Raw genomic sequence first — 72089 nt, 5'->3', positions numbered from 1 at the left:
GGAAAAAAAGAGAAGAAAGAATTCGAAATGCCCTATGGTGGTGCACACAATCTTGTATTAAGATATAACTTTTATTGAATTATATGTTAAAACCAGCTAATATTAAAAGGAAAGTAGAATCGTGTAAATAGAAAAGAAATAGTGTTTAAAATAAAAGTGCTGCGCACTAGATGTCACCGGATTCGCTCATGTATTGCTAGCAAAATCTATAGATGGTCACGAGTGTGTCAAAAATATTCCATGTCTATGTGTGTTATATTACACTTTTTAGATAGCTGAGAAAGCTGCAAGAATAAATGTCCCACAAATTAATTGTATTCCTTCCCAGGATTCCAGATGTGGGATCGTTGAAACCAAATTCCAGATATCACCTTGTGTGGTGCTAATGATTTACTATATATTTTGCTGAATTGTCTCTCAATAAACTGATCAGAATGCTAAATGTGTACTGTGTCTCTCTGTATCTCAGAGTTAATATACAAGCTCAGTCATAAGGTCTCAGTAATGTCTGTGTGTTCTAGCTCCATGAGCAGTGTTGTATCCACTGAGAAAGGAGCATATGAAACATTCAGATACAAATGTATCCACTAAAGGGAAACAGTTATTAAGCTCTGACAGTATCCAATCTTTTACTTGTCACAAGATTTTATCATAGCTTCGCTATGGCTTATAGAGAGCTGTGACAATTAATGATAATAAATGATCAGAAATCTTTTTAACCAGATATTGTTGTACATCATATTTGTTCCCTTGGGATCCTTATATTCAAATAGATGTTTAGTGATCTAATTCGGATCATAAGAGTGGTTTATTCCTCTGTGTTATAATAGGGATGTTAGGGGCTCAACACACTCTTATTTGGATGTAGGCTCAAAGTATCAATATAAACATGGTTCGTTAATGTATCATGTTAAGCCTTCAAGGTGTGTATATGATAGTGAGTCTTACACCAGGTGCCTAAGTATATTAGGCGCCCTCTGCTGCCCTTTTATTTGGGAGGCTTATATATACAGTGAGTATATAGCACTTGCTGTGAATGGGTCTGCGATCACTACAGAGTTAATGTGAGTGTAAAATGTGTCATTTATATCCTGACAGACATCCAGCTTTTTATTAAATAATTTTTGATGTGGATGTTATATACACATTAAACATCTTTTGGTGTGCGTATCAGGGCTTTATTATTCAGCCTTGTGAACACCATTTAATACTATTCATAATACACAGTGTTATTTCAGCATGGTGAATTATTATCATCAGCATCTAGTTGTGCAATTTCCTCCCTGTAACTCCCACACTTTGCCTGAACTGAAACACTTGCAAAATCAATGATTTCTGATATAGACACATATGCACATTAAATGTCTATTGACCATATGGATTAGAACCTTAGTGTACTGCCATAGTATAGGGTTCAGTATGGTTCATTACACATGGTAATTACTTGCACAGCATCATCTAGTTGTGCAATTTCCTCCCTGTTGATTTTGCAAGTGTTTCAGTTCAGGCAAAGTGTGGGAGTTACAGGGAGGAAATTGCACAACTAGATGCTGCTGTGCAAGTAATTACCATGTGTAATGAACCATACTCAGGATATTAATGACACATTTTACACTCACATTAACTCTATAGTGATCGCAGACCCATTCACAGCAAGTGCTATATACTCACTGTATATATAATCCTCCCAAATAAAAGGGCAGCAGAGGGCGCCTAATATACTTAGGCACCTGGTGTAAGACTCACTATCATATACACACCTTGAAGGCTTAACATGATACATTAACGAACCATGTTTATATTGATACTTTGAGCCTACATCCAAATAAGAGTGTGTTGAGCCCTTAACATCCCTATTATAACACAGAGGAATAAACCACTCTTATGATCCGAATTAGATCACTAAACATCTATTTGAATATAAGGATCCCAAGGGAACAAATATGATGTACAACAATATCTGGTTAAAAAGATTTTTGATCATTTATTATCATTAATTGTCACAGCTCTCTATGAGCCATAGCAAAGCTATGATAAAATCTTGTGACAAGTAAAAGATTGGATACTGTCAGAGCTTAATAACTGTTTCCCTTTAGTGGATACATTTGTATCTGAATGTTTCATATGCTCCTTTCTCAGTGGATACAACACTGCTCATGGAGCTAGAACACACAGACATTACTGAGACCTTATGACTGAGCTTGTATATTAACTCTGAGATACAGAGAGACACAGTACACATTTAGCATTCTGATCAGTTTATTGAGAGACAATTCAGCAAAATATATAGTAAATCATTAGCACCACACAAGGTGATATCTGGAATTTGGTTTCAACGATCCCACATCTGGAATCCTGGGAAGGAATACAATTAATTTGTGGGACATTTATTCTTGCAGCTTTCTCAGCTATCTAAAAAGTGTAATATAACACACATAGACATGGAATATTTTTGACACACTCGTGACCATCTATAGATTTTGCTAGCAATACATGAGCGAATCCGGTGACATCTAGTGTGCAGCACTTTTATTTTAAACACTATTTCTTTTCTATTTACACGATTCTACTTTCCTTTTAATATTAGCTGGTTTTAACATATAATTCAATAAAAGTTATATCTTAATACAAGATTGTGTGCACCACCATAGGGCATTTCAAATTCTTTCTTCTCTTTTTTTCTTGTAGACTTACCTTGCCTGTGGTAGCACCCCCCAATTTCTGGAAGAATATAAGGAATATCTTTGATAATTTGAAAAATGGGGGTCATTTACTAAATATGAATTTACCTGTGCGACCAGTATTATAGTAACTAGAATAAATCCGGGCCAGGTAAGTGAACATGGTCAGCAGGTTGTACAGGTGCCGCGGAGGCTGCGCAGGCCTCGTTTTTTTAGGGGGCGTTTAAACTTGAACGCATTGTCCGATGATAGGGTCATACAGATGTTTCGGCTAAATAGAAACAACATTTTCCGTCTGTATGACCTTGTCAAACTGGACCTAGACCCTAAAACAGCATGCTCTCGCTCTGTCTCAGGCCTGCACAAACTCCTGGCTGTGTTGCACTTTATGGCTACTGGGAGCTTCCAGGCTGTGACAGGCGATGTAATTGGTATCTCCCAGCCCACCTTTTCAAAATATTTGAATCAGGTGAGTTTAAACATACATACACGTCTAAGTCTAAGTGTTGCTTCTGTTATGTATTATAACACAGTATTGTATTGATTACAGATCATGACACTCGCCTTATATTTTGTAATGTCCACTCAGGTTTTGGATGTGTTGGAACCCCACATAGATGCCTCTATCTGCTTCCCTACCCAGGAGTCGGAGTGGCATGCAGTCAGGGTAGCTTTCTATGAGCTTGTTGGCATGCCCAATGTGCTGGGTGCCATAGATTGCACACACGTTGAGCTGAGACCACCTAGGGGCAGGCAATATATATTTACAAATAGACATTTTCGCCAATCCACTAATATCCAGGTGGTTTGTGATGCAAATCTCAAAATTATGAGTGTGGTTGCAGGTTACCCTAGTGGCTGCCATGACTCCTTCATCCTCAGTCAGTCATCACTCTTCGATAAGTTTGAGGACGGACAAATGCCTGATGGCTGGCTGCTGGGTATGTTCCAAGTGTGTTGTGTGTATGTGTGGTAACTTCAACCTCCTGATTTTTGTTAGTGATTTACCATAATACACATGTCCTAATGTTGCCTATATCTGTATTTCAGGTGATGGTGGTTATGGCTGCTACTCTTGGCTCCTTACTCCATTGTCCCAACCTGATTCTCCTGCTGAACACAATTATAATAATGCACATAAGTCTACGCGGAATGTGATAGAAAGATGTTTTGGGGTGCTGAAATCTAGATTTCGGTGTCTGGATACGTCTGCTGGGCTTTTGTTGTATAGTCCCTCAAAGGTGACTAGGATTGTGTTCTGCTGCTGTTTTCTTCATAATATGTGTTTGCGCCAACATCTGCCACATGTTGGTGATGAAGAAAACAGCCAGCAAGTAGGTGAGTTAGATACATCTGGTGACAGTGTGAGTACAGATGTAGGGAGGCAGGTAAGGCAAGAAGTGATTTGGCGTTATTTTAACGGTAAGTATTATTTAGTTTTACATAACCTTGGCTAACCACTTTTAGAAAATGTATTGTAGGTGTGAATGTTGTTTGTGTTGCGTTAGTGTTTGTTATTTATACTGTTCTTTACAGTTATACTGTAATTTGTAGAACTTACACTGTCACTCATTAGCACATTAAACCATACACATATTGCGTGTTTAAAAATGATTTGCTTGAACACAGGCATTTTTGGTGTAACAATTCCAAAAACTTTATTGTTTTACAACCAATTGCTGCATCCTTCATTATTATTTTTTTGTGTGTGCTGGGTGCAGAGGATTGGCCTGGTTCGTTGGTCCGTGTTCTGCTGGAGCGTCTAACAGGGGAGGTAACTGGGGTCTGGCTTGGTGTTGTAGTTCCCGAGCTTGAGCTGATTTGTTGGGATGCCAACACATTAATGCTTTGGCTCAGGTTGTGTATGCTTGCAGTCAGTTGGGTATTTGTGGCAGTGTTGCTTGCAATAATTCTGGAGAGGTTTTCGTTTACCAGTTGGTTGTGTTGGATAATTTGTATGAGGGTTTGTTGCTGCCGCTGTTGTTCATCCATGATTCGGAGTAAATTGGCTTGCATTTGACTGTTGTCTGCCCTCATCTGCTTCATTGAATTGGCAATTCTGCCAACCTGAACTATCAGTCTGCCTGAGTTCCGACTGAGGCGAGGAAGATGATGGGGCAGACTGGCAAGGTATTGGGTGTGGGTGTTCAGGCAGGCATAGTGTTGCGCCTGTTGTGTGGCCCAACTGCTCCAAAACTCAGGGGCCATTTGTTGCTGGGGTGTTGTTGGCCTCAATTGGGGGCTATGGGATGTTTGGGGTGATTGTGTTATGTCCTGCTGCATGGTTGGCTGGGTAGGATCGATGGGCTGCAGGTGTAGTGTGTAGGTAGCCTGCTGGTCACTTTCCTGCTGGCCATCCTCGTCCATGATGGGTGGTTCTGTATGGGGTTGATAACAACCACTATTTTTTTTTTAATTATTTCTTTGCTTGACGTAAACATGCCTTACTTAATAATATTCATGTTGTAAATGATACAGAGATTGTTGGCTAAAATTAACTAGGTATCTCACCTTTTTTTAGACATATGTGGCTTCTAACTTTCCATACTCAGTGGAAAAATGATTTATGCAATTGTCGGACTCTGAGCCATAATGAATGTGCAAACACAAAGAACTGTCTCCATTTTAAATTAATGCATTCACAGATTGTGTATGAACCTTCCTTTTGTTAAACACACACAATACATTAAATGTGTTTAGGAACACACTCATAAATTGATCAAGGCAGTCAGTGTTGTGTGCAAAAATTACACAAATGAAATAAAGCACAAATTATTCTTTAAAAATGCATGCAAATGTCTTAAGGTGGCCTATGTTTAGAAATGGTGATATTGGCCATGCCAAACAATTGGATTATAGATTACATTTATGTTGCTGTTTCTTGCCAAAATTTTACACAAAAAAATTGGTTGCTATGAAAATGTAACCACAAAAATAACTAAAAACCCATGTGCTTGTTGTTTGTGATTATTACCTGTAATAAGAATTAACACAAATACATTAATTTTGCCAGTACACAAACAGTGGTGCAGATGAATTAACCTGGAGAAGACATAAGGAATTGATAAACCAGTGATATGTGCAAGGTGATAAAGGCACAAGACAAACAGGTCCAATCTGAATTTTTACTGTTAGGATCTGTTTTGCTTCTGCCTTGATCACCTTGCACATATCAGTGGGTTTTCACTTCATTATGCCTTATCCAGGTTAATTCATAGACCACACTGTTTTAAAAAAAATTTACAATTAACTTTTATGTTTACTCACCAGACAGCTGAGGTGATTGTGGATCCTCGATTTGTGGACTCGCCAAAATTGCTTGTGGTGGCAGGGACAACACTGCGGAGATGCGCTGTTGGGGTGGTGATGATGGAGCAGCAGATTCAGCCTCAAGACGCCGTCTCTTGGTTGGCCTCCTAGGCACAGTCACCGAGCCCTGTGATGGGCGCCTTAGTGGAGGGGGGTTTGCAGAAGAAGAACCTATGTGATAAGATAAACATTAACATTTTGTGCTTCTATGTGTTTGCTGAATATGTGATTACAGTGAATTCTTACCTGCATTCCCACCATCTGCAACACTTAGCAGTGTTGGCTGTGGCCTGGCTGTGCTGCTTCTCTGGCGTACTGTAGAAATATGATGAATTACCTTATGAACATACTTTTATTTTAAAATGTTTTCTGTAAATCCTTATTGTGATGTAAACATAACAGTGGAACATGATGATAAGTAAACTAAACGATGCTTAAGCTTTTCTGCCTGACTTCATTGGGTGTGTATACTTTAAATAAGATTCAATTTCACCAAATAATCCATACACAAAGGAAAATAATGCACAATATTATAATGGTTAAAAACTAAATCACATAGCTTGACACAACCACAATATTGCACGCTAAGGTACCAATTTAATTTTAACAAAGAAAACACTAGGCACAAATATCAGCACAAAAATGTAAAAAAAAAAATATGCATGAAAAACACTACAAAAACACAATGGTCAACCCACAAAAACACACAATAAACATAAATCCAATGAAATTATTTTTTTTTTTAGAAAGGAAAAAAACATATTCATCACACTTCTTTAAAATACACCTAGAAAGATTTAGTACTGATATCAAATGGAAGGAAAAGGCCAAGGCAACCAGAGGGAAAAAAAAAAACAAAACATAATTGATATTAACACTACATCAGTCATGGCCAACCTGTGGCTCTCAAGATGTAGTAAAACTACACATACCAGCATGCACTGCAACAGATTTAGCATTCACTAATAACAAAACTGAGGAAATGCATGATGGGACTTGTAGTTGGCCAATACCTGTAGAGCCACAGGTTGGCCAGGCCTGCACCACATCACCAACACATTAGAAGAATTAACAAACTGACAATCACAATTAGCTTGATGAAATTACAAACAACAAAGGACAACACACAGATGTTTACACTTTTAATTTTTTTAAAAAAAACTCACCATCCTGCCTTGGCCGGTCAGAATCACGGACATGAGTCGCACCAACCACTTCTGGCGGAATAAGTGCACGCACAGGTTCCTCCCAATCCCGATAAGATGCACGGAAGGGGTGTCCACCCCCGGTTTGGCATGCTGATTTACCCTCCTTGGCCATCTTCGCCTTGACACAGCGCTATATGTCATAAAAACGCTTACGACACGTGTCCTCGGTCCGCCTCACCACACCCTCACTATTCACAGCCGCAATGACCTTCCCCCACAGAACAGATTTCCGACGTGTCGACACCTTGGCAGCATCATGGCCAAACAACTGCCGATGATGCCTCATCAGCTCCCGGACCAAAGCCATATTTTCTGCGTAGCTGAATTTAACATTACGCCCAGTCTTTGTAGTGGTGCGTGGCTGCGGAGCCACAACACCATCACTATCACTGGAGGCCACAGCAGCAGCCATCCCCTCCTCCTCACTAACCCCCTCCTCCTCACTAACCTCCTCCACCTCACTCACCTCCTCCCTCTCACTCACCTCCTCCACCTCACTCACCTCCTCCACCTCACTCACCTCCTCCACCTCACTCACCTCCTCCCTCTCACTCACCTCCTCCCTCTCACTCACCTCCTCCACCCCACTGACCTCTGACTGGGACATAATAAAGACAAACAACAAATAACACTGAGAAAAAAAAACAGAAAACACACTCCACCACTACCACTACACACCACACACACACACTCACTCACTCACAAACAATGACAATAGATGTGTAATAAAAAACAAGGACAAAAAAATAGACAAACTTTTAAATAACTACACAACAAGTATGACAAGACTACTTACACACACAGTACAGCACTCAACAATCGCAAAAATCCGCTACATATCCACCAAAAACTCCACAAAACTCACCAACTCCTAACACACCTTCCTCTCACCTCTCCACTAGCTAAACCCACGAGGTGCTGACGGTTTGGGGCGTTTTTATAGTAATGTGCACAGACACTCCTCCATCACGAATCAAACCAATCACGGACGAGTGACAAAAACGAAACTTAGGAAAAAAACGCGGCCGGGAACGGAGAAACACTGCCGTGACTAAAATGTGATGCAGTCGTAAGAAAAACCCATAACACGGCCGCAAAACCACTAAATCGGCCGCATTTTACCTTACAAAACTACGAATGACATCGACATGGGAGAATACGAAAGTGAAAAATACGACAACTTAGTAAATTAGTCGTAATAAATTCAAAAAGTTGCAGATTTACACTTTCGATGTAATTCGTGTTAGATCTTTAACCTCATTCTGAAAAATACGAATTTTAGTAAATATACCCCATAGTCTCCCTGCACCACACCAGCAAGTTACAACAGTTTAAATGGTATCAGAACAAAGGGATTCACCTTTACAGGATAGGAGGGGACAGAACAAGGTTATAAGGTGGTGTTTGATATCCAGCTGTAGGGTATTTTAAGGGCAATATTCCGGTGTTGGTTTGCAGAAGATCGCACGTTCCTGTGAATAGTTATGCACAGGAGCAGAATATAGATATAAACTGTATTTACTGTATATTTGGTATGCGGCGGGAACCCAGAGGAGACCACCCACAAGTGCATCTGGAACAGACATCGCCCACCTATTCAAACCAACCTATGACCTCTCCTGTTTTGTAAATGACCATCCCTGTGTCCAATGGACAAAGAGATTACTGTATCCATTGTGTTACGTTTTGGAAGATTGTATAAAAGAGCCAGCTGCATGCCTGGTCACACACAGACTCTAAAGGTTATCTACCCAGATGACTGAGGACCAGACTGGGAAGTGCAGGCGACAAAAACAAACACGTATGTACCATTGACTGTAGCCATTATTCTATTGTATTGTATTGCTTTGTTATTGTAACCCCCTTTCAGTAATAATATGTTGTGGTGTCGGAACCCGGCATTTTAAATACAAACTGGTGTCGTGTTTTCCTTTCCCTGCTAAGGTTATAAGTGTATTACTATCACATGTATAGCTGTTAAGGGTTCACGGTGTATCTTTGGGTGTGTACGCACTGAGTGTACTTTGTACAGCCAGCGCAGCGTTTGTACGCAAAGTATGTACACGGTACGGGGCTCTGTACGCTAATGGTGTAATAAGTACGTAGGTTGAGGATTAAGTATAGCGGCCGCAGCAGCACCATTTAAAGTGTATGAAATGTCTTTTTAAAGTGTTGCTTTTAGTCCTGTATGTAAACCAGCGTTTACAATTGGGGGCATCGTCCGGTTTCCACATGCTCACAGCCTAACAGGTCATAGCAGACTTAATCTATCAGCAAAGGGCGGAAACGTAACCTTTTCTTGGTCGATGGATACACTGAAAACCCTACTTGTGTGCTGATTAGATGGCGTCTGCTCTGTATGGTCTGCAGAGGTGCTGGTAGAACCTGTAAAACACAGGAAAAAAGCTATTTAAAAATCTGTGAATTTTTTTTAGCGCCAAAAAGCGTACACAAAGGGCACCCACACTTTGCATGCCCTCTCACAGTGTTGCCGCAAGACTCAGATTGCTAGATTCATTTAGATCTCTGTGAAATCGGATACATTTGTATATAGTTAAATTTGAAATAACAGTATTTTAAGGAAGTAAGTGTAAAGACACAAACGCAGGTCTGCATAAAAGTTTATACAGAAGTTGTGTCTAGTGGGCAATAATAATTAGTATTGTTCACATTTATAGAGCTGTGTGATTTGTTTTATTGCGGACGCAGGGTTTTGTACACGTGTCTCGGACAAAGTACAGGACTGTGCACGCAGCGTAAAAGACACGCACGGTCACATGTTTACACAAAGTGCGTAAGAGTGCGGGCGCTAAGTACAAATTACACAATAGTGTCGTTTAGTTAAAAGGGGGGACAGTAACCATGCTACAATAGCACAAAACTACACGGTTTTTTAAAGCAGATTAGTATAAAACTTTTGTTTAAACTGTATTGCCTCTGGGGGTAAAGCTGGCAATCAGAACGAGTGAAAATTTTCTGTACAGAAAAACAAAGCGTATTTGAGTGAGTGAAAGCGGAGTGAGTGGAGCTGAACCCAGGAACTGAAGTGGTCTAAATGGCTGGAGTGGTAACACTGGGTTAGTAGAGGCCAGGTGGCATAGGGTTCGCTACCTTGCGTGATTAGAACTAAGTGGTCTAAGTGATCTGAAGTGGTGTAGATGTCCCATACAACTAGGTGATCTGGAGTGGTCTAGGTCAGGTGGTCTACTGCAATCGTAGGGCATATAGATAACTAGTATCTATAGACTGTGCTATTGCATCGCATGTCGGTGTGTTCTGCACAGCACAACGTGATACCATTGTGTCGTATGCGCTGTGGAAAAGCATACACAGACGTGATTGTATAGACAAAGGGGTTTTTCTTTGATAACATCGGGAAATCTCACTGGTGGGCTTCCACTGGAAAGGGTGAAGAATAGTTATCTAATTTCTCTGTTTTTAACCCTACAAAAATTCCAGTTGAAAGATACCGAAAAGGAATTTTTCGCTGCCTTGCTCAGGAAAATATTCCAACAGAACCTCCACCGAAAGAAATTACGGTGCTGTAAGGTCTGATAGGAGCCCTAAGTTGGGTACATCACCTTCGCTATTGACAGTGTATGGTAGTACCGGCCAACGTGGGCGAGAGTGGGTGGAAGCGCTCAGAGATACTGCCACCGTCTACTTACATTGAGTATTTTGGTGTTTGTGGGAATTTTTTTTAGTTATTAAAAAGACCCACAAATATGGGAGCCAGTTGCTCAAGTGAGAGACGTTTGTGCAGGGTTCAGGCTGAACAAGAAAGACCAAAAGGGTCAGCAAGGTTTATCATGTGTGAAAAATATGGTTCACACACGGAAGTTTTATGCAATGAGTGGGTACGTATGACGGACAAAGATAGGGTATCATTCCCTAAGGTGGGCAGCTTTGAACCAGAGGTAGTGCAGAACTTAAGGATAAGGATATGTCTGATAAAATCCAAATAACAAAGGATTAGACATACAAATTTATGGCAGCAAGAGGGGGATGTGCAAAGGGAATTAGCTTGTGCAGCAGGTTCCAAACCTAGTGGGAAAACAATGACGACCGCACCACCACCACCATATATTGTGAGGGAGAAAGTGGCTACAAGCAATGGTGCATTAGTACAGGATTGGAATGTGATTGATAAATGTATTAATGCTAACCCTTGCCAGCTGTATCCCATTTTACATTTTCCCCAGGATTGTGAGCAGGAAGATGAACCCAGCACGATATCGACACTCTCTCTAGCAGCCACCATACAGGATACTCAGGTGGGCACGGCCCAACCATCAACAGTTGTAGCAAGGCCCCCTAGCGGAGGGATAAGTGAGGTCGTGTCCACAGGTAAGTACGGTACCATACATTGTGCAGAAACTATAGCTCCTCACATTATAGAATCAAACCAGAATGCTGTAATTGAATTAAATCCTGTCAGGGTAATTGCAGTTCCCAAAGGGAAAACTGACAATCAGGGAGTAACTCCCATCAGGAACATTGCCATGCATTGTCCATGGTCCCGAGCAGAGTTAAGGTCAATTATGTCTGAATTTCCCGATCCCAGAAAAGATCTAGTCGGATGCCAGCGATTCATAAAGAGGTAACGCCCATGAGCCCACAAATAAATATTGGCGAACAGTGCTACGAGTGTGTTTACCCTCAAATATTGACACTACGAAATTCATAGCAGACAGTAAGTTAGATGCAGAAGTACCTCTCACTGATTAATACAATCAGGAGAACGTAAAGCAAATCAATCTGCAACTAAAAGTGTATTTCCCTACTGTTGTCAAATGGAATAAAATTTTTCATTGCAGTAATCATGCATCGGATGGCCCTTGTGGACTGTACATTTGTCTCATCCTCATCTACACTGGAGTCAGACTCCGTGTCGACATCTGTGTCTGCCATCTGAGCTAGCGGGCGTTTATGAGCCCCTGATGGCCTCTGAGACGCCTGGGCAGGCACGGGCTGAGATGCCGGCTGTCCCAAGGCTGCTGCGTCATCAAACCTTTTATGTAAGGAGTTGACACTGTCGGTTAATACCTTCCACATATCCATCCACTCCGGTGTCGGCCCCGTCGGGGGCGACACCACACTTATCTGCTCCTGCTCTGCCTCCACGTAACCCTCCTCATCACACATGTCGACACAGCCGTACCGACACACCGCACACACACAGGGAATGCTCTGACTGAGGACAGGACCCCACAAAGTCCTTTGGGGAGACAGAGAGAGAGTATGCCAGCACACACCACAGCGCTATATAACACAGGGATTTACACTAACAAAAAAGTGAATTTTTCCCAATAGCTGCTTATATCACATTTGCGCCTAAATTTATGTGCCCCCCCTCTCTTTTTTACCCTTGTTGTAGTGTATACTGCAGGGGAGAGCCTGGGGAGCGTCCTTCCAGCGGAGCTGTGAAGAGAAAATGGCGCTGGTGTGCTGAGGAAGAAGGCCACGCCCCCTCAGCGGCAGGCTTCTCCCGCTTTTTTTTATAATGTTAATGGCGGGGGTTTAGGCACATATACAGTTTTAAAAACTGTATTATGTGCAGTTTGCCAAAAGGTATACTAATTGCTGCCCAGGGCGCCCCCCCCCCCCCCCCAGCGCCCTGCACCCATCAGTGACCGGAGTGTGTGGTGTGCTGTGGGAGCAATGGCGCACAGCTGCAGTGCTGTGCGCTACCTTAATGAAGACAGGAGTCTTCAGCCGCCGTTTTCGTCGATTCTTCTGTCTTCTGGCTCTGCAAGGGGGACGGCGGCGCGGCTCCGGGAACGGACGATCGAGGTCGGGCCCTGTGTTCGAACCCTCTGGAGCTAATGGTGTCCAGTAGCCTTAGAAGCACAAGCTAGCTGCAAGCAGGTAGGTTTGCTTCTCTCCCCTCAGTCCCTCGTAGCAGTGAGTCTGTTGCCAGCAGAAGCTCACTGAAAATAAAAAACCTAACAAATACTTTCTTTTCTAGCAAGCTCAGGAGAGCCCACTAGGAGCACCCAGCTCTGGCCGGGCACAGATTCTAACTGAGGTCTGGAGGAGGGGCATAGAGGGAGGAGCCAGTGCACACCAGATAGTACCTAATCTTTCTTTTAGAGTGCCCAGTCTCCTTCGGAGCCCGTCTATTCCCCATGGTCCTTACGGAGTTCCCAGCATCCACTACGGACTACGAGAAATAGAATTACCGGTGAGTAAATTCTTATTTTCTCCATAAGACAAAAGGAAGGTGAAATGGCATCCGAGTATTTCCATCGAGCACTGCAGGAAATGGCTAGATACACTGGGATCAAGGACATTAAAGATAATGCACATCACAGGGAGGTAGCTGTTACTGTATTAATGGATGGGTTAAAGGAGGCATTAAGAACAAGGGTACAAACCTCTCTACCTAACTGGAGAGGTATCTCGGTGGCTGCATTGAGAGAGTCCGCTGTCGAGCACGATAGGAACATCAGTAAGAACAGGGAGTTACAGGGGGATAAGCTGATGACAGTAAGTATACAGGCTCTTATAGCAAAACCCCATCAGCCAAAATCCCAGACCCCTGCTGTTTGGAAAAGACCTAGAATATGTTACATTTGTAAAAAGGAAGGACATTTTGCCCAGGATTGTAGGAGCAGTGGGACACATAACGTATATCGACCCCCTAGACCAGTATATGAACCACACTACAATTCACATAATTGGGATCAGGGACCACCTAGGAGAAATTACGAGCCTCATGCAGGGGAAACAAGGAGGTACCCACCAAGGAGAGATTGGCAGACCTCCGAAAATTCTCAGCTACCCCCCTCACATATTGTAGCTTCCAATGCGCTGCGGGAGGGTCCCAATACACAATCGGGGTTGGGCCACACCTGTAGTCTGCAGCCAGTGAAGTTGATTGCTAGCCTTGGTAGTGAATCTGAGGTCATGGTTGATGTAGCTGGTGTACCATTACCATTTCTTGTGGATACAGGGGTAGCCAGGTCAGTGTTGAATTCCACATCAGGTATAAAGACCACGGGAAAAATGATTTCGGCAATGGGAGTAACAGGAACAGTGCAACAATACCCTTTGAGTAGACCTGTAGAGATTACGATAGGGCCCTTGCAAACCAAACATTCTTTTCTGCTGGCTGCATCGGCTCCGACTAATCTACTCGGCAGAGACTTATTGTGTAAAATGCGTGTCATATATTGTACTTCTTGAATATATATACCTGAGAACCACGCTCAAGAAGTGCAAGATATATTAGACACCCCTCAAAGGCTAATGTCGCATTCCACTGTTATAGACGAGTGTCCATCAAAGGTATAGGAAATGATCTCACAAATACCGGGTTCCCTTTGGACCAAAGATGGACAAGACACTGGATTGATGGCGTATGTAGCTCCAGTAGTAGTACAAGTAAAAGATGGTAGGATAGCTCCAAAAATCCCTCGGTATCCTCTGAAGCCAGAGGTAGAATTAGGTGTGTACCCCGTCTTTGAGAGGCTGCTACAGCAGGGCATCCTAGTCAGGATGTCCAGCACCGCTAATAGTCCCATCTTCCCTGTGAAAAAGGGTGGGGGGAGGGGTTACAGGCTAGTGCAGGATCTAAGGGGGATAAACAAGATAGTTGAGAGCCAATCCCCCGTAGTGCCCAATCTAGCTGTCATCCTCATGCAAATTCCCTCTTCTGCAAAATTCTTTACTGTCATTGACCTCTGTTCTGCTTTCTTTTCTGTCCCTTCTCACCCTGACAGCCAGTACCTTTTTGCCTTTACATACAGGGGAGTACAGTACACCTGGACTCCTCTCCCCCAAGTTTCATTGACAGCCCAAGTATTTTCTCCCAGGCTTTGCATGACTGTTTACAATCCTTTCAACCTGAGAGTGGATCAGTACTAATACAGTATGTTGATGACTTATTGTGTTTTGACTCACTAGAATCGTCCTTGAAAGACACGAAACAGCTTCTGTTTCATCTTTCCCAAACAGGACACAAGGTTTCAAAGTATAAGTTGCAGTTGTGCCGGACCAGGGTCAAATATTTGGGGCATTGCTTGACTCAAGGACTTAGACACCTCACTGCTGATAGAATACAGGCGATTCGCGACATGACTCTGCCACAAACTCAGCAACAGATCCGCAATTTCCTTGGAATGTGTGGGTACTGTCGAAACTGGATTCCAGGATTCTCTATACTGGCTTTACCTTTGCAAGAAATGGTCTCTTCGAACAAACCAGAACGGATCTCGCACACAGATGAGTCCGAACTGGTGTTTGAGAGACTCAAACAGTGCCTATCACAGGCACCTGCATTAGGTATACCAGATTATGAGAAGCCCTTTGAATTGTACGGTACAGAAAGTGCGGGGTGCGCGGCAGGGGTTTTAACTCAGAGACATGGTGATGCCAGCAGACCGGTAGCTTACTACAGTGCACAGTTGGACACTGTAGCGCAGTCTCTCCCCACTTGCTTGCGAAGTGTTGCAGCGATAGCTTTGCTGGTAAGTAAAAGCGAGGACGTAGTGTTAGGACATGACCTGACCATTCATACACCTCATGCAGTATCAGCCTTACTAAACTCAGCCCAAACCAGACATGTCTCATCTGCTCGGTTTACAAAGTGGGAATTATCACTGATGGCCCGGTAAACATCACCATTAAGAGATGCAGCTCACTAAATCCTGCAACTTACTTGCCAAGTGTGCCTGGACAGGCACAAAGGGTAGAGGATGAGAATGATGGTGAAGGAGGATTTAGTGCAGACACTGATACGCTTGATTGTATGGAATACCTGAATCAGACTTTCACAGCGAGACCTGACATCAGTGACAACCCACTGGAAGGAATAGACTTTACCTTCTACACTGACGGTAGTTGCCACAGACAGACAGAATCGGGAGACTTGTGCACTGGATATGCAGTTGTAGATGACGAAGGTACCATAGAAGCTGAACCCCTGGGCCCACCGCACTCAGCACAAGTTGCTGAGTTGGTCGCCCTAACCAGAGCGTGTGAATTGGCCAGCTAATATATACACAGATTCTAGGTACGCCTTTGGAGTAGTGCATGATTTTGGGGCCCTATGGGGCCTCAGAAATTTCATGACGGCAGCTGGCACACCTGTAGCGCATGCGTCCCACATCAAAAGGCTTTTGACAGCAATACAGGTACCAGACAGAGTGGCTATTATCAAGTGCAAAACATACACTTACAACCAAGACCCAATTTCACTTGGTAACAGCCGAGCAGATGAAGCTGCTAAATCAGCAGCAAGCACCCCCATACAAACGAACATCACATCACTGATGACATCAGTCACACGATCAACACACAACAATTAATCGAAATGCAAAATGTGTGTTCCCTACAGGAAATGCAGTCTGGAGGGCAAAGGGGTATGGTCAGGAGTCCTCAGGACTGTGGACAGGTGGACACGGTAAGCCGGTGGCCCCTAGAGCATATCTTCGAAGCCTAGCTGAGGCGGCACACGGTCTGACTCATCTGGGCAAAGAGGGTATGTGCAAGTTGGTAAGAGCCTACTGGTGTGCGCCAGGATTCTCTTTTCATGCAGGTAAGAGAGCAATGACATGTTTTACTTGCTTGAGGAAGAATATTGGAAAGACAATACCAACAGAGCCATCCCATATCCCTCCTACAGACGGACCTTTTCAGGTAATACAAATCGATTTCATACAGTTACCACCCTGTAGGAATTTAAAATATGTGTTAGTCTGTATTGATGTATTTTCCAACTGGGTAGAAGCGTTCCCTGCTGCCACAAATACTGCTATGTTCACTGCAAAGAAAATTGTGCAGGAATTTGTGTGTAGATATGGTATACCTAGAATGATTGAAAGTGACATGGGTTCCCATTTTACAGGTGAAGTCTTTCAGGTCATGTGCAAACTGATGGGAATTAATATCCTCTGACGAAACCGCCTGCCAGTTTAGCGGAGAAACGCGTAAGAAAGGCACCAGCACCTGCATCCTGCTGCCCGCTACTACCTTCCTTCTCTGACTGCCGGAAAGTCTTCAAACAGGATAAAGGCTACAGCGGGTCCGAGCTAAGGAGGTCCGCACCCTGTTCATTCCAAAGCCGCTACAGCCGTGAGTAACCTGTGACAACTATTGCGGCTAGACAGCACAGGGGTGGAGTGTATCGCTGCAGCCAAAATCTAATACCGCGGACTCCCCCTGTCAGCAGCAAAAAGCTCATAAGTGATTGAAACTATCAACTTATATCCTTATTCCGGCTAAAGAAATTTAATATGGCAATGTACAATTTGGGGTCGTAGCATACCGCTGTGGACAGTTGAATACACAGCGCTCTCCCCCTGTCAATTTTATCAATCTTACCAAGTGGCCAAAAGTAATGACTGCAACTTTGTATCCCGGCATTCTTAAAGAGACGGTTGTCCAAGAGTAACAATTGTTACTAAGTATATATAAAAGATACTTTATGGACATTATTTACAAATGAACTTTAAGGGCAATTTTTTATGAGTTATTGTATGTGGATCACAGTATTTTTACACATGAATTTATACATATATATGGTTTTATGTTTTATGTTGTAAATTGGAGTACAAATAAACTAAATACATTTAAATCCAATAAGATTCCAGCGCTCCCTTGATAGTGCATACTATTTTTCCTATATAGATTACCTTTGGTGGCACAGTACCACCGGTGGGAGACGCAGGAATCTTCTGTGGGTGTTTTTATATATATATATATATATATATATATATATATAATCAAACAGTTTTTGGTGGTTTGCAAGCGCTGTGTTTTTATTAATATATTGTTGGGAATTAATAGCAAGCTGCATACTCCGTACCGGCCACAGGCGAGTGCAAAGGTAGAGAGAGTGAACAGCACTATTAAGAACAAGCTGAGCAAAGTAATAGCTGAAACTGGATTGTTGTGGCCAGAAGCTTTGCCGCTAGTGTTGTACAGCATCAGAACCACTCCCAGGTCTCCACTTAACTTATCACCCTTTGAAATTCTTTTTGGTCGACAACCTCATGTAATGATAGACCCCCAGGATGATTTGAAATGTAATAATAAAGTAACTGTGAAATATTTGGTTGGGATGTGCTAGCAGCTGAGAAATCAACAAAGAAATTCAAAGCTGGTGATTCCTGACCTACCGGACAGTAATTGTCATTACATTGAGCCTGGGTATTATGTGATGATTCGAAATTTCTTATGCTCAGGTTGCCTCATAGACAGGTGGGAAGGACCATACCAAGTCTTGTTAACCAGCACGACAGCATTGAAGGTCACTGAAAGAGAGACTTGGGTCCACTCGTCCCACTGCAAGAAGGTCGCTGACCTGGAGAGAACCAGTGACAAAGAGCAGAGTGTAGAGAATCTCGTATCACTGGAGTGTTTGTTCCGGGAAAGTTGAGAGGCAGGACTGTTGAAGGGCATCTGAGCACAGAGAGCAACAAGATCTAGAACGGTTGTCGCACCATTTTCTTTTTTCACCTCCCCCTGTATTTTCCTTTCTTTTCTCCTTCTTATTTTCCTCCTTTCCCCTAACGAAATGGATCGATCACAAGAGACTGCGTTTCGGGTTCTGTTAGTAATTCTGGTTTTGATCAGCACAGTTTGCTTTGGTGAGGGTCCCAGAGAGGTCGAGCAGGGATCTGGAATGGGTTCTGATGGCGAGTATGAATTTGTAGGATCTCAGGCAGCACATCACTCGAGTAAAGGCTGGTATCAGTAAGTGCTCTGGTAGTCAGGGAGCTCGGAGGCACTGTGAAGGGTTATTGTCTGATGAATATTGTATTTGTAGGAATTGTGAGAATATAGTAGAGGATGGGTGCATCCAGAGATGTCAGTCCAACCTTAATATCGACATGGACCGCCATCCGTTGAGTGATTACCACTCACTAGTGGGTAAGGTCTTAAACCAGACAGAATGCTGGGTGTGCTCACAAGTACCTCAAGGTCAGAGTAAGTCAGGATTAGTACCATACCCTTTAGCAATACATGAGGTACTCGAATTGCGGGGTGGGAGACCGGTGGACAAGAAATTCAATATTTCTAGGCCCCCTAGTTTGAAGCTCCACCAGTATCATGTAGACAGGTCCTTAGTGTGTTTTAATATTTCCAATTACCGAAAACTGGGAAATTGGGAAGTGACGTGGAATAACCAGACAATGACCTTTTCACACAGAGCTGATAGGATACCCATAGACTCTGAACTTGTACGCAAAATAGCCAACAGTGGGAGGTATTTTCGGTATAGGTATACCCGTGGAAGAAAGACCATGTGGGTTGGAAAAGTATCGTCAGGGTATTGTGCTCATATCATCAGGTATTCAGGACACAGCCCTTTCTTGGTTCTCATCCTACCTATCTAATCGCTCCATCAGTGTTTGTTTCTCTGATTCCACCTCTCCTTCGCTACCTCTCTCAGTTGGAGTACCGCAAGGCTCAGTCCTAGGTCCTCTGCTTTTCTCTATCTATACCACATCTCTTGGCAAACTAATCAACTCTTTCGGATTTCAGTACCATCTGTATGCGGATGATACTCAAATCTACCTATCCTCCCCTGATTTGTCACCATCTGTATTGGGCCGTGTCACTAAATGCCTTTCTGCCATTTCATCTTGGATGACATCTCGCCACCTCAAACTTAATTTTCCAAAACAGAATTAATTATATTTCCACCGGCCAATAGTAGTTTCCAACCTTATATCTCTATCACTGTTGAGAACTCTGCAATCACCCCTACCCCACAAGCTCGCTGCCTAGGTGTCATTCTTGACTCTGAACTATCCTTTGTTACCCACATTCAATCTGTCTCAAGATCATGTTACATACATCTAAGAAACATATCCAAAATACGCCCTTATCTTACACAAGACACAGCAAAAACTCTAATCCATGCTCTCATTATCTCCCGCATTGATTATTGTAATAGTCTCCTGACCGGTCTTCCCAAACATAGGCTCTCACCACTACAATCCATTTTGAATGCAGCTGCGAGGCTAATCTTTCTTGCCAGACGTTCATCGTCTGCAGATCCGCTCTGTCAGTCCCTCCATTGGTTACCGGTATTCTACCGTATTGATTATAAAATACTTTTACTCACATACAAGGCTATTAACCAAACTGCACCAACATACATCTCTTCACTCATCTCAAAATATCTCCCTACCCGACCTCTCCGCTCTGCACAAGATCTACGTCTCTCATCCACACGCATTACTTGTTCACACTCAAAATTACAGGACTTTATCCGGGCTTCACCCACTCTGTGGAATGCACTCCCACGCACAATAAGACTCGCCTCTAGTCTCCAAACCTATAAATGTTCCCTGAAAACTCACCTCTTCTGACAAGCCTATCAAATTCCAGACCCACCCACATAACCTTCAGTGCTTCCCTATCTAATTACATCCTCTGTAGAGTATTCATAACATCACATATCTTGTCTTTCTTTAGTCTCACACCCTCCTGACACTTGGATAACTTTGTGGGGTATCATCATACAACCCATTAAGAACCTAGCAATCTGGTGGACCATTATGCAATAGGTAGCATCTATCCTTGTGTATCTATGCCTATTTCCCTATAGATTGTAAGCTTGCGAGCAGGGCCTTCCTACCTCTGTGTCTGTCTGTTTTTACCCAGTTTTGTTCTATTACTGTTGTTCAAATTGTAAAGCGCAACGGAATATGCTGCGCTATATAAGAAACTGTTAATAAATAAATAAATAAATATCATCCAGCCCGATACTTGTACTGAGCAGATGAGAGAACTAGGGATTGGTTTCTTTACTTCGAAAATTTGTAATATGGTGATGTTCTATTTTGTCCCCTATGTTCTCCCAGATGATGCCTATTTCATATGTGGGAGGGAGGCGTACAAGTGGCTTGCCCCGAGCTCAGAGGGATTGTGTTATATTGGGAGAGTACTACCTGAGGTCATGACCATAACCCATGATAAGATGAAAGACGTTCACCGCAGTGCTCAGGCTCCTTATACTCACACTCACTATGAACACATCATCAAGAGACACCTCATAGATAGGGCAGAGCATGCAGCCTCTGATTTGATCCACGAATCCACCGGGATTCAGTTCTTTCTCGCATTAGACATCACCCGTATTGCCAGAGGAACTATAAATTATAGGTATATCCATGTGCTAGCGAACTTGATAGATAATATCACTGAGATGTATGACGACACCTTCAGGTATACGGGAAGGGAGTTACAAGCCTACAAGAAGGAACTGATTCAGCACAGGATGGTCCTTAATTATGTCACAGCCATGACAGGTGGGTACTGTGTTACTCTGGCAACTCAACATGGTGTGAAGTGCTGTACATATATAACCAACAGCACTGACGACCCAACGGAGATCATCGATCAGAAGATGGATGAGATCTTGCAGTTGAAGTGGGAGTTCAGGAGGAAGCACAACCTTACCTTAGCGACTGTGAGTAATGAACTGACCGGCTGGGTCTCATGGTTGAACCCACACAAATGGTTCTTAGGTTTAGGAAAGTGGGCTAAAAAGGTCATTATGAGTGTGGGGAAGTTTCTCCTTTGTATCCTGGGAGTCGCCATAATTATTGGTTCGATATTTATGTGTGTTCAAATTCTAATGCGGCGCAAGCACGGCACAAATTTGATGAGTCTAAGGAGCAAGGGCGCTGTTATAGCAGCAGATTTAATTTACGACCCATCCATAGAGACAGTGTTATGATAAGGATTGCAAATGAATTTCATGGCCTGTTTCTTTCACCCGTTTTTCTTTGTCTCCCCATCTGCCCAGATACATCCAACCGGAAAAGATGTCAGCCCTACCCAAAATGTTTATGTGAATGTATTTTTATATATGTGTCTTATCTTCATCTCTGCAACCTCCAGCTAATGGCACACATAGTCGGCAGATGATATCCACATATACTAGCACTCACATATGTTCCCCATCCATGTATCATCAACTAAATGTGCACCCCATTTGTTGGAACAAGAAGCCGAAAAGAGCTCGGTAGTGTTTGTCGGCCAATTTACAGACCCTTAATACGGGATGAGAAGGATTTAATGTATACTTCGCAATACCTCGAAGCTTATGTAGAACATATACGGCACGATGATACATGCCCCTCAGACATGGATTCATACATACAGGCTTTTACTATCCCACTAGGTCATACATTTCCCACCTACAACTCTCCCCCGACCATCCAAGCTTCTGTAGATATTGTATAGATATTTTTCTGTTTATTGATTAGATAGTGGCAGTTATTGGTGACTGCCCAAGGGTGGCTTTTCAAAGTCGAAAAATATTGCAGTACACACATCACGTACAAACTACACACAGACGGCCTCTGTGCGTGTACTTGTTCTGCCGTGCATGCGCATATTCGCAATTTGTGTATGGTCGCCACCGTGGTCCTGCGCATTAGCGCGTGGTATGAGTATTTACGGTAGAGTTTGTGAATGCATGGAAAAGCCATCAAAAACACATTACATATTTAATCCAAATAGTGCACAATGTACACATAGTCTCCCTGCACCACACCAGCAAGTTACAACACTTTAAATGGTATCAGAACAAAGGGATTCACCTTTACAGGATAGGAGGGGACAGAACAAGGTTATAAGGTGGTGTTTGGTATCCAGCTGTAGGGTATTTTAAGGGCAATATTCCAGTGTTAGGTTGCAGAAGATCACACTTTCCTGCGAATAGTTATGCACAGGAGCAGAATATAGATATAAACTGTATTTACTGTACATTTGGTATGCGGCGGGAACCCAGAGGAGACCACCCACAAGTGCATCTGGAACAGACATCGCCCACCTATTCAAACCAACCTATGACCTCTCCTGTACTGTAAATGACCATCCCTGTGTCCAATGGACAAAGAGATTACAGTATCCATTGTGTTAAGTTTTGGAAGATTGTATAAAAGAGCCAGCTGCATGCCTGGTCACACACAGACTCTAAAGGTTATCTACCCAGATGACTGAGGACCAGACTGGGAAGCTCAGGCGACAAAAACAAACACGTATGTACCATTGACTGTAGCCATTATTCTATTGTATTGTATTGCTTTGTTATTGTAACCCCCTTTCAGTAATAATATGTTGTGGTGTCGGAACCCGGCATTTTAAATACAAACTGGTGTCGTGTTTTACTTTCCCTGCTAAGGTTATAAGTGTATTACTATCATATGTATAGCTGTTAAGGGTTCACGGTGTATCTTTGGGTGTGTACGCACTGAGTGTACTTTGTACAGCCAGCGCGGCGCTTGTACGCAAAGTACGTACACGGTACGGGGCTCTGTACGCTAATGGTGTAATAAGTACGTAGGTCGAGGATTAAGTATAGCGGCCGCAGCGGCTCCATTTAAAGTGTATGAAATGTCTTTTTAAAGTGTTGCTTTTAGTCCTGTACGTAAACCAGCGTTTACATGCTCCAACATTACAGTCCTGGGTTTCGCTTGTTAATGATACAGCCTCTCACGAGAAATATGTATACTTAGCCAGGAAAGCAAAGAAAAAATGTCACGACTTGTGGGGTAGATGGCTTGAGTCCCCACAATCAATCAACCGGAGAGTCTGAGTACTCGCCACTGTGTGTTCAATATCTAGGTGTGTAGAGGATTATGACACGTACCAGACGGTTTGGGTGGGATTATAGAAGGTAGATTTGCACTGGAAGAGTTGCCTCTCCTTACTGTATGATATTTTCTGGACCCTGCGACCAGCCACTCCTCTGCCCGTTTTTGTTGATTTGTATTGTATTGCATAATTATGTTTTGTTGCCAGAGATGTATCTATGTACTGTATCTGAGCAATCTATGATGACCTGCGACAATCTTTCTGATCTTTGTACATTGGTTTTGGAATTTAAGCCTGCACATCTCCAATGCAGTAATTGGTAGCTATTAGAGTTGGGAATCTGCGCATTCCCTGTTTTGGAAATGTTTATGTATTTAATGTTTTGGCTTTTTGTTTAACTGAAAAACGGAAAAACAATAAAAGATTATTGAATTTAAAAAAAAGTGCACAGAAAAAAATTGTAGCCGCTCTGCGAACCTTTCGTTCGCACTTCTGCTAAGCTAAAATACACTCCCAGTGGGAGGTGGCATAGCATTTGCACGGCTGCTAAAAACTGCTAGCGAGCGAACAACTCGGAATGACCACCATAATGGACTGGATTTGCTTATGTTTATTGTGTATTCAAAAATTGCACATTAAGCAGTGTAGCATATGTAATTGCAACTTTATTATGTCATCTTAGAATTGGGAAAGGGTGCTCCTAGATAGCAGGGAAGCAAAGAATATTCATGGCCAATTACAGCAGTTGCATATTTTATCAAACACTAAACTATCTCCACACTTCATGGCGTAGGTAGTTCCAGCTGCGCATTGGTAAAATTTGTTTGGGTTTAGCGGGTTTGCATGAAGGCCATCACCTTTACCCTGACAGAAATTGGGGTCTTCATCATTGGTTGGAGGAACAGGTGGAGGTGTAACCGGGGGCTCTGGTGTACTGCCTCCAGGAGTAGCTGTGGTTGTAGTTGTAGCTGTGGTTGGGGGACTGGTTGGGAAGGTTGTGTCACCACATACATCCCCGGGGCAGTTTAGGCTTGAACCTACAAAGTAAAATAAAACAATTCTCAAAAACATACTAATCCTCTTACGCATTAACATATACTAAGCTATACAATGCAATATACTTAATACGTAAGCAATAATTAATACATAAAAAATGCTGGGGAGGTTTTTTTATGAAACTGGTAACCTTATGAAAAAATAAGAAAGAGTAACAAACCGAAAGCTACAAAATGATTCTTGAAAAATTAGGGTGATTATCATAGAAATAGCCAAATCAATAAATACCAATTTTGTAACTGACATGTAAACAATATTTAAAGCAACATAAAGAAAAAAGTAGAAATAAATAAAAACAGTATGATAATCATTCTTCAAATTTACCATGTGGATGATTAAATGGTATACCTAGGATGGGGCAGCTGGGCAAAGAGCTCCGGGCACCAAATTTTGGTGGAGACATTTTGAGTGGTTAAAAAATGTAAATATTCCATGGCTCAGTTATGAAAATAAAAAATTTGACACTTCACATTTATGTACGGGTATGTGTATCAATAGTTAAGAACCCGGTCTGGGGTGCTGCAGAGACGAGCAGCCTGTTGATAAGTTTGTTTGGAAAGTAGAGGCTGGAAGAAGTGAGTAGTTTCATGTACACAGGGAATCATCATACAGTACGTCAGTAAATGGTAGATGTAAGACGCAGAGAAGATGTAAGGACAAAGGTTCTGGGAGCATTGAATGGGTTTTGGAAGTGCTGAGCTTTGGGAACAAGAACTAAGAGAAGCTTGTATATTCTCATGATGTCACAATTAAGTAGCGCTCACCATTTGCACACTTTAGTTCTTTGTCAAATTTTGATTTGTTGCTCGTTTCCATCCACAACAGTGTGTTAGTGTGTGTGTGTATTTGGCATCATGGTGGACATTTTATCCTGCTTGTACGTTTCCCTAATTTGAGTTTGTAGAGTATGTTTATTTTGCGGCTCATTATATAGGGTTGCCCTTTTATCTTTGGCACCAATGAATTACACAGGTGCTGTGGCTGGCAAAATTCAAGCCTGCATTTCACTTAGTTTTAATCAGCCACAGAACCCGAGTAAATCATAGGTGTCCCAGATTAAAGGGATATTATGACAAACCTATCAAAATATAAATCCAACCATTTTAAAATAACCGTTTTCAAGAAGTAATATTTTTCTTGTTTGCAGTTGCACTGGACGCCAGTAAAGCTAGTCACAACAGTGTGCACTAGTTACATGTGTTTTCCTTCTCTGTACGCAAAAGGTGAATCACTGATTGCAGGACATATGTTTGTTCTAGATTTTTATGGAGAAAAATAATATAGAAAATAAACCATAATTATAAATATATTTCTTTTTAAAACAGTGTCATACCTTCCAGCAAAGATTTCAGGTGGTTGATCAATGGGTATTTCCCTTCGCTGCAGAATGTTCCCAGGAAATCATCTAAGTCAATGGCCCAAACCATAGCCCCACCAAAACCACTTTCCTTCAAAAATTTCACCTAGGAAATAAGGGAGAAATAATTATAAACAACCAAGTTAAAAAAACAAAAACATTTACCTTGTAACTACACCAAGCCACATCCAAATACCATCTTACTTTGCAGTCATAACTGTCCTTGTTGTCAAATCCAACCCACTCATTATCCTTGCAGGCATATGGCACCCTCTGGTCTGGAATCCATTTCACTGTGGCCCCCCTAAGCCAAGTACAGACCTAATGAGAGTTTAGCATAGAGTTTATTGTAAAAAAAAAAAAAGAGGATCTGATTGCACTGTTAGCAGAGGTAAAATAAATATGTTACATCTTGCATTTGGATGACAACACTTTCATGCTTACATTTTAAAATATATTGCATTCTAATTATGCATATGCTAAAGTGCTGCATTGTCCAATGGTGCAAAGTTTCTACATAGGTACCAGGATTAGATTAGATTTCTCTAATGCAGCACTTAAACTGAAGTTCAAGGTTATTAGGTGAAATGATATACTACTAATTAACATTCTAAAAAGTATATGCTACCATGATGATCTCTAAAATGATATCAAGCATACTGTAGTTACGTTTTAATGAACGTTATTCTAATAGTCAACTATAATTTAATAATGCAGAACAATATGCTAATTATGAATCTATGACAAAATCTAATATTGCAGCGTATAATGATAATAATAAAAATGAGTATGCTGTCAGAGGTCCCTGAGGACTGGAGTTGTGAAACACTGCTATAGATCATTTAGCCACTGACAATCAACAGGTATTGTGTACAGTACAGTAATTCATATTAAATATCACCTCATAGTAGGCCCAGAAGCCAGCCTCTCGGGTGTATTGACCAGCTGATCCTGCTCCAGCTACAGGGATGCCCACGTCACACTTATTAGGATTAGGGTTCCTGAATGTTCGTCCGTAAGTTGGGAATCCAATAAGGAGTTTTTCTGCAGGCGTTCCATTATCTTTCCAGTAATTCATAGCAAACATCTGGGAGTGAAGAGGACAGAACAATGACGGAAAGAGTATAGTATAAATCCAACACTACCATGATGAATAATAAGCACAATGGTTTATTAGGCGTGTTATTTCGGGATGCGGTTACATTGCCGACAGTCGGGGCCATGCAACGAGCGCGGAGCCACGCATCGTTCATCGCTGGTGCCTACACACTGAAAGATATGAACAATCTCGCTCATTAATGAACGAGATCATTCATATCTTTCAGTGTAATCATCCAGTGTGAAACTATCATTCGGCCCAGATTTATCAAGCCTTGGAAAGTGATAAATACCAACCAACCAACCAACCAATGCCTAACTGACCTGTTATAGGCTGTGGGAGAGATGTACTAAGCAGTGAAAAGCATGGATAAAGTGAGCCAGTGGAGAAGTTGCCCATGGCGACCAATCAGCATTGAAGTAACATTTATAGTTTGCATTCTATAAAATGAAACAGAGCAGCTCATTGGTTGCCATGGGCAACGTCTCCACTGGCTCACCTCTCCACTTTTTTCACTGCTTAGTACATGTCCCCCTGTGTTTGAAAAAGACAATTAGGAGCTGATTGTTTGCTACAGTACTTTCACTCTCCAAGACTTGACAAATCTGGGCCTAATTGTATCAATTTAAGTTTATTTGTGTATGTTCCAAACAAATGTTGTACTGTCATGACTTTATGTGTTAATAACTGTATAATCCCAGGATCGATGGTCTGGCATGCTTACAGTGTTAAAGTATATTAAATCTCCCACGTCCGTGGAGCCTCGGCACAGGGGGCTGTTGTGTCCAGATAGAGTGTCCCACCCACCATGGAAATCGTATGTCATCACGCTGATAAAATCCAGTAGTCTATGGAGAAACATAGTGAAATAGACCTTTACAATGTTAAGCCTAAAGTAGATACAGACTTATCTTATGACCACCTTGTCACACAATACAAACCACAGAAACATGAACCAGTCACTGAAAACTGACATTTCCAAACACAGATTTGTAATATCCTGTATATCAATTATAGTTTACTCTCTATTATGCCCCTTGGCTATCACCCCATGGTTTCACCTCTGTATCTCACCTTCCGATATTTGCTATCTCATATCCAGCATCAATGGTCCCTTTTCCTGCAGACACCGCTGCTGTGATCAGGAGCCGTGGACGTCCCGAGTCTGCTGCCTCTTTAGTAAATGCGTCAAGCATTTCCTGATAGTGTAAAGATACAGGTTATTATAACTACAATTACTTCAGCCTATATCTGTCTCATGTACTGATGTGTCCTCCTACATCCTTGCTGCAGTCACACTAAATAGCCCTTGAAATTGTGCCAATCGTGTTTTTGCATTTTTTTCCACGAAAATGCACCTTAGACACAAAGTAATGTAATCGGAAGCACAAGCAGCTTCTGCTGATAAAAATGATGTGCAGCATTCCTATATTCTGTGTGTGCGGCTTTACCTGCATCCAAAATGCCACATTACAGTGTTTACCATTAAAACACTGTAGCATAGTATTTTGTATACAAATACAGTCACACACAGAATATAGGCATGCTGCATATCCTTTTAATCAGCAGAAGCTGTTCGTGCATCCTATTGCATTGCTGCTAAGGCGCATTGTTGCAGAAAAAGCGCAAAAACTGATGCGCTGCACTACCGAGTCACAAGGCACTCACAAGTTGTATAACGTGACTTACGGGGCAAAGATGTAAGAGTACACATCTGTACCTTCTATAATGGCTACAGACAAGGTAACTGCCCAAATATTTCTGTTCATTTTATACTAGATCACTCCTGCCGGGTATATACCTGGCAGATCAATCTATCTGACGATTGGTAAGTGCATACTTACCAATTGGGAGGGGAGCGGTCCGAACAATGAGGGCATGTCCGGACAGTTTGTGGGGCGGGCTGCTGCGACTCAAAATATGGCAGCACAGTGACTGCCTTTGCATCTAGGCTGGTAAGGCAAGGAGCAACCCTTAAGATGTGCGTGCATCAATGTTTAGCGATGCGCTTGCATTTCTGTAGGAGGGAGGCCCCGCATGCAGGGTGGCCTTGCTCTGTGGTGGGCAGACCACCACATTCTAGAGAAATGAGTTGTAGTTTTGAGATTTCTCGCAAAACTACAATTCATGCAGAGTTAGGCCCATAGCTTGGTATATTACAGTAATATATGGTGTAATGGGTGCGCAGGAATTTCTCTCACACAACTAAATGAAAATACTGTACCTAAAAATCCTAAACACTAAAATTGATAACTGTTATAGCAGTGTACAGATCCATGCTTCTAACACTAGAAGAATGCATAAATCCTGACCACCACAAGAAGAACAAATCCAAATTACACAGAGCGACCGTTTATTTTATCTATGGTTAGAACTGATCATCTATGCAGGAGATGTCAGTAGCGTGCTGTTAATAGATGTTTATATTTTCCCCACAAGATACTTTTGTATAGAACCTTCTATTAGAGATCTTTACAATACCGGGCACAGGTGCATTGAGCATTCCGAGTTCTGTGGTGTCAGTGGAAACTGGTGAGAGACCCCCAAGGTTCTGCATGAAACACTAACCATCAAAATGTTGTAATAAGGTGATTGGGAGAATATACAAACTCCACTCAGATAAAACTGTGGTTGGGAGTTTAATTTCTGATCCTAGTGATAAGATGGCAGTAATGATAACCAATAAACCACCGTGTTGCAGTGCCAAGTGGGGCCACAAGGCCATGGCCCTGAGGTTGTGTACCTATCAGGCCTGGCTTTAACCATTGTGGAAGCTGTCCACTTTCATCTAAAGCTTGGCTGTTTGGAGCTTGGAAATAAATTCCAATATAAGTAAGCTGATGGGATATATAATAGGTATCCACACATAATATTACACTTCTATTTTAAAACTAAAAAGATTAGACTCAATGGAGGCGATTCAATTGTGCTGCGTGCCCCCTGCTGGACATCTATACGAATGGGTGTCTAATGGAGCTATTCAATTGTTGCTTTGAGCAGATGCACGTTAGCTGAGGCAGACACATTTTTTTTCTTGCATTCTCCAATGATGTGAGAATAAAAATAGGATTTGAAATACCTACTGGTAAATCCTTTTCTCGTAGTCCATAAGGGATATTGGGGACAGATTAGTACGATGGGGTATAGACGGGTCCAAAGGAGCCAGTGCACTTTAAATTTCTTCAGCTGGGTGTGCTGGCTCCTCCCCTCTATGCCTCCTCCTACAGCTCAGTTATAGGTAAACAGTGCCCAAAGGAGAATGACTCAATGACTTAAGAGAAGGAACATAACAAAAAGTGTGGTGAGAATTTCACACCAGCACACCAATATATAACTGAGCCAGCAACATCTGGCAACATTAACAGCAACAGCTGAACAGGAACACATACAGAGAACCTGCAGAAAGTCACCGCACAGAGGCGGGCGTCCAATATCCCTTATGGACTACGAGAAGAGGATATACCGGTAGGCATTTAAAATCCTATTTTCTCTAGCATACATAAGGGATATTGGGGACAGATTAGTACGATGGGGATGTCCCAAAGCTTCCAGAACCGGCGGGAACATGCAGAGACATCTGCAGCACCGCCTGCCCAAACTGGGTATCCTCTTTGGTCAGGGTATCAAGCTTGTAGAACTTCACAAAGGTGTTCTTCCCCGACCAGGTAGCAGCTCAGCATAGTTGCAGGGCCGAGACTCCACATGCAGCCGCCTAGGAAGAGCCCACTGATCTTGTAGAGTGGGTCTTCAGAGATTGTGGAACCGGTAAGGCTGCCGACACATAGGCCTGTTGTATAGTAAGCCTAATCCAACGAGCAATGGACTGCTTAGAAGCAGGGCAACACTTTTTCTGCGCATCATAGAGCACGAACAAGGAATCTGTCTTTCTGATCCGAGCAGTCCTTTTGATATAAATTTCAAGGCTCGCACAGCATCCAATGCCTCCATAGGAGCGGAAGTGTCAGAACTGGACGGAATCATGATAGGTTGATTCAAGTGAAACGCAGAGACCACCTTTGGAAGGAACTGCTGTCTACTCCTGAGCTCCACTCTGTTCTCGTAAAAGACCAAGTACGGACTTTTGCACGACAAGGCCCCCAATTCTGAGACATGCCCAGCAGTAGACAGGGCCAGTAACACCACGTCGTCAGAGGTTCAAACCAGGAGGACTGCAGAAAATATACCACTACCTCCAGATCTCAAAGTGCCGTAGGCGGCACGAATGGAGGTTGTATGTGAAGCACCCCTTGTAAGAAGGTCTGAACTTCTGGCAACAGAGCCAACTTCTTCTGGAAGAAGATGGAAAGAGATGAAATCTGGACCTGAATGGATCCCAGACGAAAGCCTTTATCCACTCCAGCTTGCAGGAATTGTAGGAACCTTCCCAAGTTGAATTCTGCAGAGGGATATGTGCGTTCCTCGCACCAAGAGACATATCTCCGCCAGATATGATGATAGTGTTTCGACGTCACAGGTTTTCTGGCTTGCACCATAGTGGCAATGACCTTTTTGGAAAGCCCTTTATGAGCTAGGATGTTCCGCTCAACTTCCATGCCATCAAACGAAGCCGCCGTAAGTCCAGGTAGATGAATGGTCCTTGTTGAAGAAGATCCCTTCTTAGTGGTAGAGGCCAAGGGTCCTCTACGGACATGTCCAGAAGAGCCGCATACCATGTTCTTCGGGGCCAATCTGGGGTAATCAAGATTGCTTCCACTCTTTGATGTCTGATCCACTTGAGCACCCTTGGGATCAGCGGAATTGGGGGAAACAGGTAGACCAGCTGGTAAAGGTCAAGGTGATGTCAGCGCATCCACTGCGCTAGCCTGAGGGTCCCTGGTTTGTGAGCAATAGCAGCGAAGCTTCTTGTTGAGGCGATAGGCCATCAAGTCAATCTGTGGGCATCCCCACCTGTTGATCTGCTGAAACACCTCAGGGTGTAGTCCCCACTCCCCCGGATGGAGGTCGGGGTGACTTAGGAAGTCCGCTTCCCAGTTGTCCACTCCCGGAATGAAGATCGTGAACAGTGCTCTTGCATTTCTTTCTGCCCAGAGGAGTATTCTTGACACTTCTCACATGCAGGTCTTGCTTTTTGTCCCTCCTTGTCGATTGATGTACGCCACCACCGTGGCGTTGTCCGACTGCACATGGATCACCTGATCCCGGAGTAGAGGGCATGCCTGAATCAGAGCATTGTAGATAGCCCGAAGTTCCAGAATGTTGATTTTAAGTAGGGCCTCTTGGGCAGACCACCTGCCTGGAACTGCGCCCCCTGGGTGACAGCTACCCATCCTCTCAGACTCGCATTCATCGCGAGGAGGATCCAATCCTGAATCCCAAAGCGTCGACCTTCCAGCAGGTTGGAAGACTGTAGCCACCACAGGATCGAGATTCTGGCCTGGGGTGACAGCCAAATCATCCGGTGCCTCTGAAGATGGGAACCGGACCACTTGTTTAGGATGTCCAATTGGAACGGTCTGGCATGAAACCTTCTGAATTAAATTGCCTCGTATGAGGCCACCATCTTTCCCAATAATTTTATGCAAAGATTAATGGAGACTCGAGCAGGTTGGAGCACCATGCGAACCATTTCCTAAAGTGTTCTTACTTTTTCCTCTAGGAGGAACACTTTCTGAGCTACAGTATTCAGTAGAATCCCCAGAAACAGGAGCCGTTGAGACAGCTCCAGGTGGGACTTCTGCAGATTGAGGAACCACCCGTGGTGTGACAGAAGTTGGATAGTGTGATCTATATGGAGCAATAGAAGTTCCCTGGAGCTCGCTTTTATCAGGAGATCATCCAGGTATGTAATTATATTGACCCCCTGGACCCTGAGTTGAAACATAATTTCCGCCATCACCTTCATGAACACCCATGGAGCTGTAGACAGGCCGAAGGGCAACGCCTGAAACTGGTAGTGATCGTTCAGCAGGGCAAACCTCAGATAGGCCTGAGGAGTCCAGATTGGGATATGTAGGTAAGCGTCCTTGATATCCAGGGACGCTAGGAATTCCTGTTGTTCCAGGCCTGGGATCACTGCTCTCAAAGATTCCATCTTGAATTTGAAAACCTTCAGGTAAGGATTCAAGGACTTCAGATTCAAAATGGGTCCCACAGACCCGTCTGGTTTTGGTACTAAGAACAGACTGGAGTAGTAACCTTGTCTTTGTTGTAGAAGGGACACTGGAACAATGACCTGGGACTGGACCAACTTGTTTATGGCCAGCAGTAGCGTACCACGCATATTTTCTAAAGCTGGTAAGCTGGATTTGAAAAATCATTGGGGAGGTGTACCGTCGAACTCCAGCTTGTAACCCTGAGAGTTAAGGTCCCTTACCCAAGCATCTTGGCAGGAACTGTCCCAGATGTGGCTGTAGTGACGTAACCGAGCTCCCTCCTCGAGATCCCCTCGGGGTGGGTACCATCATGCTGAAGTCTTTGCGGAAGCAGAACTGGTGTTCTGGTCCTGAGATCTGGCAACGGCTGGTTTCTTAGGTTTACCTCTGGAGCATCTCGCTGCATTGGAGGCCCTTCTGGCCCTAGATCGAAACCTGGAGGATCCAAAGGACTGAGTAGACGGTCTCGGGTAGGTACATCTAGCAGGCGGAGCCACTGAAGGGTGAAACGTGGATTTTCCAGCAGTAGCTTTGGAAATCCATGCGTCCAATTCACCTCCAAAAAGCCAGTCACCTGTGAAGGCCAGAGATTCCACATTACGTTTGGAATTCACTGACGCAACCATTTGGCTCTGCACGCAGACACAGCCATAGCCATGGTCCTAGCATTAATATTGCCAATCTCTTTAAGGGAGTTACAGAGGACTCTTGCCATGTCCTGAATGTGATTCAGGAAAATAACAGTATTAACTAAGGTCATATCACCCAAAAGACCTTCCTTAATTTGATTTTCCCAGGAATGAATTGCATGTGTCATCCAGCAACCTGCAATGACCGGCCTTTGAGCAACACCTGCAGCAATGTAAATAGATTTCAGAGTGGTCTCAATTTTCCTATCTGCCGGGTCCTTTATCGTAAATTTTAAATAAGTCATCCAATTCCTTGGAATCAGTAAATGTGACAGTCAGTTTGTCTTGTGGGAGGAAAAATGGCTGCCGAGTAGTAGCATCCTCCAGAGGGAACTTTAACACATCCCTTATAGCCAATATGAGGGGTTCAATACCTGTGTAGGGGTGGAATCCCCACTTATGGAGTCCACATCATCCTGTATATCATCATCAGTATCTGATAGGAGTGCAGGTAGAGCACATTTTTGTGCACCTGTTGTGGACAGGGGGGGATGTTTAGCAGCTAGATTTGCCACTGCTTGTTGCAGTTCCTGCGTCTTATTTGCATTTGCAGTGAGCTGAGATGACATATCAGACATCATACTTTTGATTTCCCCCAACCAGGAGGGCTCTGGACTATACCCACATTGATATCAGCATTCTGAGATGGCTGACTACACTGCTCACATGATATGGCGCTAGATAAACTAGGAGAGAATCTAGCATTACATACACTGCATAAATTCTGTTTTACCATACTGAAGCAGAAAACCGTACAAATACACACACAAAACAGTCAGATATACATACATATATATATATATACATATATATATATATATATATATATAGACAAATGGTCCCGGCACTCTTTCCACAAAGTGAAGATACTGCGGTGCCTTCCCTGAGGGGTTACCTCATAGATACATGTGGGGAATAAAGGCGGCACTCACGCAGATTTTTGCTGAAGTAGAAAAGTTGTCAGTTTTATTAGACCGACATGTTTCGGGGACTCGCCCCGTCCTCAGGGCATTAACAACGGTCTAATAAAACTGACAACTTTTCTACTTCAGCAAAAATCTGCGTGAGTGCCGCCTTTATTCCCCACATGTATATATATATATATATATACATATATATATATATATATATATATATATATATATATATATACACACACTGCTCAAAAAAATAAAGGGAACACTAAAATAACAAATCCTAGATCTGAATGAATTAAATATTCTTATTAAATACTTTGTTCTTTACATAGTTGAATGTGCTGACAACAAAATCACACAAAAATTATCAATGGAAATCAAATTTATTAACCCATGGAGGTCTGGATTTGGAGTCACCCTTAAAATTAAAGTGGAAAAACACACTACAGGCTGATTCAACTCTGATGTAATGTCCTTAAAACAAGTCAAAATGAGGCTCAATAGTGTGTGTGGCCTCCACGTGCCTGTATGACCTCTCTACAACCCACAACCCACACAAGTGGCTCAGGGGGTTCACTACGATATGCCGGCGGTCGGGCTCCCGGCGACCAGCATACCGGCGCCGGGAGCCCAACCGCCGGCTTACCGACAGTGTGGCGAGCGCAAATGAGCCCCTTGCGGGCTCGGTACGTTCGCCACACTATTTTATTCTCCCTCCAGGGTGGTCGTGGACCCCCACGAGGGAGAATAAGTGTCGGTATGCTGGCGGTCAGGCTCCCGGCGCCGGTATGCTGGTCGCCGGGAGCCCGACCGTCGGCATACTGAAGACCACCCGGCTCAGGTAGTGCAGCTCATCCAGGATGGCACATCAATGCGAGCTGTGGCAAGAAGGTTTGCTGTGTCTGTCAGCGTAGTGTCCAGAGCATGGGGGCGCTACCAGGAGACAGGCAAGTACATCAGGAGATGTAGAGGAGGCCGTAGGAAGGCAACAACCCAGCAGCAGGACCGCTACCTCCGCCTTTGTGCAAGGAGGAACAGGAGGAGCATTACTTCTTGAGGAAGGGGAGGGAATCCCCGAAACGCGTTGAAGCTGCTGTCAGTGATTACATCTGACTGTCTATTCTGTTTTATTGGATGAATAAAATCGTGTGTCTTTGAAAGAAATACCGGTCTGTCTGACTCCTGCCGTCTGTACCGTGAAGGACACAAAAGATACCTTTATGTGCACTCGAGACAGGACACTAATGTAAGTGTTATTTTAAAAGCCTAGCTCGTTTTAGATGATTATACACCTGATACCTACTGGCAGAAAGATACCTTTATGGGAAAGCGAGACAGAACTATAAAGTGAGTGTCTTTCTGGTAACGGGGAAACAGCTGAACGTTGTTCTGGATGAGGACATTTTCCTTTCAAGTTCCCGTTTTAAAGTTTTAATATTTTAAAGCAGCGCTAGTTTGCAACCATCTTTTGTTTTGTATCTAGCTGAAATTCATTGCCAACTTGTCGAGGTGATTGGTCATGTCACGGAAACAGGTTTGGTGCACTGCCTTTGATAACAGCAGGGCAGATGTTCAAGATGAGCAGCAATACGGCCGGCCACTATCACAGGCAGCCCACCAAACCCAAACCTGTTTCAGTGACATTATCACTGTGCACCTCATCAAGCTGGCGATGAATTTCAGCTGCTGATGTGCCTTTTAGACAAGAAATCTGATCACACTATGCACCTCAATGTCTCACCATGTTTCTGCCAGCCAAGTCATTGTACAACTGAAGTTGGGACAGTATGACTGATATGAGGCTCAGTTTAATTGCTGTGAGGTGAAGCAGTGGTTTACCTGCTCTGGCCTGGTGGGAAATTAGAATGAAATAGAGAACACGCGAGAGGTCTTGTTACCTTACTTATTGAACCACCCTCATACGACCCCTGAGGAAAGTAATAACTTCCTACAGGTGAAACTCAGAAAATTAGAATATCGTGCAAAAGTTCATTTATTTCAGTAATTTAACTTAAAAGGTGAAACTAATATACAGTATTATAAAGACTCTGTACATGCAAAGTGAGATATTTCAAGCCTTTATTTGTTATAATTTTGATGATTGTGGCTTACAGCTTTAGAGAACCCCAAATCCAAAATCTCAGAAAATTAGAATATTGTGAAGAGGTTCAATATTGTAGGCTCAAAGTGTCACACTCTAATCAGCTAATTAATCCAAACCACCTGCAAAGGGTTCCTGAGCCTTTAAATGGTCTCTCAGTCTGGTTCAGTACAAATCACAATCATGGGGAAGACTGCTCACCTGACAGTTGCGCAGAAAACCATCATTGACACCTTCCACAAGGAGGGAAAGCCTCAAAAGGAAATTGCAAAAGAAGTTGGATGTTCTCAAAGTGCTATATCAAAGCACATTAATAGAAAGTTAAGTTGAAGGGAAAAGTGTGGAAGAAAAAGGTGCACAAGTAGCAGGGATGACCGCAGCTTGGAGAGGATTGTCAGGAAAAGGCCATTCAAAAGTGTGGGGGAGCTTCACAAGAAGTGGACTGAGGCTGGAGTTAAGTCCAGAGTCAACGCAGCCGTCTGCCAGGACATTTTAGAGCACTTCATGCTTCCTTCAGCGGACAAGCTTTATGGAGATGCTGACTTTATTTTCCAGCAGAACTTGGCACCTGCCCACACTGCCAAAAGTACCAAAACCTGGTTCAATGACCATGGGATTACAGTGCTGGATTGGCCAGCAAACTCGCCTGACCTGAACCCCATAGAGAATCTATGGGGCATTGCCAAGAGAAAGATGAGAGACATAAGACCGAACAATGCAGAAGAGCTGAAGTCCGCTATTGAAGCATCCTGGTCTTCCATAACACCTCAGCAGTGCCACAGGCTGATAGAACCCATGCCACGCTGCATTGAGTTAGTTATTCATGCAAAAGAGCCCCAAACCAAGTACTGAGTACAAATGCATGATTATAATTTGCCAAGGGTCGACATTTCTGCATTTAAAATCCCTTTTTTATTGAGTTTATGTAATATTCTAATTTTCTGAGATTTTGGATTTGGGGTTTTCTCAAGCTGTAAGTCACAATCATCAAATTTATAACAAATTAAGGCTTGAAATGTCTCACTTTGCATGTAATGATTCTATATAATATATTAGCTTCATCTTTTAAGTTGAATTACTGAAATAAATTAACTTTTGCACAATATTCTAATTTTCTGAGTTTCACCTGTATGTGCTAGCAGATCTGGTAAAGTGATTTGCAGCCCACCTGTATCAGTATAGTAAACCGTTGCTTGTCCTCAGGGGGACTACCTCGAGATCCTGGGTACTCGAAGTCCAAGTCAATGCCATCAAAGTTGTATAGACGGAGATGTGAAATCACAGATGTAATGAAGATCTTACGGTTCGCAGCACTGGCAACCATGTCTGTGAACCTAACAATAAAAAATTCCAGAAGAAATCAGCAATATAAGAGTTATGGATGTTTGTATTAAAGTTTTGAAAAGGATGCTTACTTCTGGGTCCCAAAGTTCCAACCACCAATTGCCAATAATGTCACCAGCTTTTGATTCCTAAAACACAGAACAAGACAGAACTAGTAACAGAAATTCTGTTTTGTAGTATGTGGGTGACTCTAACATAGAAGATAAATCAGTCATAGCTACAATACCTACTGTATAACTCGCACTACAGCTAGAGATAGATAAGGCTTAATAATAACTATGAGATGACTGGTGCACAGATAACACATTAGCAGGACTGGCAAATCAATTCAATTGCAATAGATGGCACATAGGAACATAAGAAATAAGAGCACAATATAGATGGCACATAGGAACATAAGAAATAAAGACTTATGTCTTCTTGCGGATCACACAGACATTCATGGGGAATTCAATTAGGTGTGTTTGCAGACGGCAAACTTGCATTGTTAAACTCGCACACTCAATGGCATAAGTTCATCCCAGTTTCCCGGAGGAAAGATAAATATTGGTGCCCCCCATATTTAGATAAATGTATGTATGTATGTATGTATGTGTGTATATATATATATATATATATATATATATATATAGGGTAGTGTCCACACTCACGTGTTGCATAGAAGTTTGCTGGGGTAGCATCCAAGTAGATAGGAACAAAGTCCCATTCTAACACAAATCCAATGAGAAAGCAGGAGCACTCACCAGTCTTCAAGATAGCAAAGGTTTTTATTCAGATCATCAGTGCAAGATTCAGATATATATATCTATATATATATATATATATATATATATATAAATCAAATGTGTGTGTATATATTTACATTTCATTGTCATTTATTTTAAATTACACATTTCTTAGCAGTCATACACCTGATTAGAACCCATGACCTGTTGTTATACAGAAGGCAAACACCAGACACCTTACTGATAGAGATATTTGCTCCTGCATAGCAAGCCTGCAGATTCTAATTATATGAAGCTACTTAGAATTGTCAGTTCAAAACAATTGCATCTAGGCAGATCTATGTAGTGTGCAGCTACACACTACATAGATCTGCTCAGTCGTCACAATGCTGATTATTTCTCTAACTATTGTTTTACAAGTGTCATACCCAGGATTAGATCCCACAAGCTATTACACTGGAAACAGACACCTTACTGATGGAGATATTTGCTCTCATGCTTCCTAAACAGGAGCAAATAGCTCCATCAGTAAGGTGGCTGTTTCCAGTGTAATAGGTTGTGTGTTCTAATCCTGGTTGTGACACTTTTAAAATGTGTATCTATAATAAAGGGTGGTCTTCAGTATGCCGGCTGTCGGGATCCCGGCGCACATTATACCGGCGCCGGCATACCGACACCCCTGGAGGGAGAATATAATAGCGTGACGCGCGTAGCCACCATGCCCGCAGCGTGGCAAACGCAGCGAGCCCGTAAGGGGCTCATTTGCGCTCGCCGCACTGTCGGTATGCCAGCGGTCGGGCTCCCGGCGCCGGTATGCTGGTCGCCGGGAGCCCGACCGCCGGCATACCATACTACTCCCATAATAAAGAGGGTGTGACTTGTAAGGTGCAGGGACTAGTGAGGGAGGGGAGTTGGCTGGCCACGAGAGAGACACTGTAGTGGCGGCTGTCAATTTTGCTAAACACGGAACAGGATCTCTTCTCCTGTTCCGTTCTTCGGTTCCCTTACAGAGCAGGAACCCAGCAGAAAGCGACTCCATTGTCTCCCACAGTTACGCCTCTGCGCACACTTCGCCTTCATGTGCACACCTAAGATTCGCACAGTCCAGTTAGTAATGGCAATTTGCACTACTTGCAGTGAGGTTGTGCGTATTTTGTCCAATAAGCGAACTGGGAAAAGCATAAAAAAGTGGGAAGACCTTCCTGGACCCCAAGAAAGTGACAACTTCGTTAGCAGAACCATATAGAAGGCTGTTAGTGGGCATAAAGAAAGTACTGTACCCTTTAAAAGGTGTTAAATGGCTGATTTGTGCATTTAAAAAAAAAAAATGTAAATAGCTTACAGATTTCATTTATTTATTTAAATAAAGTAGAAAAAAGGTGATTTGAGGGTCATTTGAGGCCACTTTTATTTGGGGGTTTTTTATTTAAAAAAATAGATAAAGCAATTATTCTTCATTGAAGTAAATACTTTAATTACATTTGGGATGTATAAACTAATGAAAAAGATGATTTGGGTTCTTTTTTTTTTTTTTACCACAATAATGACATGTAATTATTTGCCCAATTAAGCTAACTGAAATCTTCCAAATGCCTAATTAGTCATTAGAGGGGTTGTCCAAAGGGTTCTGAACCAATATTTTTACCTACCTTTTCACATGCTCAGGGAGTTCAAACAAAGGACCTTATTCAGTGTCTAGCCGAATCTGCTACTGCTTGCAATCGCATGCTGGGGATCGCACAGGGCAAGACTGCCCAGCATGCAAATTGCCGCCCAACGATGTGATTGCAATTCAATTACACTTGCATTACAGACCCAGCAAACTAAGGAAGCCCCCTGCATGCGCAGCCAGGCTGCATATACAGGCACACCGCCACCATCTTTTACTTCACAACACCTGCGTTGTACGGACCACTCCCCCAAAATGCTGCGTTGACGCCCCTCTGATGGTCACCACTGTCAATCATAGTGCGCTTGCAGCCTTCTGGGATGTGATTGCACTATGAAGCTTCACACATGCGCGCTGCGCATGTGCAGAAGTCCGACATTCGCTCTATTTTTGGACTTCTGCATCCCATACTGAATGAGGGTCAAAAACAGCTGTATTTACTCTGAAAAAGAAATGCGAGTTTGGAACTGAACTGCAAACGTAATTTGCAATATGAATTTGCTGTGAATTCGCCTTGCTGGAACAAACTTGCACCTAATTGAATTCCCCCCTCAGTGTTATTTCAGCATAACCAGGGCATTGCATGACTAGAAATGCTGTAGACTAGTGTACTGTAATACTAACTTTTGCTTTAGATCGTTGAACTGCTTATAGAGGACATCATCGTTCCACTCATATGGTGCAATCTTGTGCTCGCTCATGGTGGCAAAGGCATACACGAGATGAGTGCAGAGCTGCGGGTCAATATTCTCTGGCTTGTACTTTGCAGGCTCGGGACGATACTGTGACCAGTTTGTGAAGTAACAAACCAGTTTGTAGGTAGAACCTGAACAAAGCAGATTATAATTATGTTTCATTTGTAAAGCGCCAGCATACTACTCAGTGTCTAACATGAAGAACATCATGACACAACTACAAATGACATAAAATGAAACAGAAATGTAAAGATGACCCTGCCTAAATGAGATTACAGTGTAAAGGGTGTGTGGTACATTTCATACATAAATTAGCAAAATAGTGGGTGTACATGTTTTTGGATTAAGCCCCTTTGCTAGTTACAGGTACATATGCATGGCAGTACAAGTTGGAGATTTGTATTAAAGACTACATGTGATTCATTCTTGGTAACGATACCAGTTTCTAAGTTTCCAGTTTCTTGGTTGTATCCATATTATATTTCGGCTGGAATATACACAGGTCAGTATTGTGTTGCATTTGTATTATAGAACTGTGACATTTACAATCTGCAACATAGTATATGTTTCAATATGAATTACTTGGATAAGCAAAGTCTATATTTGTTACTAATCCATAAACTCATTCACATTGTACCATCTGCCCTGGATATTTCTGGAGAGACATTTAATATGTTATTACTATAGATTTTTGATACATTGTTTCCCTGGGGACATATCTATAAGTGCTTTATTTTATTGCAATGAAATGGTCTGTATTAGATTTATGTTTCTGATTTATTAAATAACCAAATATTTTACTTATATCCCCTTATTTGCGCCAGTACTCCACCCTTCTTCTAATTTACACGCTAATTTAATCATCCTGTCCTATAAATATTTTCAAGTCTTTCTTGATCATTCTCATCGCTACCTGGTTCTCACAGCTTCCAGGCTTGCAGATAGCTTATTTGTTTGCAGGCTCATACTAGATCCTGTCAGTTGCTCTGCTCTACTATGTACATGGAGATGTTTAGTAACATATTGTATACAGTACGTCTTTTCTGTCTCTACATAGGAGGTACCCCATTGGGCTCAACTCATACATGCTCAAATGTGGTTTTCCCCAGGCCGACCAACTTCATTTTCTATGGTCCTGCCCATTAGTTCGCAGGTTTTAGTTATTAGTACATAATAATTCTCAGGAACATTTGATAAACTACCTGCCACTAACTCCAGAATGGACACTGTTTGGCATTCTCCACGAACTCTTAGGATCTTGAGGGGTTGCAGAGGGCTACTGCAGTCAGTGCAGTGGCTTGCAAATCAATTCTACAGGTGTGGATACACTGTGAACCCCTAACCATGTGGAAAAGATAAAACTGTTTTGGTTTGTAAAGGGACATGGAGTGGGTGGCAGTTTCGCTAGAGAAAGAAACCAGAATTGAGAGGTTTTTCAAGATGTGGAAAAGCTTCATAGCGACCCTGGGGCTAATTCAGACCTGATTGCTGCTGTGCATGTTCGCACAGCAGCAATCAGGTCTGAAGTGCACATGCGCTGGTGCCGCAGTGCACCTGCATATGGCAGACAGCCGATGGCTGTCTTAGCCGTGCGATTGCCTCTGCCTGATTGACAGGCAGAGGCGGTTGCCGGGCGGGAGGGGGCAGGCCGGTGGCATTTGGCCACTATTTAGGGAGCGCGGCCCGGGCAACACAGGGGTGCCTGGACCGTTGGGGGGGGGGGGGCAGGCCGCTACGGCTGCGTGATGTCACACGAAGCCGCTGCGACCCGGGCAGTGATGAATAGCTCCCTACCAGCGCACAGGAGCTGCGCTTGTAGGGAGCTACTCCTAAAGTACAAAAGCATTGCTGCTGTGCGATGCTTTTGTACTTGTATGACAGGGTAGGGCCTGACATGCGGGGCGGACTAGCCCTGTGCTGGGCGTCCCCCCACATGTCAGGGACGCTGATCGTAGATATGCTAAATTTAGCACATCTACAATCAGGTCTGAATCACCCCCCCACCCCCCCCCCCCCCCCCCCCCCCTGTCCCCAGCCATACAAACTTATATTTATAATTCTCTGTGCAATACCTCTTGGTATTTTTTGCATATGGTGGAGCATGATCCTACCGTTACTGTGTGATCTAGGGAGGCGAGGGGCAAGCAGGTTTGATGTGTAATGACTGTTTATTGCATATGTGTTTTCAGGCCTGGCATTATTCATTTCCTTAAATATGCATATATCATACATTATGTTCCCCTTTAAGCTCATTTTTCCCTATAGCTCTAGTATACATTTCAGCATGTTCTGTCAAGATATGTATGACTGTTTATTTTAATTTCATCTGCCTCCTAGAATGTTCCATCATTTTTCCTTGACTTGTCAGTTCAGTTCTTTACTTTTCTTTACAATGAAATGCTTTACTTGAGGAGATTGGGCCCTGTGGAAATGTCATTTTCTATGTGTAATATGTAAAATGTTGAGTTTCTAATACTGAATGTATCATTCATTGTTTCAATAAAAATATTATTAAAATAAGTAACAGACATAACTTTTAATAAAGCTAATTTAAAATAAGTTGCACTAACATAGAAGAATGAAGGGCTCTACACACTATCCGATCCCCGTTGACAACGATACACACGCTTGCTGATATGGCCGAGCCAGGCAGCGACGGCAGCAGGGGGGAGGGGGGTTATATGTTCAGACCAGGGAGGGGAGGTCATTAACAATGCGCGCATCGTTAATGACATTTAATGTACACACTGGACGAGATTTTGAAAGATCTCCCTCACATTGGCCATTCTGAGCGAGATCTTTCAAAATCTCGTCTAGTGTGTATGTTCCCTAAATCTCATATCTAGTGTAATCAGGATTAACCTATAGATATACATATGAGTTTACTAAGATACATTCGAAATAGGGAGTAAAATTTCAATGGCACTTCAGTCTGAGGTTTAATATCCAAACATAATGAGAGATAATACTCTTTTTCTTTTCTTCTAATGCCTTATCATCCTCAGGAGACTGGATATATAAGACTGTATCCTGTTTACCAACAGAGAAATACAATAATTTATTCCAAAACCTTGTGTCATTGATTTTAGTTTAGCTCTCAATTTGGGCATCCTCTGCAGTGATAGATTGATAAAGAAATATTCTAAAATAAGTCTTTGCTCTGTTCTAACAGTAAAACATGCCATGCATGTGTTATAATGGGAGGCAGTCAATTGGTCAATATACCGATGCCGGAAGTCCCAACACTAACTGCAATACTGGCGGATTGAGTCCCAACCGCTGGCTGCTTTCCCCACTTGGGTGGTGGTCCATGCCACCACTCGATGGGGAATAGAACCCTGTAAAGACTGAAGGCATCACAACCACCGGGATCTCATACAGATACCGTTATAACAATGATACTGCTTTGTTTTTACTGCTAATATGCTGCACAGCATTTGTATGTCATAATGATATATCACAGCACAAAGCTTATATGCTCAATAATATCAAACTTCACGTGTTGTAATACATTCATATAGCACGGTAGCTGTGTATTCAAAGGTTTTTCACAGCACAGCAGCTGTATACAGTATATATCAGATCTGTGAAGATTTCTTTCACAGTTATTTAATATCAGAGAGAATATACACACTACTCATAAAGAAACACTGTTAGGTTTTCTTGTTAAATACATATACACTTGTTAACTGATAATGAGGTAGTAATTGTTCCTGCTGTAGTTTGAGAGAGAAATATGTCCTGTACTCATATCCCACAGATTTCTGCTGTGGGATCGTTTGCCTCATTTGTAGAACTGGAAATAATCCCAGTTCTACAGAAAATCTCTGTTTCAGAGGTTTTTATCTTCTATGTTACTGCAAACTATTTTTAATCAGCCTTATTAAAAGTTGTCTTAATTACTTTAATAATATTAGATGAAAGATGTGTGCCCCGAAAAAGGAGTTTCTTTTTGTTCTCAGCGTAGAACCACTAGTTTTTATAGACGTTGCTCATTTATATCTACTCACTATAAAGGCCTGTCTACTTCAACGGTCACTTCACTTTCTTTGACGATGTTTTAAAACAGACTACATAGCAATTATTAAAGACAAATCACACCTATATATGAGCAGTAACATATTACATATTACATATGCTTTATATTTCTACTGCCGCCTCCTCATTCCTGATTCCTCCCCGTCACACCTCCTTACATTTTCCAGTATATTTTGTTTCTTCCTCTTAACATTGTTGCAATTTACTGTATGTGTCATTCAATTTCCTTAGCAGACATACAGCACATATTACATAAGTCATTTCCTTACCCAGCTGTACATTCAGCAGCAGGAAAAGACCTGTGAAAGAAAGTATAAAGTTATGGAAAATACAACAAGTAATATTTGACATCATGTACATTTAAATTTGCCAACAGTCCCTGAAAGTCAGGGAGGGTAAGCGGTTAAGATACAGTCTGTCAGCATCCCGGCAATCGAAAACCTGACCCCAGAATCCCAACACCCATCAAGATGCCAACATCTTAAAACAGCGGAAACACAGCTGATAAGGCACCATAATCAATAAGTGAGAAGTTACCTCCCGGGGGGCTGGTATAACCCGAGCATCCTCGAGTTAGGTCCATACATGTTGCCGATGCCCGTCTGATATTGGAGGTGACGGAATGCTGCACGTTGTAGTGCGCCATGCTGTCTCACTGTGAGGAGATGTCTGGCTAACACCAGAATATGCCGTTGGCGGTGATGCTTTTCCTAGCTAAAGAGTGTGAGCAGCCCACTGTATATGGGACCGGCGGAGTGCCGAGGCTTGTACTGTAGACTGTGTTAGTGGCCCACTGTATATAAACAGACGGGGAACCAGAGCAGATACCGCAAAATGTTTGAAGCGGTCACAATTGATGAAGGATAAACAGGAGCCCTCTGTATATCCCGCTGTATGTAGAACTGACAGGCACCTGGAGCTAGTGCTGCAGGACATGTGAGGCAATCACAAATGATGGAGGACAAGCAGGAGTCCTGACACGTTTCGTCACGGATACACATGACTTTTTCAAGAAAGTCACGGGGGACAAGCAGGAGTCCTGACGCGTTTCATCACGGATACACATGACTTTTTCAAGAAAAAGTCATGTGTATCCATGACAAAACGCATCAGGACTCCTGCTTGTCCACCATCATTTGTGATTGCCTCATTTGTGTTTTGCAGCACTAGCTCCGGGTCCTTGTCAGTTCTACATACAGCGGGATATACACAGGACTCCTGTTTATCCTTCGTCAATTGTGACCATTCCACACGTTTTGCGGTATCAGCTCCGGTTCCCCATCTGTTTATATACAGTGGGCCACTTACATGGTCTGCAGTACAGGCTTCGGCTCTCTGCCTGTCCCATATACAGCGGGCTGCTCACACTCTTTAGCCAGGAAAAGCATATTCTGATGTTAGCCAGACATCTCCTCAGAGTGAGACAGCGTGGCGCACTACAACATGCAGCATTCCATCACCTTCAATATCAGACAGGCATCAGCAACACATACAAACCTAACCCAAAGATGCGCGGGTTATACCAGCCCCCCGGGAGGTAACTTCTCACTTATTGATTATGGTGCCTTATCAGCTGTGGTTCCGCTGTTTTAACAAGTGTACAAGTTATGGGTTCCATTCATTATTATTGATACCCATAATATTGAGGAGTGTTACTACTATTTATTACCAACAATCAGTGAGTTACAAATAAATGTTAACCGGATACAATTTTTCCTTATATGTGGAAATTGCTACAGACTTGGCTGCATCGGACCTTAACATGTTACAATTGTATCCATAAAACATTTGCGGACACATTAACTTTTTCAAATAGAGCACTACTTCCATATTGGAATTAATAATCATCCAATTCAGTTTCTTTATATGCTCCTCATGGGAGCAGGACTTGTGTTTATTGACTATTTCAATTGTCAAAGGGGGATTTTTTTAGTGAATACAGGTGTAAATTACCATCTGTATATGTGTGTTCTACATCATTTTAATGACAATATTTTTATTCAATCTTTAATTGTATTTCCGGCTGTCTTAGCATTTATTAACGTTATTATTTGTCCCACGAGCACTGCTATCTTTTTTTCTTCTTCTTTGTTTGGTATATTTAAGGTCCACACAGAACCTTACATAGTAGCGACTGAGGGACAATTAGTACAATTATAACTTACAATTGACATAGGCGCTACACATCAGTGTTTTTTCGTAGATATAAAAAAATACTTCTCTTACCCGCCCAAAGCAGCATCTTCCTCATGACTCTATCTGGTCTCAGCACTGATGACTGGTTAATGAGACCTTTATATAGGGAAAGAATGGCTGGCATCAGTGTGGGAGCACCACAGGTGAGAGCAGTAGATAAAATGTAACTAACAGATTTTTAGATCATAAAACAAATAAAAAAAAGAACATTTGGCAGAAAAACAGTCACAGCTGGGAGCCTGAGAACACTGGCCAAGATTCAGTTACTGGGGCTGACAGCACTACCTGACATTGTAATGGACAGGACAGCAGATGTAAGTGCATACCACAACTTAACACTACCTGCTAAATAGGGCCTTATCCTGAGTCACTTGCAAGTTTAAGTTTATACAAACTCCTTCCCTTGTGTACATCTGTGTGGCCAAATGGGCAAAGACTAAGGGCTTAATTCAGACCTGATCGCTGTGCTGCAAATTACACTGTCCTGCTATCAGTCGCCGCTCAGGGGGAGTGAAAATTCGCCCTGTGCAAGTGTGCGATTGCATGTGTATGCTGTGCAAAAACTCCCCTCAGCCAGCGGACAGCTGTAAATCCATTCGCCTCACACTCACTATCGAATGATTTTTCCATACTGTGCAGTGTGTGCGTAGCCCAGGACTTACTCCTACAGTGCGATCCAAACAGGCGGATCGGCTCCGGTAGCCGATGTCACACACCTGTCCTGAAAACACTTGGGCACGCATGTGTTTTTACTGACACTTCCAGAAAATGGTCAGTTACCACCCACAAATGTCCTCTTCTTGTCAATCACCTTGCAAACAGCCGTGCAATCAAAATTTTCGCACCATCCTGTCACTGTTTGGTGATGCGCGTGTGCATTGCGCTGCATACGTATGCGCAGTAGTTCGATAATCGCCCGCTGTGCGAAAATTCACATAAGCAATCAGGTCTGAATCGGGCACTAAGACGCCCACTTTTAGCGCACATGCATGCTTCAATACCAATTAGTGCATCTTTATACATCACCATCGATTGCACGAGCCCTGTGGCAGGTGCAGTTTTTCCATCTGACCACAGCTTCCTATGCTTGCAGCTGTGAATGCAGCCACCTGCATTGACACACCCACAAAGCTCCCATAATAAGCTTACTAAATGGTTCATCTATGTGTGCACTAGTAGCCACTTTACCGCTCAGGAATGACAATCACTTTTCTGCCACATGTAGGATACCGTCTGAATCGATTGCAACATGTAATAGCCTGCGAGCTGCAGGCTGTGTGGGAATTCTAACAAGTCTGCCCATATTTTTTAAACGGCAATGATTTATAAGGCAAAATCAGGTTGGTTTTGCCTTGCAAATGATTGCTGCTTTAAAAATATAGGCCGACTCACCAAAATTCCTGCCTCATACTCTGTAACGCATGCGTCTTAAGGGATTTCAGAACATTTCACGCATGTGCAGTTGCAAATAATTGCTCAGCTACTGTATGTAAACATCGGATTTCCATGTGGCTCTAAATGAAGCCCATAATCTTCGGAACCAAGGTTGTTTAAATGACTACTAAAACTAAAATGCAATCATTTATAGAAAACAAATGTTTAAACATGTATAAATGCATATCAAAATAGTATATAGCAACTGATTAATTAATATTTGGAATTACTGGGGCGTGGCCTGACAGGATAATGGGGCAGATCGCAGATCCCTGAGCTCCTGCTGTGGTGTCTGTGATAACCTTATTCCCCTGCACTACTATTTCCCAACTCACTGACATCACTGCTGGGACCCTCTCTACTGTTGAGGGTGCTGTTTGCGGAGTGGTGGGACCCGGTTTTTGGTTTCCAGGAGTCGGGGCCTACATTTCCTGATGAAGCTGCGGCCTCAAGTGACGGACTACTCCCGGCCGGGCTCCGTGGACGGCTCGGTGCTGTGGATATTCATCTTGCGGAAGCAAGGATGGAGCTCCCACCTCCCCCCATCCCCTAGCGTTCGGTGTCGGGTGCCTTCCTGCTCTCAGCTCCAGCTCTAGCTACACCACCAGCCGCGGCCTCCTGGCTGCCAGAGGCTGGGGCCTGTACCAGAACGCGGACCCCGGCCGCACTTTTTAAATCAGCAGGTACAGCCTGCCATACCCCCAGCTGACCCTCATGTCCCACTCACGCTCCCTGGCAGGCTGTGAACACCCTCCAGACTAGCAGCTCTCCACCTACGCTCCCTGGGTCCTTTCAACTGGAGGGACAGAGTTCAGGTACTGTAGCTGAAAGGGATATATACACAGGCAGCAGCCATCTTAGATGCTGGTACAGCTGTGCTCCTGCTGTTCAGTGAAGGTGTCTCACCTCAGATCAGGATTTGGAAGGTGTGCTTTCTCCCTATTGCTACAGATACCCCCTGCTTGGCACCTCTATTGTTCAGACGTCCCCACCTAGGTATCTTGATGTGGGGGCTTGTACCCTAGATCCATATCCGGTAACTCTGCTTTATACTCTGTGCGATTCCACTTTCTACCACACGGATTCTTTGGAGTTTGATCCTGGCACCTTGCAGTTGCTCACCATTTTCTTACACAGTGTAATTATGATATAGCCAGCTTTTAGTGCTCTCCTGATGGATCTCACAGAATAAGACCTCTCTATCTTCCTTTATGGGTTGATAACTTTGATATTCATGCAGTTATACCGGGCCACTGACCATCATACGAAAACGCCTTTCCTCCCTCTCAACGGATCCCTTCATTACATAGGATTCCAGTGAGTTTTTGATATGCCGGCAAGACGTGGGGGTATCTTCCCCTGATGCTTTGGTGAAACACCTGGCAGACTGGGACATTGTGGTCTTTTTTCCGAAATCAGCTGTCTGTCCCGACATCGGTAGAGTGAGGAAACACTGTCTCTATGTTTTCTAGATGTATATTGTTATGTGTTGTCTTTGGGTTACAGATCCTTTCCTGATCCCCCCTGCCGACTTCATATATCCTGTGTTTTTCTATTAAACACTGTTCTTTAATGAGTAACCAGTTCTAGTTGTGATTGTTAGTTCAGTATGCTCTCTTTATGTTTCTATGGCAGTATAATTATATATTACTGTATGAGTGAGACCCGTCAGCGGCAATTCCCACAATGGTTTTTGTTTTGTCACCAGTTTTTGTTTGTGACAAACACTGTGGCCCTCATTGTCGGGCCATTTCAGTTCTCTTCCTTTTTCTGTTCTGCCACTCTTTCATTTATTTATTTTTGTCCTTTCCCGGTTCCCCGCTCCCTTATGGAGTCCACTTGTATGTTTCAGCTGATACTGTCTAAAGTGTTCCGTTTTCTTTTCCTCAATGGTTAAGTTTTATTCGTTAAATGTTAATGGTCTTAATTCACCCAATAAGAGGCAACTTGCTTTGGGGTCCTTTCATAGGGCAAAGGCTAAAGTAGTTGGCCTTCAGGAGACATATTTCTCAGCCAAACCACCCCCTGCCTTTTATAATGGGCATTATCCCTCTAGTTACTTTGCTAACGGCCTCATAAACAACAAGGAGTGGCTATATTATTTCACAACTCAGTCCACATTGACCTTATTTCCCAAATTTCAAATAAAGATGGACGCTATTTAATTTTAGTGGGGAAATTAGAGGATAAAGTCACAACCATTGTCTCTTTATATGCTCCCAATACCAATACCAATCACTTTTTACGGAAACTCTTTGAATCCATGCAAAAGGTTCAAAAAGACCATGTAGTGACTATGGGAGACTTCAAGTGGTAAAGTTTGCAAGTGAGCAGGTTGTAGGAGAGACCTGCTCCAAGAAGGCTTTTTTGCTGGTGTACTCTTTTATTTTGAAAATTTAGTAGTAATATTAAACAAAAGTATTGTGGAATAAGGAATGATACTTTTTATATATATATATATGTATATTCCTATAGGAATCAAAACTCCTTATTGCATAGTAATATAACTACTTTTCTATAGATACTGAATATTAAATAACTCAGTGAGAAGATATAAAAATTAAATTTTCCACAAATTGTGGACAGTGCGTTTGAAGACAAGGTTTTATACAAAAAGGATGGTATTTTGTGTATATATAAAATCCAAAATGGATTATCTAATACAGATCAAAGGTAAGCTTGTCAAACATACACTGATTACGTGGTAGCAGTCACAAATAACGGCATGGGCGGTGTATAAACATGAGATTTTTAAACCTTAATAGTAATATTCATATGAGCAGCCAGCTTAACCGTATATTTCCCTGAATGAAGAAGCAGCAATTATAGCAGAAATAATTGTTAATTAGTAACAATTGTATCTCTTATCCCTTGTGTTGTCCAGAAAGACACAAACTAGCTATGGTATATCTTTGATAGAAAAACAGGTGTCATTGATTTCTACTGAGTAAGTCACGTCTCACTGACTTATGTACTCTGCTGGGACAGATAGTTAAAGCCTAAATACACACGGAAATTCAGATACGTTACTTAATGATATATCACAGCAGTAAACGTCAGATATAGCAGAGTTCTGCAGTTGGTGCCATATAACCACAGAGTAGTTGCAGTAATTTGTAGCAAAAATACAGTTTACCAGCAATTGTATCCCATATCTAAATAACAAATAGGAAAAGGGTATTATAGACTCTGGTGGGCTAAACAGACAAGGGATGTTATTACAATAATGGCAGCTAATTGCTTAACAGGAAATACATTCGCATACTCAATATTGCTCAAAAGAAGTATAAGTACCATAGAAGTATGCAGTTGTCTCAGTGTATATGTGATTCATCCCTTCTATTGTTATCCCATGTGTCAAATGAGAGTGAATGGGCGTAATGAGAGCAGGATGTATTCACACACTGGGACAGAGTGAAGAAAAAGTAGCGTCAGCTTCTGCTGTCCTCCAAGAAGCCCAATCACCTCCCTGGTGTGTGATAACAGTGCAGGGAGAGAGTGGGAGACTCAGTGGACGAGAGAGTCGCCTGAAATACCTGAAGTGGCACTGAGTAGGTGAATCCCTTCTAGATCCACTATTGAGGGTACCCTGCCTTGCTGCTTAAGGTTATGCTGGTCTGTGCCGCTGGTTTATACCGCTATTGGATTGCATGCGTGTAGCGGTAAGGGCTGGGTGAGCCGCTGCGAGAAGCGGCTATTCCCAGTCGCTAGTGACTGCTGCTGGGCAGCGGGTCACGTGTGCGCTGCACATAGCCTGGCCGCCCTCTCCGGACGTACGTTTCGCAAATGAGCTTATTCACAGTCGGACACGCACAGTGTCCTGATGGCCCTTATTTAAAGCACTCCCGGGCGTGGTTAATCTATTGTTCATCAATAATAAAGGGGTTCAATTATACAATTAACATAGAGTAGTCTATTCGTTTTCCTGTAAATAATATAGAAGTTGAATTAGAGTGTGATAGTACAGAATATTAATTGGTCTGATTACTCAGTTGGAAAAGTTTTTATAATGAGTTTGTTTAATTTTATATATATCTCTCAATCAGTCTAAATACTCTAAATTGAATCAACAAGGTGGCTGATTAAAAAATAAATATAAATACACAGTAATCAATTCAGATTAGAGAGTAATACAGCAAAGTATTATCTTGTCTATCTAAATGTGTTCTGTTGAATTTATCACAGATGGCTTAATTAGTATGATAAATACAGTCACTGTAGTAGTGAGTGCTGAGCATATATTGTTACAGATGTCGCCATGTTCCTGGCAGTAGAGATCTAGGATTTGCCGGAATGAGTCCATTACATGCAGACACATATTTTACTGATATGATGAACGTATGAGATCATATAAAGGAAACATTATCTACATTTTTGTCCATGTATTATGAAAGTACATGATAGACTGGAATAGTATTTGGTGTAACTAATTAACTATAGGCACCTAGTGTTGTTGAATTATAGAGGATAATAATTATATCTTAATGTAAAATTAGATACGTGTGTGCAAGAATATTATGTAATTAAATTGATAGAAACATTTATATGTTAGTTATATAGGATAATAAAAAATATATTATTTGAACATAACTTGGTTATGCTGGACAGACTGCGTGGACTATAAATATATCCACCTACAAATTTGCCGCACATGCATATATAGTCTCTCATGTACAAGTACATGTCTATTATACACAAGCATACAAGCATGCACACATAATACATACATACACACACACACACACACACACGTGCCCATAGAACATACCAAGGGGAGAATTCCTACGGCTACGTAGGAATTGCTCGGATGATGATGTATATAGAACAAAAAGTAAAGAACTCTCCACAAGATTGAAAGAAAGGGGATACAGTGCTAGAAGAATCAAAAAAAGCTAATTATGCCCTTTCTCACATAGATAGAGAATCCCTCGTCTTTCAGAAAAGCAACAAAGCCAAGTCAAAGGAGAGTAATAACCAACCGGAATTAAGATTTGTGGGGGACTTTTGTCAAGAGTGGGGTGAGATCAAAACAATAATAAACAGACTTTGGTCAATATTACTCAATGACGGTGATCTGGCAGCAAAACTAGGGCCAACTGTGGCCATGAGCTGGAGACGGTCACCTAACCTAACCTAAGGGATAGACTGGTTCAGAGCCATTTCTGCAAACAGAGTATGAAGGAGAGCAGAATTAAGGGTACATATCCTTGTGGAACATGTAAAGTATGCCAACATGTGAATAAGAGAACCACTGTCATTGATAGAAATGGACAAGAAATCATTATACAAGACTTTATGAATTGTAAAACATCCAATATGATATACTGTATTAAGTGTCCTTGTAATATGATGCACGTAGGCATGACCACACGTATGGTGAAAATAAGAATACTGGAACATATAGGCAATATAAGGAATACCAAAAAAGACAGAGGGAAATTCAAACAATTGACCTCTAGTGTAAGACATTTTCTCAAAGAACATGCACAACAATCCAAAGATGTGGAATTTTTTGGACTAGAGAAACTTTAAATGGGCATCAGAGGAGGTGACGCTACAAGAGAACTATTGAAAATGGAAAGAAAATTGATTTTTCAACTCAATACTGTCACCCCTCATGGGCTGAATGAACAAATAAACTTCAGTGCCTTTTTACTGTTAAAATAACTATACCTCCAAAAATCACCCCCCCCCCTTGGTTTTACGCTAAAACATCAATGCATGCATAAAAACTCACAAATATAGATTATTAATGGTATGACAAATATGCCGATATTTATAACTATAGGTATCTATATCTAAAAGGATACTTATACAATTTATTATACATGGAATCCCGACAATATTATATTTTTAAAACAAATATAGTACTTTTAAAATCATACTTTATATCACTTTAAGAGGGGTATTACAGCAATTAGAACATGTAGTTTTCACATATGGCAATACTGACATTGTTGAATTGGGTCACTGTATCGACACAATGCGTAATGCACATCTATAGGCACGTGTATGTAGGTATATATATATATACGTAATGCACATCTCTGGGCATGTGTGTGTATGTATGTATTATGTGTGCATGCTTGTATGCTTGTGTATAATAGACATGTACTTGTACATGAGAGAATATATATGCATGTGCGGCACATTTGTAGGTGGATATATTTATAGTCCACGCAGTCTGTCCAGCATAACCAAGTTATGTTCAAATAATATCTTTTTTATTATCCTATATAACTAACATGTTCATTTTTCTATCAATTTAATTACATAATATTCCCGCACACACGTATCTAATTTTACATTAAAATATAATTATTATCCTCTGTAATTCAACAATACTAGGTGCCTATAGTTAATTAGTTACACCAAATACTATTCCAGTCTATCATGTACTTTCATAATACATGGACAAAAATGTAGTTAATTTTTCCTTTATATGATCTCATACGTTCATCATATCAGTAAAATATGTGTCTGCATATAATGGACTCATTCCGGCAAATCCTAGATCTCTACTGCCAGGAACATGGCGACATCTGTAACAATATATGCTCAGCACTCACTACTACAGTGACTGTATTTATCATACTAATTAAGCCATCTGTGATAAATTCAACAGAACACGTTTAGATATACAAGATAATACTTTGCTGTATTACTCTCTAATTTGAATTGATTACTGTGTATTTATATTTATTTTTTAATCAGCCACCTTGTTGATTCAATTTAGAGTATTTAGACTGATTGAGAGATATATATAAAATTAAACAAACTCATTATAAAAACTTTTCCAACTGAGTAATCAGACCAATTAATATTCTGTACTGTCACACTCTAATTCAACTTCTATATTATTTACAGGAAAACGAATAGACTACTCTATGTTAATTGTATAGTTGAACCCCTTTATTATTTATGAACAATAGATTAACCACGCCCGGGAGTGCTTTAAATAAGGGCCATCAGGACACTGTGAGTGTCCGACTGTGAATAAGCTCATTTGCGAAACGTACGTCCGGAGAGGGCGGCCAGGCTACGTGCAGCGCACACGTAACCCGCCGCCCGGCAGCAGTCACTAGCGGCTGGGAATAGCCGCTTCTCGCAGCGGCTCACCCAGCCCTTACCGCTACACGCATGCAATCCAATAGCGGTATAAACCAGCGGCACAGACCAGCATAACCTTAAGCAGCAAGGCAGGATACCCTCAATAGTGGACCTAGAAGGGATTTACCTACTCAGTGCCACTTCAGGTATTTCAGGAGACTCTCTCGTCCACTGAGTCTCCCACTCTCTCCCTGCACTGTTATCACACACCAGGGAGGTGATTGGGCTTCTTGGAGGACAGCAGAAGCTGACGCTACTTTTTCTTCACTCTGTCCCAGTGTGTGAATTCATCCTGCTCTCATTACGCCCATTCACTCTCATTTGACACATGGGATAACAGTAGAAGGGATGAATCACATATACACTGAGACAACTGCATACTTCTGTGGTACTTATACTTCTTTTGAGCAATATTGAGTATGCAAATGTATTTCCCGTTAAGCAATTAGTTGCCATTATTGTAATAACATCGCTTGTCTGTTTAGCCCACCAGAGTCTATAATACCCTTTTCCTATTTGTTATTTAGATATGGGATACAATTGCTGGTAAACTGTATTTTTGCTACAAATTACTGCAACTACTCTGTGGTTATATGGCACCAACTGCAGAACTCTGCTATATCTGACGTTTACTGCTGTGATATATCATTAAGTAACGTATCTGAATTTCCGTGTGTATTTAGGCTTTAACTATCTGTCCCAGCAGAGTACATAAGTCAGTGAGACGTGACTTACTCAGTAGAAATCAATGACACCTGTTTTTCTATCAAAGATATACCATAGCTAGTTTGTGTCTTTCTGGACAACACAAGGGATAAGAGATACAATTGTTACTAATTAACAATTATTTCTGCTATAATTGCTGCTTCTTCATTCAGGGAAATATACGGTTAAGCTGGCTGCTCATATGAATATTACTATTAAGGTTTAAAAATCTCATGTTTATACACCGCCCATGCCGTTATTTGTGACTGCTACCACGTAATCAGTGTATGTTTGACAAGCTTACCTTTGATCTGTATTAGATAATCCATTTTGGATTTTATATATACACAAAATACCAACCTTTTTGTATAAAACCTTGTCTTCAAACGCACTGTCCACAATTTGTGGAAAATTGAATTATTATAACTTCGCATTGAGTTATTTAATATTCAGTATCTATAGAAAAGTAGCTATACCACTATGCAATAAGGAGTTTTGATTATTGCTTACGCCTATAGGAATATATATATATATATATATATATATATATATATATATATATATATAAAGTATCGTTCCTTATTCCACAATACTTTTGTTTAATATTACTACATTTTTTTTTAAAAACAACCTAATAAAAATTATGTTTTAATTAACTAAGTTTTCAAAATAAAAGAGTGCACCAGCAAGAAAGCCTTCTTGGAGCAGGTCTCTCCTACAACCTGCTCACTCGCAAACTTTGACATTGTAAATTGCTTTCTCGTGCACCTCCAGCACAATATATCACTATTGGAATTTAATAATAACAATTTTCTTCTAAATTGCTGGTTCATAAACTAATGCTACTAATATTCTCATATCCTGTGCATAATCTACCCAGGGGTTACCCCCCACTTTCTGTATACTAGACTTCAAGTGGTACCAGACGAAAAGTTAGATAAATCCTTCTCTCCTATGAAGCCCCTTAGAGGAATACATCCCAGGCCAGTTTGAGCTGCCTATTATGTGAATTTGATTTATATGATGTCTGGCATATACAGTCTCCAACAGTTAAGGATTATACCTTTTTCTCCCACGTGCATAATTCCTATTCCTGCATAGACTTGACATTGTTAGACAAGTGGTCACTACAACTCATGTCCAGATCTACCATTAGCCCTGTAGTATGGTCTGGCCATGCAGCAGTGACTTGGACTTAGAATCTTAATTACTCTTCTATGTCTCATAGACCTTGGAGACTCCCAGAATATATATTGATTTCTCCTGAGGCGTCATCTGCCATAGGCACTGCTTTGGAGACCTATTTAGCCACCAACTCTCCCCTCGACATGTGAATCCCCACACACTGGTGTGCCTTGAAGGGGACCTATGTGGAGTAGCATTTCAAACGGGTGCCCGCATAAGAAACAGTACTTAAACCAGCAGGAGGATTTAGAGCGACGCCTCCTCCAAGTGGAGTCCTTAAATAGAGCGCAACCTTCCCGTCTTCTGAAACGTGAACTAGTGTCCATTAGAAGCCAACTCCATGCATTGTTTTTACAACATATGAAATATGCTTACTCTAAACCACAACAAAAGTTTTACACACTGAGCAATAAATCAGTTAAATTGTTAGCTTGTAAGTTGAGACTACGTCAGGTTAGAAACAAAATCAAATACATTCAGACATCGGTAGGCCAGAAACTTCTAAACCCATCTGATATTGCAGAGGCATTTGCTCAATATTTTGCACAACTATACAATCTAAAATCTGACCCCGACACTGTGCAACCTACTCCCTTTCTCATAGCTTCCTTCCTGTTAGACCTTCCCCTCCCCAATCTGTCTGCGAACACTTTAAACTCCCTTAATGTACAATGGTCAGAAGAGGAAATAGCATTGGTTATCAAATCCCTGCCATCAGGTAAGGCCCCTGGTCCGGATGGATTCATTAATGCCTTTTATAAAAAAATTGCCCCCTACCTTCTTTCGACCCTCAACTCTTTATACAACTATGACACAGATGTGGTTCTTTACCTGAAGAAATTCTGCAGGCACGTAAGATCACTATCCCTAAGCAAGGTAAAGACCCCTCCCTATGCCAAAACTACAGACCCATTGCATTGCTCAATACGGACCTAAAAAAAAAAAAATTCCAAGCTCATAGCAAACAGGCTATTCCCTCTCATCCCTCACTGAGTTGATCGCAGCAGGAACTTTGTTAGCAGTTGGGCAAAACCATGTGCACTGCAGGGGAGGCAGATATAACATGTGCAGAGAGAGTTAGATTTGGGTGGGTTATTTTGTTTCTGTGCAGGGTAAATACTGGCTGCTTTATTTTTACACTGCAATTTAGATTGCAGATTGAACACACCACACCCATGTGACCTAAATGACCATCCCAGTGACCTATAGGTGAAGAGATTACAGTTCCCATTGTATTAGGTTTTGGACAAATGTATAAAAGGCCAGCTGCAGACACAATCTCTGAAGGTCATCTACCTTGATTGACTGAGGACCGGACCGGGTAGCGCAGGCGAACAAACGTATGTACCATTGACTGTAGCCTTTTCTCTTACTGTATTGTATTATTGTTGTAACCCCCTGCTAGTAAATAACCGTTGGTGGGTTGGACCCCAACATAGTTTTAAAGTACAACTTGGTGTCGTGTCCCTTTTCCTGCTAAGGTTTAAAGTGTATTTACAGCCACTCGGGCTGCTGCATTGTATTATCAGCGTGTAGGCCTGTGTATGCAAACTGTGTACTTACTACGTCCATTCGGCGTACGTAAGGTGTGTAAATAGTACAGAGGTTAAGGATTAAATACAGCGGCTGCAGCGGCTTGAAGTTTGGTGAAATAAGGTATTGCTTTATGTCCTGTAAAATAATCAGCATTCACATCCACTAGATGGATTAAGAGAAATGGATTTAATGGTGAGTACCAGAATACCTATTTTCTCTGTAATCCACTCTGGGATTCACTGTTCACTATGGGAACGCTCCAAAGCTGCACTTATGGGAGGTTACACTCAGACACAACAGCGTGCATCACTTTGCACCCAAAGCTAATGTCCTTAGCCACAAACATATTGAATTTATACAATTTTGTAAGTGTATGAAAAATAGATGTGCGCAGAACATTTTACTAGGGGGTGCACCATTGGAGGGGTGTGTTTAGCACCACCTACTGGGCTTGTCTAGCACTGCTTATTGGGCATGCCTAGCACTGCCTATTGGCACTCAATGCAATATAAATTTCATGACACAAGGGGTGAGGCCACTCTGGGAGCATTCCTTTCCTTTCCATATGTACCTTACCTATATGGTGGTTCCTCACAATAGGGAACCTCTGAAGAAATGTTCTCCCTGGGCAGAGAGTGTAAATACCAAATTGCTTTCTAAGAAATATTTAAAATGCCCACTCTAATATATATTGTAGATGCCTGCACATCTTATTACCATGTGCCAAGAATGTGCACCATACATCGCAAAATACTGCATCCCATAAGAGAAAACAATACACCCACACATTATCTGAATTCCAAAGCTCATTGATGTATATATTTGTTATTAAATGGATATGTATTCAATATATCACAATGTACAGTATACATTTAGTTACATGGTTACAATTTAAACAGTAAGCAGTTAATACATACAGTTACAGGCCAGCAAATACATCACCATATCTTTCTCATATAAAAGTCTTCCCTCCATATCACTCTCTCTCTCTGTAAATAAATACAGGAACTGGTCTGGCAGCACCTCCATCATCGTCTGGGACAAAACAGCAACTAACTTCTGTGTGTCTCTGTAATGTGTTATCTAGTTTGGGGTAGTGCACACATCTAGTCTAAGGGAGGGAACTTTCTCATTCATGATGAGTCACTGGTCTGTTCGTATGCTAAACAGGTTCAGCCTTGAAGACATCAAAAGGGGCTGGCCTGAGTTTCCTGTCCACCAACTGTTTGGAAATGTCTATTGTCCTAATAAGAGTGATTTTAGCTTTCATACATTTAATCATAACTACTTGTTGCAATGTCCTACAACTTAATAAGTATCAAATGAATCTTGATAAAGCTAATTATTTATCTTGAACCTAAGCTATATACTTATTAAAGACAACATACGCAAAAGGCGCACGAGGTGCCGTAATGGTACGCACTTAGCGTAGCAGACGCTAGGCCGTGGTCGAGACGCACGAGCGGCACGTTCGCTCACGGCTTACGCTTGGTATCGAGCACGCTATAGGCGGCCCGAGTACCGTAATGCTACGCTATTAGCGTAGCGGACGCTGTACCGCGAGAGCGGGATACGAGCGGCGCTGACGCTCACTGATCTACACACAGACAACCTTGTAACAACACACTGTAAGGGTATGCTTATACTGTAAACCTTAGTACTGTAATATTATCACAATGTAACGCTGATTAAGGTTCCGACACCTTTACTGACGATATTTAGTTCGTAAAAAGGGGAAAACAGATACAGTTCATACACTACAGACCTGACATTAATACCTAAACACAATAACTAAGCAGAAATACAAACACTAGCAAACGATTGCAAATACAAATAAACAGAAAGAGGATAAATGGCAAACACTTATAGGTTAGCTACAAAAGAACAATTGCATACATACAGAGTAACAAAATGGCCACAGAGAAAAACTTACACACGTGGGAATGAATCGCATGCGCTATCTGGAAACCAGCTCTCAGTCATCACGGGGAAAACCTTGTGGAGAGAAGTGAGGCTGTTCTGGCTATGGGGGTCTTTATATACACAACATACTGTACAATACAATGGGCCCTACAATCTCATTGTTCATTGGACACAGGAATGTCTCTCTGCACTATGACAAAAGGTCATAGGTGGATTTGAACAGGTGGGCTGTGACTATTTCAAACTGCTCAGATGGGAGGTATCCTCAAGATTCCCGCCGCATGGATAATGAACCGCAAATACAGTAAATGTCCATAAACTACTCATAGACATAACTATACGCAGGAGCGATTAATCTCTACCTAACCAGCACCGGATTGTTTCTAATAAAATACTCTTCAGTTAGGTACCAGACACCACTGTTCAACCTTTGTCAGACCCTTTGTATCGTGAAAAGAGGAATTCCCAGGTCCCTGAACCATTTACACTAAACATACTTGCAGACATTATTAAGGGGATTAATATCTACAAAACACATTATATTGGTTAAATATGTAGCGATCGAGTCGCTCGCTAGTCGCACACAAACTCTACCGTAAATGCACATCCCCACGCGCAGGCGACGTGGGAGCGTCGCTTACGCAACCTGAGGGGATGCGTACGCATGGGGGAGTGGGTGCACGAGCAGCGGGCATGTGCATTGGGGTTAGTACATGGCGATGAGAATAACGATATTTTTCAACTTTGACAGTCCACCCTTTGGCAGTCACCAATAACTGCCACTTCCTAAACAATTCAAACAGAAAAATATATGTCATCATGTAAATACCTTTTTATGATTGGGTAAAGGGAGGAGAGGAGAAGGTGGGAAAGATATGACCTAGTGAGATAGTAAAGCATGTGTGTATGAATCCATGTCTGAGGGGTCATGTATCATCATGCCGTACGTGTTTTAAAGCAAGCTTCGAGGTATTGCGAAGTATACATTTGAATCCTTCTTATCCCGTATTAAGGGTCTGTGGATGGGCTGTCAAACTCTACCGAGCTCTTTTCGGCTTTTGGTTGCAACAAATGGGGTGCACATTAGTTGATGATACATGAAGGGGGAGAGTATGTGGATGCTAGTATGTGAATATCACCTGTCGACTATGTGGAATACTACCTGGAAGTTGTAGAGATGAAGATAAGAAACAATCGTTATAAATGCAGTCATATAACTATGTGAGTTTTAGTAGACAGTCGACGATTGGGGTCTTGTTGAGGTCTTGTCTGATGTACGTGTTGTCTGATGTCTCGCGGTGCTTTTGCTGTAAGTGGTGAGCAAAAGCTTTTCCAGTGTCCATAAAATTACAGTCTCTAAAGTACAGGTTGAGTATCCCATATCCAAATATTCCGAAATACGGAATATTCCGAATTACGGAATTTTTTTCGTGAGAGTGAGATAGTGAAACCTTTGTTTTCTGAAGCTCAATGTCCACAAACTTTGTTTAATACACAAAGTTATTAAAAATATTGTATTAAATGACCTTCAGGCTGTGTGTACAAGGTGTATATGAAACATAAATGAATTGTGTGAATGTACACACACTTTGTTTAATGCACAAAGTTATTAAAAATATTGGCTAGAATTACACTCAGGCTGTGTGTATAAGGTGTATATGAAACATAAATGCATTCTGTGCTTAGACTTAGGTCCCATCACCATGATATCTCATTATGGTATGCAATTATTCCAAAATACGGAAAAATCCGATATCCAAAATTCTTCCGGTCCCAAGCGTTTTGGATAAGGGATACTCAACCTGTATTGGGTTTCCAGTAGATAGTTAAAGTCACTAAAAGTATTGGGTGTCTGTGACACAGTTCATCAATGGTCTGTATAAAAGAGGTTGTCAAATTCTTCTTCCAAGTGGATGTCCTTGTACCTTGGAGGAAAACAAAGGAGAAACGGGTGAAAGAAACGGACCGTGGAATCACATTTTCATCACAACATTGTCTCTATTGACGGATCATAAATTAAATTAGTTGTTGTTATTAGTGTGTCCTCGCTCTTCAGACTCATCACTCTGGTACTACGTTTACACTTCGTTAAAGTCCGAACGCATCTAAATATCAGACCAATCAATATGACGACTCCCAGAATACACAAGAGAAATTTCCCTACATCCATGATAATGCCTTGGGCCCATTCTCCTAAACCAGAGAACCAATTTCGTGGGTTCAACCATGACACCCAGCCGGTCAGCTCATTACTCACTGCAGCGAGTGTAAGGTTGTGTCTCCTTCAGAACTCCCACTTCAATTGCAAAATGTCATCCATCTTTTGGTCTATGACCTCGGCTGGGTCCTCAGTGCTGTTTGTAATATACGTGCAGCACTTTACACCATAATGAGTTGCTAGGGTAACACAATACCCGCCTGTCACTGCTGTGAGGTAATTGAGAATCATCCTATGCTGAACCAGCTCTGTTTTGTAGGCTTGTAGCTCTCTCCCAGTATACCTGAACGTGTCGTCATACATTTCGGTGATATTGTCTATCAGGTTTGCAAGTGCGTTTATATACCTAAAGTTTATCACTCCTCTGGCGGTACGAGTGATATCTAACGCGAGTAGGAATTGAATCCCGGTGGATTCATGGATCAGATCAGAGGCCGGATGCTCTGTCCTCTCTATCAGGTGCCTTTTAACGACGTGCTCGTAATGAGTGTGAGTATAAGGAGCTTGGGCACCACGGTGAATGTCTTTCATATTGTTATGGGATACAGTCATTACTTCAGGCAGTACCTTTCCAATGTAACACAATCCCTCTGAGTTTGGGGCAAGCCACTTATACGCCTTCCTCCCGCATATGAAATATGCATCATCGGGGAGAACATATGGGATGGAGTATGACATAACCATGTTACAAACTTTCCATGTGAAATCTCCTAACCCTAATTCTCCCATCTGTCTAGTACACGTATCCGGTTGTACGATATGTGCACAGTATCCTGGTGATGCTTTTCCAACTCGCATGATCCTACTTCCTAGAGTGTATCTATACCGGAAATATTTTCCACTGTCGGCTATCTGGCGTATAAGCTCTGAATCTATGGGCATTCTATCTGCTCTATCTGAAAATGCCATGGTTTGATTACTCCATGACACTTCCCAATTTCCCGGCTTTCGGGGATTGGAAATGTTAAAGCATACTAAGGACCTATCTACGTGGTATTGATGGAGCCTCAAACTAGGAGGACTAGAAATATTAAATCTCTTGTCCACCGGTCTCCCACCCTTTAACTCAAGTACCTCTCCTATCGTTAAAGGGAATGGTACCAGTCCTGATTTGCTATGACCTTGAGGTACTTGAGAGCACACCCAACAGTCTGTCTGGTTTAACACTTTACCCACTAAGGCAGGCATTCCCAACCACGGTCCTCAAGGCACACCAACAGTGCAGGTTTTAGTGATATCCAGGCTCCAGCACAGATGGTTAAATCAAAATAACTAAGGTACTAATTAAGTCACCTGTGTTCAAGCCTGGATATCACTAAAACCTGCACTGTTGGTGTGCCTTGAGGACCGCGGTTGGGAATGCCTGCACTAAGGAGTGATAGTCACTCAATGGATGCCGGTCCATATTGATATTAAAACGGGACTGACATTTCTTGATGCACCCATCCTCAACTATGTTGTCACAATTCCTACAGATACAATTCTCTTCAGCTAACAATCCTTCACAATGTCTATAAATAATATGGCTACTAGATCGTTTTCTGGTACTCGCCTTTGCTCGGTGATTGTGTTGCTATTGGAATTCTACGAATCCATCCTGATCATCAGATCCCATTCCAGATCCTTTCTCGACCTCACTGGTACTCTCACCGAAACAGACTGCTCTGGTCAACAACAGGGTCAACAGGAAAACACGGACTGCAGTCTCTTGGGGCGAGTCCATCTTACAGGAGGAGAAAGAGAAAGTTGTAATGGGGGTACAGAAAAATAATTGAAGGGGAAAAAAAAACTTGTTATGATGATTTGTCCTCTGGTCTTGTTGTTCTTCTTGCTCAGATGTCATCTCAAAGGTGCTGTCTCTTAGTCTTCCAAACGAACATTCCGGTGATGCAATAATCTTTCCGACTCAGCGATCTTTCTGTAAGAAGAATAAATCTTGCATTACCATTTGTCTAACTTTTGTGTGACTTACTATCCGTAAAACATGAAAGAACAAAAAGAGAGAGAGAACAATTTGGAAAGGGAAAAAAAACATTTTCAGATTTTCATCAACAGGCTGTCACATCAACATGTTCACCAGTATCTCTGCATAGTCTGCCCCCCCCACCAGTATTTCCCCTCTCCACCCTTTGCGTCTGGCCAAACACAACGATGCTGGTAAGACATACTGGGGTTAGGTAGACTTCTGAAAAGACCAAGTAGCTATGTGATGTTTGAGTTCTGCTGATGAAAGTTACAGATGAGAAGAAAACATTCAAAGATAAATTACAAAGTTTACCCGGCCGTTCCTGTGTCTACAAGGAACTGACCTCCCAATTTCATTAACTGTAACCTCAGGCTTACTGTCACGACTAATGATCAACTTTACTGACTGCACATTACAGGCGCCGCCCAAACTTCTTCCTAGGTGATTCCTGATTACAATTTCGTGTATCATGACTTTGCTCGTGTTTTTGTCTAGGGGGTTTATCTACCTTGTGTGTATCTTCAAAACCTACAATTTCGTGCAAAATGACCTTCCCTCTGGCAATTATAACATCTTATCACCTTTGACTTACCCACAGGGATCTGAGGCTTCTTACCTCCCTGTGCTTGCTGATGTTTTGATCATGCCCAACAGCGGACTTTCTTAATGCAGCCACCGAGATATTTCTCCAGTTTGGGTTGGTGGTCTGTACCCTTGTTCTCAATACTACCTTTAAACCATCCATTAATACCTTAACCGCTATCTCTCTATGCTGTGCATTTTCCTCAATGTCCGTGATCCCAGTGTATCTAGCCATTTCTTGCAGTGCTAGATTGAAATAATCAGAAGTACTTTCCCCTTCTCTTTGTCTTATGGAGAAGATTTTGTTCCACTCGACAACGGCTGGGAAATATACTCCTAACTGTAGGTTGATTTGCTTAATATTTTCCTGATTGTATTCCTCCGTATGAGGTACTTCTGCGTTTAACTTACAATCAGTAATAAATTTCGCAAGGTCAACATAGGAGGGCAAACATGCCCTCAGCACTGTCCGCCAACCTTTGTTGGTGGGTTCTGTGGAGTTTCCTAGTTATTAAATAAACCTCTGACATGTAACTAGATCTTTCCTAGGATCAGGGAATTCAGACATAATTGTCTTTAATTCTGTCCGGGACCAGGGACGGTGCATTGCACTGTTCCTGGCGGGAGTGATTCCCAGAGCGTCAGTCTGTCCATTTGAGACTGTGATCACCCTGACAGGATTAAATTCAACCACATCATCTTGTGTTGGCTCTACAATATGAGGTACATTTGTCTGTGCATGATATATAACACCGTACTTACCTGTGGACACGACCTCACCTGACCCTCCGTTAGGAGGTTTGACTACTGCCTTTACCGATTGGGTCGCGTCCACCTGGATGTCTTGTATAATGGCTGCTGGAAAAGGTGCCGACATCGTGCTGGGCTCACTTTCTTGCTTGTAATCCTGAGGGAAGTTTAACATGGAGTGCAACTTGCACGGGTTAGAATTTGTACATTTATCAGTTTTCCTTCTATTATTATTACATTTGTTACAATTATTCTTATCATTAATAATACAGTTGCTAAGTGCACAATTATCATTTACCAGTGTGTCATTCTCTGCAGCCATTTGTTCTCTGTTTGCCATGTTTTTCCTGCTAAGGTGAGAACCAGTTGTGTAAGCTAATCCTCCTTGTATCTCACCTTCCTGTTGCCATAAATGTAAATAATCATTATGTCTAATCCTCTGTTTTGCAGATTTTATTAGACCTATCCTTTTTCTTAGATTTTGCAATACCTCAGGATTCAAACTGCCCACCCTGGGAAACTGTTCCCCATCATCCTCAGTCATTTGTTCCCATTCTTTGCATAATACCTGACCGTGCTGACCCTTTGGGCCAACAAACACCAACGTGAGCCCTTGTTGGACGTCCCTTTCTTGAGCAACTGGCCCCCATTGTTTGCAGATATTGCTGTTTCAGCGAATTCTTACAAAACAAACCAAGTTCCCCGAGGTAAGGTGACGGTGAAAGTTCAACGAGTGCCTTCACTCACTCACGCCCCTATTGGCCAATACGAATTCCAGCAATGTGCCCACCACTGGTCGTACCCAATCTCGGGATCTTTTTGTAACCTCTATTTACTGGGGCGTGTGGGAGTATGCTACCCTCCCCAGTAAATATTGGTTGTTGGAGATTTCCTGAGTGAACAGCGAAACTCCCTTAAAATAACAAAAACCTACACAAATCACGTTAGAATGTACAAATAGCGTTTATGATCCCACAGTAAATTTTTAATGGGTATCAAGGTAACAAACTAATGCACACAATTACGTGCGGTACAGTCGCCCTACGTATAAGTATATTTTACTTATTCGCCTTGCGACCAACGGAATCGGTTGTTTAGGCTGCGAAACCTTCAGCCGGAGCTTTTTCCTATATGGGTACTACGCCAACCCCCAGGGCTGCGCTTTAACTTTCGCAGTTCTTTTTGTCTGCGAATACTACTTGCTACTTTTTACCTTATATAATGTTAACGCGGGCAAGCCATTCCCACGCCACCAAGTGTCCACTCACCTGATGTGGTCTCCGACGGGATCCCGATTTCTGGGTTCACAAAAGAATACCTTTATTTGCACATACACTCCTATTCACTCATATGCACACTGTCTTTTCTGTACAGAAATTCCTTTCATTCAGGCAGTAGTTCAATCCCCGGGTTTTGCAATAGAAAAAGGTTCTCTTTAAACTACAACTTTTGGAAACTGAACAAACTTGTGCTATTATCACGTGGCTACTATACCTGCCCACACTAAACAATGCTATCGTGTGATTTGAATTTAGTGGGCGTATCCGTACGCCCACTGCGTAATATACGCCACGTGTGTACGCCTTTGCGTCATGTACGTAATCTCGCACGTTGCCCGAGATACGTATGCACAAAGTCCAGATACGCTCACAGTAACGCAAATAACACGCTTCTATAAATGTAAACGATGTTCAACTGTAATCGCTTACCGAGCACCACACAGTATCTTGTTATGCTGTGTGCGTGCTTTTTATAATTACTCCCTTTAAATATTACTCTTTAGAATATCAACTAAATAGCACCAAATTTCCTCAGCACGTGTCTACCAATCAATTCTTATGGCAACAAGAGAGTGACTATGCGAAAATACACAAATAAAAATACAGGTGTGTGTGCGTGTATTGTGTGCGCAATTGGCGCCAAACAGAGAGAGAGAGAGAGAGAGAGAGAGAGGAAAAAAAAACAGATTTAATACAATAGCTGTATGTTCTTACCTTCCTCGGATTCCACCAGCATCCCTACAAACCAAGAGAAGCAGACACAGACGCACATCCGATCAGCACTACAAGATACTACCTATCCGCCCTTTGCTGATCGATAAAGTCTGCGTGTTTTCGCCTGACTGCGGATATGAGGTGGACCGGACTAGCCCCCAATTGATAAAGCTAATAATTTATCTTGAACCTAAGCTATATACTTATTAAAGACAACATACGCAATAGGCGCACGAGGTGCCGTAATGGTACGCACTTAGCGTAGCAGACGCTAGGCCGTGGTCGAGACGCACGAGCGGCACGTTCGCTCACGGCTTACGCTTGGTATCGAGCACGCTATAGGTGGCCCGAGTACCGTAATGCTACGCTATTAGCGTAGCGGACGCTGTACCGCGAGAGCTGGATACGAGCGGCGCTGACGCTCACTGATCTACACACAGACAACCTTGTAACAACACACTGTAAGGGTATGCTTATACTGTAAACCTTAGTACTGTAATATTATCACAATGTAACGCTGATTAACCTTTATGATATGAAAGCTGTTTGAGCGACTGAGACGCTCAGAAACCCTTTATACTAACTAGTGAAACACACACTCCTTGCTAAGGTTCCGACACCTTTACTGACGATATTTAGTTCGTAAAAAGGGGAAAACAGATACAGTTCATACACTACAGACCTGACATTAATACCTAAACACAATAACTAAGCAGAAATACAAACACTAGCAAACGATTGCAAATACAAATAAACAGAAAGAGGATAAATGGCAAACACTTATAGGTTAGCTACAAAAGAACAATTGCATACATACAGAGTAACAAAATGGCCACAGAGAAAAACTTACACACGTGGGAATGAATCGCATGCGCTATCTGGAAACCAGCTCTCAGTCATCACGGGGAAAACCTTGTGGAGAGAAGTGAGGCTGGTCTGGCTATGGGGGTCTTTATATACACAACATACTGTACAATACAATGGGCCCTACAATCTCATTGTTCATTGGACACAGGAATGTCTCTCTGCACTATGACAAAAGGTCATAGGTGGATTTGAACAGGTGGGCTGTGACTATTTCAAACTGCTCAGATGGGAGGTATCCTCAAGATTCCCGCCGCATGGATAATGAACCGCAAATACAGTAAATGTCCATAAACTACTCATAGACATAACTATACGCAGGAGCGATTAATCTCTACCTAACCAGCACCGGATTGTTTCTAATAAAATACTCTTCAGTTAGGTACCAGACACCACTGTTCAACCTTTGTCAGACCCTTTGTATCATGAAAAGAGGAATTCCCAGGTCCCTGAACCATTTACACTAAACATACAGATGTGTCCACATACATCTTTGCTATATCCCGCCATGTATGGAACAGTTTTGCATGCCATAGACTCAGAGATTTAGCTATGCCTTGTGATTTTTCTTAATTTGCTTCTTTAATATGTTACTTTATAGATATTCTATTATGGCAAACAAAAATTTTAAAATTCATCCTCTCGCTACTCATGAAAAACAGTTTAGCCATGTTTTGCATGTTGTGCCAAATTTGTAAAATAGCAAAGATGTAAGTGGACACATCTGTACTTGCAGACATTATTAAGGGGATTAATATCTACAAAACACATTATATTGGTTAAATATGTAGCGATCGAGTCGCTCGCTAGTCGCACACAAACTCTATTGTAAATGCACATCCCCACGCGCAGGTGACGTGGGAGCGTCCCTTACGCAACCTGAGGGGATGCGTACGCACGGGGGAGTGGGTGCACGAGCAGCGGGCATGTGCATTGGGGTTAATACATGGCGATGAGAATAACGATATTTTTCGACTTTGACAATCTACACATTAATCTGGTTGCTTTAATACCAAATATGACAGGTCTATCTTGCTTCGTTCCAATAATACACATACATGACATTACTCCGTTATATAATTTTAAATTTGTCTGGTGCTTGATATTATTATAATTATGTGCAGTATGAAATATGTGTTGAATCCATCTCTGTGGCATGTCCGTGTAAATGCGTATGTTACCATATCTTGCTGTGCTCGCTGCGAGAATTTGCAAGCATAGCGACTTATAATGTGTGTAGTCTGTATGTTCTCTCTATGTAATATTTTTGACTTCGACAAGAGCATCTTCAGTCAATAATCACTATTAATGTTGAAAATGATATGGTCCAGAAGATGCCTGTTTGTGTAGGAATATAACCAAGATCATCATCATGCAACAGAGATTCAACCACCTAAACCACACCATCAACTCTACCATATGTCTCTCAGCCACACCCTCATCTCCCACCTGCATCTCTAAGCCACACCATCTCCTCCACTCCCTGTGTTATCTTTCACCCCCACCATCAACCCCCTGTGTTGTCTCATCCACACCATCATCTCCCGCCTGCTTCTTCCAGCCACGCATCTCTCACAATCCACCTCTTTGTGTCTCTCAGTCTCCCCCTTCATTCTGTGCCTCTCAGCCTGCCCACCCTTCACTCTGTCTTTCAGCCTCCACCTCCCTTCTTTTCAGTGTCTAGTGCATCTTACACACAATGCTCCTAATGAAGCTGGACTCCTATTACCAGTGAAACACTTTGAGCTCCTTTTAACATCCCTTGGACTCCACTCCCAGGGCCGTAACTAGGTGTGTGCGAGAGGGGCCTCGCACACAGTGCAGAGCCCAGGGGAGCGCACAGTCACGGCCCTGTTTAACACTGTACAGAGCATCAGAGCTCCATACAGCTCCATTGCCCAGCCGCAGCCCGTCCCAGCACAGCAAGCCGCCTCAGCTCCACTCCACTGTACGGACTCCGTACAGTGGAGCTGAGGCGGCTTGCGGCTGGGGCATGTTGGAGGGTCCTCCCCGCTCCCATACTCCGTACTACGGAGCATGGGAGCGGGGAGGACCCACCAAC

The 72089-nt window shown here is 42.2% G+C and overlaps 1 protein-coding gene across 1 annotated transcript; it reads right to left on the bottom strand.

Moving 5' to 3' along the window:
• Positions 1-24356: 24356 nt before the first annotated feature.
• LOC135051072 (acidic mammalian chitinase-like) lies at positions 24357-47860 on the bottom strand. Its single transcript, XM_063957251.1, has 11 exons — positions 47791-47860; positions 45834-45863; positions 41456-41657; positions 38509-38565; positions 38262-38427; positions 28348-28472; positions 27998-28121; positions 27076-27261; positions 26379-26495; positions 26151-26280; positions 24357-24798 (listed from the first exon to the last, which is right to left on the bottom strand). Exons 1-11 carry the CDS (start codon positions 47813-47815, stop codon positions 24488-24490), a joined length of 1473 nt encoding a protein of 490 aa, XP_063813321.1. The 5' UTR covers positions 47816-47860; the 3' UTR covers positions 24357-24487.
• Positions 47861-72089: the final 24229 nt, after the last annotated feature.

The sequence above is a fragment of the Pseudophryne corroboree genome, chromosome 2 (genome assembly GCF_028390025.1).
Source record: "Pseudophryne corroboree isolate aPseCor3 chromosome 2, aPseCor3.hap2, whole genome shotgun sequence".
NCBI classification, from domain to species: domain Eukaryota; kingdom Metazoa; phylum Chordata; class Amphibia; order Anura; family Myobatrachidae; genus Pseudophryne; species Pseudophryne corroboree.
The sequence above is the reverse complement of the archived record's forward strand: the minus strand, read 5'-3'. Positions and strand labels throughout refer to the sequence as shown.

What these genes read in the sequence shown, in the direction of transcription:
- LOC135051072 (XM_063957251.1), bottom strand. Translation starts at nt 47,815, where the DNA reads ATGAGGAAGATGCTGCTTTGGGCGG. An exon ending in GAGATAGCAAATATCGGAAG is followed by an intron (nt 28,122 to 28,347) that starts GTGAGATACAGA and finishes GTTTCTCCATAG; the next exon opens with ACTACTGGATTTTATCAGCG. An exon ending in CCTGAAATCTTTGCTGGAAG is followed by an intron (nt 24,799 to 26,150) that starts GTATGACACTGT and finishes TTTACTTTGTAG; the next exon opens with GTTCAAGCCTAAACTGCCCC.